At 36.4% G+C, this 72,089-nt stretch overlaps 2 protein-coding genes across 2 annotated transcripts in view; both read left to right on the forward strand.

Annotated features, from left to right (window-relative positions):
* LOC124395446 (synaptotagmin-5) overlaps positions 1 to 7,806 on the forward strand; it is a 13,498-nt gene extending 5,692 nt beyond the window's left edge. The window contains exons 3-5 of the mRNA XM_046863924.1: positions 5,929 to 6,100; positions 6,855 to 7,021; positions 7,295 to 7,806. Of these exons, the coding sequence (XP_046719880.1) occupies positions 5,929 to 6,100; positions 6,855 to 7,021; positions 7,295 to 7,444 (489 nt within the window). The 3' untranslated portion in view covers positions 7,445 to 7,806. The remainder of the gene's footprint in view (positions 1 to 5,928; positions 6,101 to 6,854; positions 7,022 to 7,294) is intronic.
* Positions 7,807 to 33,585: 25,779 nt separating this feature from the next.
* LOC124395362 (collagen and calcium-binding EGF domain-containing protein 1-like) lies at positions 33,586 to 55,716 on the forward strand. The gene is made up of 11 exons (XM_046863793.1): positions 33,586 to 33,861; positions 37,146 to 37,226; positions 51,607 to 51,659; positions 52,170 to 52,304; positions 52,523 to 52,660; positions 52,810 to 52,952; positions 53,588 to 53,708; positions 53,783 to 53,913; positions 54,014 to 54,049; positions 54,207 to 54,242; positions 55,068 to 55,716. The coding sequence occupies exons 1-11, from the start codon at positions 33,758 to 33,760 to the stop codon at positions 55,254 to 55,256; spliced, it is 1,167 nt and encodes a 388-aa protein (XP_046719749.1). The 5' UTR covers positions 33,586 to 33,757; the 3' UTR covers positions 55,257 to 55,716.
* The last annotated feature ends 16,373 nt before the right edge of the window (positions 55,717 to 72,089 follow it).

Genomic DNA, 72,089 nt, shown 5'->3' on the forward strand with positions numbered 1-72,089 from the left:
GACGCAGGTGGATGGAAAATGCGGCACTCCGCTTCTGTAATAATCCATATCACGTTCGCTCGCTCTATCTATGTGAGAATGTGACTTTGTAATCAGAACGTAGCTCCCCCTGTTTGTGTGTGTGTGTGTGTGTGTGTGTGTGTGTGTGTGTGTGTGTGTGTGTGTATGCTGCATTTTCCACTCTGCTGCTAGATGGTGATATGGTGATAGGGATTAGTGCTGAGTGACTTGAGTGGCGCAACACCCACGCTTTGTCCTCAGTGAAGAAGGAAAACGGTGCCAGAGGGCATTACTATGAGAGCGAAGAAGAAGTGTGGAGAAAGTGTAAAAAAGACAACAAACTCAGATTAAATTAAATAACAAGACTTTCTATTTGAACACTACATGGTTAGTATGTTCCGTTTGCTTCCAAAGTGTGTAGTTCAAAAGTATTATATGCCGCTTGATGATTTTTTTCTAGCAGCAGCTCTGATAATAGCTTCAGCTATAATTCAAAACGGAGGTTAAAAAAATAAACCCAAACTTGTTATTGGACAAAGAGAAACTTATAGTTGTTGATATGGTGATGTATTCTCTAAACATAATGTCTATTTCACTTTTCTGGAAGGAGTCTCCAGTATCAGAGCTTTGTAACCATTAAGAATTACAGCATGGGAAAGTATTCAGGACAGAAAAAGTTCTGGTTTCTCTGAAATGCTACAAGCTGTTGTGACAAAAACTCAAAATTATAAGCAACAAACGTATATAATTTATTATTACCGCTTTACTTGCTAAAATAAAATGAATTGTATCAGGATAGATAGATAGATAGATAGATAGATAGATAGATAGATAGATAGATAGATAGATAGATAGATAGATAGATAGATAGATGGTTGAAGTAATGGATATTTGGAAGGACAGACAGACAGACAGACAGACAGACAGACAGACAGATAGATAGATAGATAGATAGATAGATAGATAGATAGATAGATAGATAGATAGATAGATAGATAGATAGATAGATAGATAGATAGATAGATAGATAGATAGATAGATAGATAGATAGATAGATAGATAGATGGTTGAGGTAATGGATATTTAGAAGGACAGACAGACAGGCAGACAGACAGACAGACAGACAGACAGACAGACAGATAGATAGATAGATAGATAGATAGATAGATAGATAGATAGATAGATAGATAGATAGATAGATAGATAGATGGTTGAATTAATGGATATTTGGAAGGACAGACAGACAGACAGACAGACAGACTAGATAGATAAGTGGTAAAGGGCCATGCTCAAGGGCCCAGCAGTGGCAGCTTAGTTGTGCCAGGATTTGAACTGAAGGCCAACATCTTAACAAATGAGCTGCCACTTTCTATTCACTGTGAAATCAGACTTCTTTTGTGCTTATATACAATAATTCTGAATAGATACACAGAGCTGGTCATGATATACTGTTACAGGATAGTCAGAATGCACATTTGTTTCTGGCAATCACATTTTTTACGACAGACTCTCTTGTTGCTGAGAGTCTAGTAGAGGAAAATAAAGTAAATCAGAAGAATCCTTTTACGTGTGGTCACCGAGAGCAGGATGCTACTGAGTAAACTCAGAGATTTATGCGTAATCCATGAAACGCTATCAGAAATCGAACATGTGTCAAAACACAGAGGGGGGGCAGGGTAAAACAAACAAGAATAATCCATGATCATGCAAAGAAAACCAGGATAGGATATGCACAACCCAGGAGCTTGGAATTAATGAATGCATGACGAGAAAAAGACACAGTGGGGTGTATACAGTAAAGACAATTTAATTAACGAGAGACACAGAACAGGTGAACTCAGTCAGAAAGAGACCAGTGGCAGAATGGAGGCAGAGACGGCACTTGAACAAATGTAAATACCGTATTTTCTGGACTATAAGCCGCTACTTTTTTCCCACGTTTTGAACCCCGCTGTTTAAACACTGAAGCGGCTAATTTATGGATTTTTCCTGGGTTTTTCCCGGTTTCACAAACTTCAAGCCAAAAAACTGAACCCCATAACATTAGACCAATGAAATTGCTAAATGGGTTCAGGTGAACCAATGAAACTCTTTATATTAAATCAGATGCGCTCCCACTGAATCGGGCCGCACCACATCATAAATATGGATGCGGTTCCTCTGACGTTTGACCTGCCTCTCACTCGGACTGTCTACAGGAAATGTGAATCATTCGTCACGCTGAAAACAACCGGGCATGAAAACACACTTCACCTGTGTTCTGAGCTGCACGGCATCGGGAGAAAAGCTTCACCGATGGTGATTTTTAAACGCACGACGATGCTGAAAGAAAAACTCCAGAAAGAAATAGTTGTGAAAGGAAGGAGGAAGACAGTGAACAATGACTTTCTTGGTAGGCTACTGTTTAGAATCAAGCTGTGTAACAGACACTGTCTTTCATTAAAACCTGTGTAAAGTTCATTAGTTTCAGTGTAGACACCTGCAGCTTATAGACAAGTGCGTCTTATTTATGTTCAAAATAAACATCTTTGTCAAATTCAGTGGGTGCGGCTTATATATGGGTGCGTTTAATAGTCCAGAAATTACGGTAAGTATTTTGCATGATGCAATCTAAAAAAGCTTTCATCTCACTGGGAATCTTGCACTTGATGCACACTGAGAGAAGGAATGTTGAATAATTGCCACAGGAAATTGAGTTAGTGCAAAGTCTGTTTGTGTATATCATGATATCATTCAGTGTAACAGCTCCGATACAGTCATCAAAAAATGCTGTTGGAATCATTTTATTTGGCTAAAAATAAATATAGTTTTTTTTACTGATCTGATCCCATTCAATTAGGGTTTTTATAATACAGAAGATGGTTATTTAATTTATATATCCAGCAGATATTAGGAATAAACTACACACTGTGCAGTCTAACATGCATTTATTTCCCTTACTGATTTATTCAAGTAGTTTTTATAATGCACTTTGTCCATGAAGTAGCATTAAAACTGACTTATATATTATAACTATCAGCAAAAATATAATAATATATACTTAATTTGCTCTTCGAGGCTGAAATCAGCAAGTCCTGCCGTGTTTATTCATGTAGGTTTGTTATCCGCCTCCTCTCTGGATTGAGACTGTATGTATTTTGTACTTTTATGTATTACGCAGCAGGGAACTCGGTGACATTTGTGAGAAACGTGCTCATTATTAGAACAGATGTTTGCTTTGTGGATTCGAAACACACACAGATGAAACAGCACCCACTGCTATGATATAATCCTCAGTAGGCGTGTGTGTGTGTGTGTGTGTGTGTGTGTGTGTGTGCGTGTGGGTTGAGTATGATTTAGGATTAAAACTCCAACAGTTTGCCTACTGATCAACACCAACTTCTCAATACACGTGTCATGAATGAAATCAAACAGCATTACGGATAAATCTTAAATAACAAAGTGGGAGGAAATGAAATTAAACATTACAATAATCTATAAGGAGTGCACATCTGTCTGCATCACTAATGAAAATAACCCTGTAATAAACCTGAGGTGTTGATTGTAATGTATTGTATCGAACGCACAATAGTTGAAAAGGATACAAATGCTGAATATGGAAGTTTATTATAAAAAACAGGCAAACAAATCCAAATCGGCAGACAGAATTAAATCTAGGTTGGATGCAGAGGTGGGAGGTAATGAAGAACAAATACTTTGTTACTGTACGTAAGCAGATGTTTCTGGTATCAGTATTTTACTTCACTATTCATTTTTAACACATTTTTACTTTCACTAATTACATTTTCAAATATTTGTACTTTCCACTTCTTACATTTTAATCCAGACTCGTTCCTTTGGTTTTAATCTATTTGGTGACATCAATATTTTTTCTTCTTGTTGCCCACCGTTTTCAGCAACAAAATTATTTCCTGTCATTACACAGCTTTTTCAACCTGCAACTGGTGTATCATTTCCTGGCTCTCGCACACCACAGATGTAGACTAGTTTACGAAGCTCACAATAAGCAGGCAGAAGGCAACAACAACTATAGCTAACATTCCTGATTACCTAATCAGCATCATATTTTCTCTGCTTGTGTTTTATATGGTGGTTGTTCAAATAGTTATAATATATTAATATGATGTGAGGTCCAGTTACCCACGTGACACTAAAACAGGTAGTAGTAAAGGCTACTTTTTACTTAAGTACCCAAACTTCTTTACGTTTTTTAAAACATGAGTATCTGTATTCTCTACTGAAGTAAAGGATGTGTGTACTTTCACCACCTCTGATTGGATGATGAATGAGGCCAAATAAGTACATAAACAAGAAACTAAATTGAAAAACCCCAAAACAAACGGTAACCATAATAAGTTTGCCAATCGCAGTAAAACTCAAGGTACTTTGTGTAACTAACTAATTAAAAGTACCCTTCTTTTTTTTTGAAAGTCCAAAAATACAAACAAATCAGGAAAAACAAAAATAGTGTTCACAGAACAAAAATCCTAAAGAGCAAATGGTGGAAAACGACAAAATCGGATCTGAAAATCTGGAAACGGGAATTATTGGAATTAGGAGTTGGCGACCCTGAGGGCGTCTTTGTTAGGAACCAGGTTGACCTCATTTCCAACCCCTTGCCAATAGTTATGGAGCAGCGGAGTGGTGCACAACGAGCGTTCACTGTAGAAGCCTTTTATAAGAATGGTGATATTTTGAGTGAAGGGAATTCCGGTGCTATTCCCAGGTGGGACGTCATGATCGTGTTCTGTTTGCTCATGCGATTACAACATGGGTACGTCATTTCATAAAAACATCTCAAAACATCTCAACACAGCGATAAATCATGTTGTTGCTCCTCACGATGGCAGCTCGAACAGCCTCAATATTCTCTGGCGTGTGGGCCGTTCAACGCCACCCAAAGACTTCTTTTTTAAGGCTAAACCCGTTTCTTTGAAATTAGCAGACGGGACACAATCATGAAGTCCTAACTGGTAATGTTGCCAAAATTCCCTTTGTGCAGCACTCACGCTATCACCATTATTATAAAAGGTTTTACAGCAAACCCTTTCCACTGATTCATTATAACTAATGGCAAAGAGGGTTGGAACTGTTTCCCTGCACCACTCTGTACAACTCGAAAGCAGAACACAATTAAATCTACCACTTAAAAGGGAAAAAATATAATAAAGTCTTTCTCTGGAAAAAGCACAGAAGAAGAACAAATCTTTTTCAAGAAACCACTTACACAGGGCTGCTCGAGATAGGGCTGGAAACACAGGCGACCAAAATGTAACAGACAGACTGCATAACGTTAACAACTACGATTGAACACAAGTGGAAATAATAGGTAGCTATTGAGGGACACAGGGACACAATGGCGACATCTTGTGGGGAGAACAGGAAACACAAGGAAAGAACAAACAAAACAGGGCACAAAAACTTGTCAGGGTTCCCCAAATCCTGACAGAGACCATTTGAAACTATGGTGAGATTTATGTGGAGACATTACATGAGTGGAAACAAACACACACACAAGATCTCTGACATTGATATGTATATGACTTGTATTGTGTAATTCACTGTGTAAAGATTTTTTTTGTATCAGTTTGCAGTTGCATTTGATATTCATCCACAAAACATTTATCATATTATAGCAGCTCATTCCTTCCCCAGCTTCTTTTTTCCTCTGTTTTGACATTCCTGTGTTCTAAAAACTCATGTTGAAGAAAAAACACACCAACAAAGCTCCGACACTGGAGACTCCCTTCATGAATGATAAATCTTCACATCAGTTTTTATACGCTTTTTTCTTTATTCAACCTCAGCACTGGTTTAAAAATGATTATGATTATGTGAGTAAATGCATTAATATATTCCAGTGATTTACTTTGCAGCTGAAACTACTGCCAGTTTACTGACTGCACTATTTTTCATGTGTGCTTTCAGAGCCACAGTACTCAAGAGCCCTTGGGCACGTTGAGGACATCAGTGTGCATTTCCAAGCCTTTGGGTCAACTTTTTATCCTGCTTCAGTACCAGACTCAAGCCCATCGGATTAAAGTGATGGTGCGCAAAGCTGAAAACCTTGCCAAGCTGACTCGAATGCCTGGGGCTGCAGGTATGCTAGCATTATTTACTGAATATGCAGTGTATTATACATTGTTCTTAGCAGATTCTACAATATTATATGGCCAAAGTTTGTGGACACGAGACTATAAGATTGGTATGTGCTTTTTTAACATCCCATTGCACATTAATTCCCATTTCCTGCGAAGATGTTCCACTAGATTTGGGAGTGTGCTTGTGGAGTTTTTAATGAGAGTCATTTAGCCGCAAGGGTGTTAGTAAAGTCATGTATTGATGTAGGTGAGGTGAGGAAAGGAGGCATATTCAGAAGGTTTGAAGTCAGAGCTCTATAACAGGCCACTCAAAATCTTTCACTTCAACTCATGTAAAGCATATCTTAATGGAGCTGGCTTTGTACACAGCAGCACTGTCATGCTGAAACAGGTTTGAGTCTCCTAGTTCAAGTGAAGGAAAATTTATGCTACCACATCCAAAGACATACAATTGTGTGCCTCCACATTTGTGAAAACAGGAGAGAAACCACATATGGCTGGAGAAATCAGGTTTCACAATTCTGTTGTAGATTTAGAGTATTGTCTGAGGTACTACACAAAGAACATCTACAAAGTTAGCAGCAATTTCTTCTATTCAACGAGATAAGAAACAAGACATTGTTAATTAAAAGCCGATTTAATGAATTTATTAAATAGATAAATTAATGAATCCAGGACTTTAACAATGGATCTGGTTTTTAATTGAAAATTCCCACAAATAAAAAGTGACAGGAGCTTTTCTTCATGTATCAGATCACTACATCGTCATCAACCTGCGTCAGGGGGGGAACGTGATCAGTACTAAAGAGACGAAAGGGGCTAGTGGACCTAACGCCGTGTGGAACGCACCGTTCCTGTTCGATTTACCACCTGGTGACATCATCAGACTGCCTCTGGTCCTGGAGTTCATCGTTATGCAGGTGAATAGAAAACATCATATCCTTAAAATTCCATTTTTTTTTAATGATCATGTAAATATGTTTTAGAACAAATAAATGTGGAATTGGCCATTTATTATATATATATATATATATATATATATATATATATATATATATATATATATATATATATATATATATAGAAATAAAGTCGGAATTGCGATTTTTTTTTCTTCTCGCAATTGCGACATTTTATCTCGCAGTTTTGACTTTACACGCACTCACCAACATATTTATATATAATTTTCACAGGGACGGCTCTACACAAAAAGTAGTGTACTCGGTCGTGTTCTGATTGGCTCTGAGGGCCCGGAGGAAGGGCAACAGCACTGGAAGGAGATGTGCAGCCGAGGGCAGGTGGAAACAGCACGATGGCACACACTCCTCTCAGATACACCCTAAAGCCAACTCAAAATACTGGACATCATTTATAACAGTGGGGTTTCTCATCTCCAGCAGCAGCAGCAGCATTTTATTGGGACTCATCCAGTGATAAAGGATGTATTTATTATTGTGATTGCAGTATTTATTCATACAAAGTGTTGCAAATGATTTTATTTTTACTATAATACTTTTCAATCCACTTTCATTTCATTTGTGTAGTGTTTTTCAGTGTTGTCATGAAGCCAGTGGTAACAAGAAGGAAAAAGGATAAGCTACTGCCTAGAGAGAAAGCAATTGTGGTCATTTCTAAAATAATGTTTAGTTTTATTATGAATAACTGATGAATATGTAGTATGAAAAGTCTATATGTTGTTTTCTTCTAAAAAAAAAATCTACAATTGGGACCATCACAGAAACTGTAATGTTTCCACTACAATACCATTACAAACCATCATCTGCAACAATCTGAACCATTACCAAATGGTCAGTGTATTATGTACTGTGTTTGTGTTTATCATTCTCCTAAACCCAAACACATGAGTGTAATGTACTAAAATGTACTGGAACCTGGATGCTCAATAATCTCCTAATGGCCTCTAGTGTTATTCAGTAGATACCAACATGTAGTTACCAGAATGTGCTCTATTGGTTCTCAAGACATAACTATAGAAGACACTAATTAAGACACTAATAGAAGACGCATGGAAGTGCCCGCTTTTATTTTCTTTCGTTAATATTTATTTCTACAACACAGGCAAACCCGGGAAAAACAGCAACCATATTTGCACCATTACAGTTTCCATTACAACCAATACAAGTCCCAATGTAACTAAAACCATTATTACTTCTATAAACACTGATCAGGTATAACATTATGACCACCTGTCTAATATTGTGTTGGTCCTCCTTTTGCTTCCAAATAAGTCGTGAACCGTCGAGCATTAACAGCATGAACTTCTTCAGTAGTTTGAGCTACAGGAGCTCATCTGTTGGATCGGACCTCACGGACCAGCCTTCGCTCCCCACGTACCCTGTCGCCGGTTCACCACTGTTCCTTCCTTGAAGCACTTTTAATAGATACTGACCACTGCAGACCAGGAACATCTCACAAGAGCTGCAGTTTTGGAGATGCTCTGACCCAGACGTCTAGACGTCACAATTTGACCCTCGTAAAACTCAAATCCTTTTGCTAATTACTTATATATATCTAAATATATATATATATATATATATATATATATATATATATATATATATATATATATATATAAATGAGCCACAGTTCACAAACGACACCAAAAATACTCTTAATGCAACTGCTGCATCATATGTCATATTGAAAAATGCAATGGGTCACAAACAATAAACTGAAAACTCCTGTTGTGACAGCAGTTTAAGCCTTTTGTTACTATCAGCTGCCATGAAGTCATGCTGTCTCGCTTTATGTCACTTCAACAAGATGTTATTTGGCATTGAATTGATCTTGTGTTATAACACTTCCCATGTAGACCTATAGTATTTTACAAGGTTATAACAACTGATGTTGTAACTTCAATGATGTCTGATTCAGATAATTAACTCTATATTTATACATTCTGGTGACTTTAAGTGAAGTAAGATTATGTTGAGATGTTATGACACAGTGAACAAACAGTGAATGCATCTTTTTTCCAGTTGTCCATGTGTACTGATATCGTAGAAACATTCATCTCTGTATATTATGATCTCAAATAACGGTGATGGACTATGTAAAAAGTGCAATTGTATGATTTACTACATGGACAAAAGTAATGAGACACCTGACTTTTTGGTTCTTCCTCAAACTGTTACCACAAAGTTGAAGGCACAACAGTTGTATAGTATGTGTTTGGATAAGGTAGCATGAAATTTTCCTTTACTTGAACTAGGAGACCCAAACCTGTTCCAGCATAAAAATGCACCTGTGCACACGAAAACAGGCTTTACATGGTTTGGAGTGGAAGATCTTGATTGGCCTTCTGTAAAGCTCTGATCTCAACCCAATTGGACACCTTTGGGATGAATAGGAATGCTGATGGCACCTCAGGCCTCCTCACCTCACCTACATCAGTACCTGACTTTACTAACACTTTTGAGGCTGAATGAGCACAAATCTCCATGAGCACACTCCAAAATCTAGAGGAATATTTCCCCAGAAGAGTGGAGGTTATAAGAGCAAATGGGGACTAAATGTGGAATCCGATGTTCAAAAAGCACATACGAATTTTATGTCAGGAGTCCACAAACCTTTGTCCATATATCAGTGTATCAGTGGATTTGTATGATGCTTCTTGACTCACATTTATGTACAATTGTGGAACAATTGTTTAATTTTAACAACAGCAGCTACAAGTTGCAGCTACAAGGCAAATCACAGGTGTACTGTATCTAAATGCATTGTTCTTATATGTAATTGCATATATGTTAACAGCTTGTATGGCATAATCTTCAGTCTAATAATAAACATACAATTTTGTAAAGAAAGAAAATATTGTTGTCTACTATAATTAAATGTTTATTTATTGAATATGTATGGAAAGAGTCTCCATTGTCTGTGCTTTGTATCATCAATTCTTCACTATGGGAATGTCTTTAGAAGAGAGTTTGGGGATTTCTTTATATACTATGTTTTTTTGTTTGTATTTTTGCCTGGTGTTGCCAAAAAGAGGAGCCCGTTGATGGAATGACCATTTGAAATAATCCAAGTTAGAGCGTTTGTCAATGTTTGACTCTCAACAGCTTTATATAATATGATGTGATTTTCTGTGTTTGTATTATATAAGACTTGACATTTATTAACAAATACATATGGTAGAGTGACAGATAAGACAAAACAGTAGTTCTCTTAAATTTTTTATTTCTTTACCTAAATTTACCCAGATTGGGGTGAAATCCAGCATAGGTCATGCATCATAATATGTCTTTTCCTGGTTTGATTTGAAAAAAAATAATCTGGTGAATCAGTGTTGATTTATTCATCGATAGATACTCAATGCATTCATAGCGTCTGCTTAATGGCGTAAATGTAAAAGTAAATGCATTTATGAGTGTATCTGATGTGAATTCGCCTTTTCAGTTTAGTTATCCCAAATGATGTTGTAGTTCAGCATGGTTAAAACAGAGTACTAGGAAATTATGAGAAAATTGTAGAAGTGCTGATGCATACTCATTCTTGGAAAGGGCTTATAAAGGCATTAAGTAGCAGTATGATCACTGTATAATTAAATAAACGAATGTTGATCAGCATCTCTTGCTAATCCAGAGTAATATCAATAGCTAGATGTTGTAGCTGTGCAATGTTTGCACAAACTCTGTATTTTTCACAATAAACAATCATAATCCATAGCATATCTCACAGTACCTGAGTTAGCAAGATTATGAACATCGATTCGTTTAAAGTAGTGAACAAGTGGCTACAAAACAGGATGATTTAATAACATCAGACCGTTAAATCTCCTGTAGTATCAGGAAGTGCATGTGGTCTTTTCCTTGATTTATATTACAGCTGATTGTTGATTTATTCGAAAAACACAGGCAAACTTGGGAAGAACAACAACCATATTAGCAAACTTAATTAGGATGAAGATAACATCTATCATTTAAGCTTTTTGTTCCTAACATCATTTCTGTCCATATCACAACATGATGACTAAAGTCGTAAAGATGCGTATCTTGTTTATAACCAGTCATGCACTGCAATCTCAATTTTAACCCACATGTCGTCCCCGGAAATGTTTTATATCTTAAAAAAAAAAGACTGAATTTTATCAAACAGATATTATTTATAAAGCTGTAGGACGAGGTCAGCTGGAAAAGGAAGTCATGTGTAATGAGAGAGTAATTCAATTCAGTCCATCTCACAGTGTAATAAACTTATTAAGATTAAGAGTGGCAGATTGGGCATGTTGGTGACTCATCGTGGGCTGGTTCGGCATATTAAGCCGTGTTTACTGAAATTTTGCAGACAAGAGCAAAACTTTTCGTACCCTTAGGGCAAGAAAAAGAAGACAAACACTGAATATATGGCAAAATAAAGGTCTTTGACACTCTCAGAAGTAACAAAAAAGTCAGATAATATGTATAACAAGACGCATACACTAGAAGAGCATCAGACATTTAAAAGCCAACCCTTTCTTTATGTAATATATGTAAATATATGTAATATTTACAGTGTATTATAGACAGTATTAATAATGTTGTTTACATCTATACGCCTTTCCTTTTTTTAATTTTTTACTTTTTTGTGAAATGGAGCTATATTTCTCTTTTTCCATATAATGTTATCAAGCCAATTCAAATGTTATTAGTCTTGTAAATGTAGGATGATATATTTGCTATATCTAACAAATGTGGTTTTTTCAATTCCATAATGATTACGTTAAAATGTATGTGGCCTGACATCATTAACGTTCTAGTGTAATTCCTACAATTACTCTATGTGATCTAACATGTGGTCTATACAATGTTCCCCATCTTCATCCTCCTAATACATTCAACTCCCTTGTATGATGAATGTTTGATCCTCTAGTTCGTTCTTTTGCTCCTTCTCTGCAGGGTGTCTGACTCCTGATGACTCACATTCTCAATCAGTTCAACCTTCAGTGTGTAGGATATATTCAACACCCTGACATTTACTCTCTGCCCACTGATTTGCTCTACCTGCCCCCATCTCCCACTCTCTGAGTGATTCATGCTGCCATCTCCACGACTCCCCCACAGTCTGCAGGAGGCTCAACGCATCGGTGTGGGTTTTCCTCATGGGTTTTCCTCTCCAGTAAAAAAGCTTCACAAAAATGTCTTAAGCTGAAATTCAATTCAGATCAGTTGAATTTGTCTAGATGTTTTAACAACCTACTCTACATTGGGTTTACAGTAATCCAGCTGGAGATTTAGATCCCTAATGAAGCACCAGTGGTGAGAACCCACTAAAATCAGCCCTGGTTGTTAGTTCTCAAAGCTTTTGCTCATAAAACATCCAAAATCCCACTGAAGTTAAACAAGGAACAGGATATGTAGCTACAGTCTCTGGACACGTACGTACCGAATACAAAAGGCACATCTGATGCGTTTACACATTACACCTTTAGAGATAAGATCGCTAAAAGTGCACGACAAGCATCTACCTTTTAATCTCAACCATCCCTCATTATCCAGCCAGCTTTCCTGCACTGCACGTAAATGCCAAAACGTGCGTCATGGGTGAGAAAGCAGGCAGAGCTGTTTGTAATGGCTTGTCTGATACGCTGTAATGGATGGCCATTAGGGCAGAAACACACATCAGCTCTCTGGTGTATTTGACTCGTGCACAGGGAGACGGCTTTCCTGTTCTGATGCAATGATGGAGCCTCACACGTGACTCACACGTGCAGCCAACACAAATTACAATAATTTTTTATAAGCATTGATACAAAAGGTGGTCACTATCCAAAGAATCACCTCTTTCATATCAAGGATGTGGCTCTCAATCTCGATCTTCTTACTCCCGGTCTGCTAATTAGCTAACGAGTTAATGAGCAGCTACTGATGAAATGCATCATGTGGTGCCATGCCAAATCCAATACTTTCCTATACTGATGAATATAGATGTCCTTTAACCAGATGAGGATGGGCTCCTAGGTTTCTTCCTTATAATCATCTCAGGGAGTTTTTTAATTCCTGGAACAAATTAATGCCAATGTCCATTGTTAAAAGTGCTATATGTACAAATAAGATTGAATTAGGGATCTAATAGTACAGTGATAACAGGTATCTAGCATTTTTGGATGCACAAATAGCTTAGCTGAATCAGTTATACAATACACAACTAAACAAAATGATATAGAATAGGAAGCCATTTAGTATTGTGAGATTTTCTTCTCCTCTAAACACTGCTTTAAAGCACAGCTTAATCGGAGCCAATTCATGTTTGTAATGGCCTATGTTTCCGTTAATTAGCACTGATTCTCTATCTCCTGGGCAAGCAAACATCCTCCAGATTGACTGTACTTCCGATCAGAAACCCCATTCCTATCAGAGCTAAAAGTATTGGGACACCTGACTTTCCATCTCCAAACTTTTACCACAGATTTGGAGGCAAACTGTTGTATAGGATGTCTTTGGATGCGATAGCATAAAATCTTTACTTGATCTGGGAGGATAACAAGTCAAGTTACTATCAAACATACAAAACCAGTTCAATATATAACTTTTGTAAAATTACTGTAAATATCTTGTTTGTATACTTAACGTGTATAGTGTGTAATGTATATAGCTAATAACCAGCTATTGAAGATACATGAATTAAGGTGGTAAATGTATTATGTGTGCTATCTCAAATCCAATCATTTCACCCAGATAAAAAGGGGCTCTATTTGAGTCTGGTTCCTCCCAAGGATTCTTTCTCATACTTACATGTATGGCATTTGACAGATGATCTCATGGAGATATGATCTTGCATATGGTTGCATATGATCTAATGGAGTGTTTTTCCTCAAAATACATACCTGTTTTGATGAATGATCTCCTTCACACAGCAGAGGATGGTCAAGCTCATTTTGAGATTGAGAGTACTTTAGGGAAATTTTTCAGTATAGTATGCCTAAAACTAATAAACACAGATTATTTAACTAATGTATATATAATGTTTGACTGGGAAGGAGGAAAAGAGGAAGGCCAAGGAGGAGGTTTATGGATGTAGTGAGGGAAGACATGCAGGTAGATGGTGTGAAAAAGGGAGATGCAGAGGACAGAGTGGCATGGAGACAAATGATCTGCTGTGGCAACCCAGCCGAAAGAAGAAGAAGACGATATATAATGTTTGACTAAGTTCCTTGGTTTCTTAATTAAAGGATCATTCATTTCTTAGGAACTTAGATCACTGTGTTTTCAGGCAGCCATCATTATTTGTGCTTTTTCTTTCTTCCACTTTAATTTTCATACTTGAAGATTTCCATCCTTTAGGATATAACAGTTCTGCTTTCAATTCAAGACCTTGTAGTTGTACATTAACGTTTAACAGAGGATTTGTTTGGATTTGTTGAATCAAGAATTTGGGTACCTCAGGAGTTCTCAGTAAACGTAATGTAGTAAACAGTGCCCTCTTGTGGCAAGATAAAGCAACGCATACAGATTGCTCCTATTTATGAATTTTTAATATTTTTTGTTCTTCAGCTGGCCAAAATCACACTTTGTCTGTATGAACAAGCTGTTAGAAAACGAATGGATAATAGACAGAAGCTGATGGATTAACTGAGAGGCAGGAAAGCACAAAATGGGACACCCAGTTAAATCCTCTAATTCTATTACTCTGAGCACCCATTGCATTGATCCTAAATAAGCCAAAAAATTATTTTCTTTTTCAAAAACAGTAGATATACAACCAGTTCTTCCAGTGGATTACTAAAATTCTTACAAGTATTGCTGAAAATGGACAGTTATGTGCAAAGGAATGCTTTACCTAATCATATTTGCATACATTTGCATTTTCCTTTGTATGATGTAAGAAATAAAATGCTTGTTTTGCTGGGAATAATTATATCAGAAAGAGATATTCACAGCACAGTTTGTTGGAATTTAACTAAATCTAACATATCTGTCAATTACTAATCTTTCTTAATCTCCTAATCTCTGATTAGGTATAAAGGCCATGATCAATTTCATGAAATAAAGTATAGGTTATTTCGATACTGGGATTTTTTTATAATGAATATGGGAAGAAATGCCTTATGAGTTAACTGGTTTTAAAACCAGTTGATTTGTTGACGCATTAGCAAGTGTGGTTCATAAGGTTTAAAAGAAAATGGTCATGTACATTCAAATGACACAAACACTGATATATTAAGAAAATACAAATCAGGAATAATGTATGGCATGAAGGCAAAGTGAAGGGATGAGATTTACATAGATGATGTACTGGTTCTGAAAGGGACACTGATTACAGGTTTTATATTGTATATTTAGTTTATATTTAGTTTTAACACATGATAAAGAGATTTTAGTAATGTGTGCCTTTTCAAAACTGATTATTAAGTATAGTAACTATGACTCAGAAGTCTGTCATTGACAAATATATGAAATTATGGTCAGGTAATGTAGGATTAGCAGCGACATTAACTGACCACAGCTAAGAGTGCTTGTGGCTAAATAACAGGAAATGAATATGTACAGCTATTTATACTCGCTTGACACAAACCAGGTGTTTTTTTTGGTTTGATTGACAGCTGGGGTGTATTTAATTTCGAGCAGTAGCTCCTGTTTGCAGGTATTTTTGAATCAGTTGAAACTTGCTGCTTTCATTAGGCATCTATAAACAATCAAAACAATGCAGAACCCTATTTTTAAAGGAAAATTCTGTTTTTGATTTGTCAAATGCATACATATTATTTGTGTGTGTGTGTGTGTGTGTGTGTGTGTGTGTGTGTGTGCGTGTGTGTGTGTGTGTGTGTATTGTGACATCTGGGTCTAACTAAGGGAACCCACATGTCCAGCAGTTTAGAGTGAGAGCTGATTAAGACGCTGGCTTTTCCTTTTCATGAAAGCCACTGTATAACGATGATAAATGAACACACACTCACCAGCAGCCGCGTTTTACACGCTCTCACGCTTGGCCTGTGGTTTGTCTTGGTTTTGCTCAGTGATCAAAGCTCACATAATGGAAATCGACATGAGTGACAGTTCGAGATGCCTGTCAGGAAAGGAGGACAAATGTGAAAAAATACACAGGCTTGCACTGCTTTTTTGAATCAGGACACATTGGGACTCATTAAACTAGGAAAACGTGAAAGCGTGTGTTCTTGATATCTTATGTCTGTTTCTCGTAATTTCGCCTGTGAGTTGCATTGAACGTGTGATTGCCTTGTGGACTTGCAGTTTTAAAACAAGCAGGAAAACATCAAGAAATGTGGAAGATAAATCTCAAAATCGTGTTTTTTTTTTTAATTCAATCTGCCTGTAGGCTTCTGAATACTTTCCTCTTCTCCACTACCTACATCACCTGAGGCACGATCTGGCCTCAGGGTTTTCTCAAGAACATCACCGGTGAGATCATGTATATAAGCTTTTTTTTTATTTTATAAAGCATATAACAGCCCCTGCTAGCACAATACTTCATAGTTCAACATCTCTAAGACACTAGCTTAGTTTTGTTAAGACACAAATACAATATAATGCATGATCACACGTCTTTTGTTTTCCTTATGCTGTAGTAACCACACATGACTGAAACAATCAGGTGTCCCAATACTTTTGTTCACATAGTGTAGCTTTCCAGTGAAGAAGACAAGAAAGCAACTTTAAACTGAAAGACTTCTTTTAATTCAAGCATTTTGAAACTTCAATGGTAATAAAATGTCTAAAAGCAGATGTTACTGATGTTCAGCTTTCATTATGCATTTATGTTTGGTATGCCACTTAATTTGACTATTAAACAGCATTTATAAAAAACTGACTAAGTAATAACTCGAATATTATGACCCCCATTAATATGAATCTTTTTTTCTATTATAACATATTACATCTACTAAACCTATTACAATCGTCATAGACTCTGATCACCTGCGAATATCCAAACTCAAGATTCAAAATTCAGTATTTTTTTGTCACATATACAGGAAACAACTTGCAGTAAAAAAAAATAAATAAAAAAATAAGAAAACTGTGCATTAAATAAAAGGAACTAGTCAAGTCAGGTTTATTTCTATAGCGCTTTTCACAACAGACATTGTCTCAAAGCAGCTTTACAGAAATCAACAGTGAAGGTGAATGGTGTGTATTTATCTCTGATGAGCAGCCGTGGCAACTGTGGCAAGGAAAAACTCCCTTAGATATTATGAGGAAGAAACCTTGAGAGGAACCAGACTCAAAAGTAGAACCCATCCTCATTTGGGTGACATCAAGAGTGTGATTATAGTCTTTAAACAATACAGAACACTGGAGAGTGAGAACTAACATGAGCACTGGATTTTGTGATTATAAGTCATGTTCTTTCTACAGTCTTTTACAGTCTTTATGGTTATAAAACTAGGAGCCACTGGGCAACTCATAAAATAGCTCAACATTTGTGATCATCACAGATCCAGCACCAGCTTCTCCATGCCAGAGTCTTTAAACACTCCAGGAGGTCCAATGTCAAAACTCCACACATGTAGTGGGATCCAATTGGAACTATAAATATAAAAAAGATAAAAATATATATTCGATAAGATAAAGTGGTACATAAAAATAATACAAATATATTTATACATGCAAAACATATACATGAGCTTGATTTGACTCAAAATTCAGTTTTTGGGGAAAATGCAGTTTCTGCTCATGCTGATCACAATTACGCCATCAGTACACATCATTTTACACCACAAAGTCCTGATTTCAGTTCAATACACATGGATTTATTTTCTTCCAATTCCTTTTCTGTGTGGTGTTTAATTATAGCTGGTTAGTCCATATTTCTACACAACAGCATCATATTGTTTCATAGTGCCTCACATTTCCATGGCTTCGGTCTGGGGAATAGCCTGACATTCCTTTGGTCTGAATATTATATTCCAACGAGCTCTAAATATTTTGAATGCAATCAAAAAAATAGATGAGCTTATATCAGGTTTATGGTGGATCCCAGTCTTTGAATCGTTTTCTCTATGGCTTAATGGAAAGATGTAACAAACAAGACAAATATTTGCTGGCTTTATACGCTCTAATGAGGCTCTGAGTAAACAGCTCCTACAGCTGAAACGGATTAGTGAAAGGCACGAAACTGTCATTAGCGTCTGACATTTCCTTGAGATTTTTTTTTAATGGTCTGCTCCTTCCTGTCTCACTTTCAGTCTCTCTCTCTCTCGCCTCTCTCTCTCTCTCTCTCTCTCTCTCTCTCTCTCTCTCTCTCTGTGTGTCTTTAAAATGGCATGTTTGTCTTTTACATTTTACATGCAAATACATATTGCAAACGTTACTGATAATATTTAAAAAATCTGAATAAAAAAACATCTTTATTGCCAATCATGATGGTTTGCATGTACAAGAATTTGTCATGGTGTACTGGCAATATAAAAATGACATATAAACAATAAAAAAAACTTAAACAATACAATAATTAATAAAAATAAAGGCAGTTTGAGCTGAGTATGTGTAGTAAAGCAGCACAAATAATAATGTGCAAGGATCATTTTTCCCTTCAAAGTCCAAGGTTGAAAATTTACATTACTCTAATGTTAGTGTTAATGGAAGCAGGTTGGAGATAATGGTGTGACTTTGGTATTATCGATGAGGTCAGTCGCGGGTGGGAAGAAGATATGTTAGATGCTAAAACTCTATGTAAAATCTACTGTATCTATAACACAGCAAGAGTCCAGCTTTCAGGAAAAATCCAATTACTGGCAACACTTCAGTATGCTTTTTCCCATCCAACTGGCTTGTTCACAAAACCCCCTCACACATTCACTTATGTTAATTAAAGACACAAACAGATTGCTAGGTCGAGATTTAATTTAGATTTGCCTTGACTGTTCTGACTGTTATCCATCCAACATTCGCACACCAGCTAAGTTCAGCTCGGGCCACACAGCCACAAAGTGTGTTTGATGTTAACACCACATCTGTGTTGGGTTTCAGTACAGGATGAGCAGGATCTGTCTTTTACTCTGGGAAATAAAGTGGATCGGCAGCAAGGAAACGGCTGAGATTTAAACGCAAACACCTAGATTTTAAAAGGGTTTATCTGAAGGTAAGCTGTGAACCATGTGTTTGGGGGTAAAGGGGTAGAGTACTGAGAGTGGAGGATGGACTACAACAAGCATATCATTATGCTTTAATTTAAAGGAATAGCTTGAATATAGGAATCCTGAAGAAACTCATCTCTCTGGTCATTGTCTTGTTTTTTTATTAAAGCTTAATAAAATGCAATATGGCACAGTCTGTCTTTTAAAGCCATTGGGTGGAACATCACCATTGGTAGCTTTAGAGCTGGTAGCATAGTTTAAGGCATTTGACTATGAATCAGAAGGTCGTGAGCTTAAATCCCAGCCACACCAACCTGCCACTCCTGGGCTCCTGAGCAAGGCCCTTAACCCCATAGCTATTCATTTGTATGAATGAGATAAATGTAAGTTGTTCTGAATAAGGGTGTGTGCAAATACCATAAATGTAAATGTACACCATTCCTTCACGTAAGTCATTTACATTTCTACTAGAGGACAAAAGAGTTTAAATAGACTTAGCTTTTTTTGTTATTTCAACCACATATAGCTGACGCAGTACACAGTGAAATGAAAAACTATTTCTCCAGGACACAGGTGCTACAATAAACAATATAAAGCTACATAAAACAACATAGAGCTAGTTGTCTAAGTTGTCCCAGCCACATAAAGTGCATTGTACACAACCCAGGGAAAACAGCACAAGAAAAAACACACAAACAGACATTACAAAACAAAACAATAGAAGACAGAACCTGTATACTATGTTATACAGTTCAATAATCAAAGAGGGTACGTGTAAACATATACACTTCTTTATAGCAGCAGTTGATGGCAGTTTGAAATGTGCAAAACAACAACAGAAAAAAATTGAGTAAATGGCCAAAATCTACAAAACAGGACGTAAACAGATATAACATGGGTGGAGGTATGACGTGGATGTACATGAGTATAAATTAAGTATATAACAAGTATCAAAAGTAAATGATTTAATGTGTAAGAACTGTATTTGAAGCATTAATCCATTTCTGTGTTCCATTGTCCTGCTCATCAGACCTTTTTAACATCACTTCACTTACATTACACCATTACTGTGTACAGTAAGAAGAGCTAAACATTTAAAGCATTTTAAATGCAGACACCCTGATCCAGAGAGAATTACATTTATCTTTTTCATACAACTGAGTAGTATGGGGTTAAGGGCCTTGCTCGTAAGACCAGAAAGGGTAGCTACATGTAGCTGGGATTTGAGCTCATGACCTTCAGATCGAAGGGCCAGCGCTTAAACCATTTAGCTACCACCTCCCCAAGAAGAAGATGCATTCATAAGCAGTATAAAATTAGCACAGGTTTATTATTGTATGTACACGTTTTTTGTCTGATTTATTGACCTTTGTCATTAACAGTGAAGCACTGAAACACACGTCTGTTTCATCTGCTTTGTCAGTTTGATAACAAGATCCTGGCACAAATTTTGCTTTTGTTACAGAAAACATTACTAAACTATTTTAAAATGTATGTCTCTATCTAGAAAGAGTTTAGACTCCACATATGCTGCTGTTTAAATAAAATCTACAACCTCTGAACTGTAGAAGATTTCCTCAGGCAATGCAGACTTTGGAGAATCTCAATCATCTGCTATGAGCAGTAAAGTGACTACATAGCTAAAATAAATGTCATCACCATTTCACTTGGAAAACAAAGTATTGCCAAGTACTTATCATCATTACCTCATCACTGGAACATCTTTCCTAACTTCTTTTCCTGAATTATAAACAGAAGATTATAATTTGACCATTATGAAGATATTCCAGATAAATGATTGTAAATTATGAAGTCCTGTTTCCTCCATTTACTGCCATTTATTATGATGTTGAAAATAACCCGGAAGACTCAAGCCAGGCAAAATGCATATTAACTTCCTCTACGCAGCACGTCTCATATTGCTAAAACACTGACACACACTGTCTGGATTTGTTACTCAAATGCAATACAGTGATATATTTTTTGGAAAGCTAGACTAGACCCAGGATTGATCCCTGAGGAATGCCACAAAAGGCCAGAGCTAAAAATATATTATAAATAAATTATTTATATAATTATATAGAATATCTAGATAATTATACAGAATATAACTGCAATCTTTCAGAAATAAAACCATTTCTACAAAACAAAAGAACTCTGTAGCCAGACTTTTTGCATTAGAAAACTGTGATGACTGACCAAACTAGAAACTGTATTCATTAGCAAAGAACTACAGGACAGAGATTGTTCAACAATTTAGAGCTCTAATGCCTGGAAGGTGGTATTTTCTAAATCCTATGACTACATGAGCAAAACAAACTGCACCCTTGATGCTGTACCATAGATAACCCTATGTACTGATCCTTGTTTCCTTCAAAACAGAAACTAGAAATACAGCTGTCTTTAAAAATCAATTTTTTGTACACATCTGTATTATTGGATGTTTATTCCAATGGAAAAATTACAGAACAAAAAAGCCAGCCAGGCTACACTCCCCATCCCATCCCATCCCTTCCCATCCTATCTAACCCATTATAGGCAACAAGGATTTGGACATAAATAAAAACAATTATAAAACAAATAAAAAAAGATCAGCACAGTTTTAAAAACAGCATGCCATAGGTCTAATGTGTTAGATTTAGCTCCATGTATTTAAGCAATTGAGAGTTACGATGAGATGGAAATACTTTAACGATAGATTTGTGATTAGTGACTTTCTTCAAAGTAATCTTAAAGTAATAAGAATATACTTTTCGTTCTTTTTTTTCCTGTAAATTGAATTTTCATCTTTTGAATTTTTCTCTTAACAGTAGTTTTTAGTTAATTAAAAAAATTAAAAATCCATTGTTTTTTGTTGCTTTTACACCAAGTTTAAACTCTTTCCCAAATAATTTATTATATTTTTTGTCTTTGATCAAAATTAGCAGGCTGGAAAAAATTAGCCTTAATCCAAGTTACAGGAAGTCACTCATAAACTTTAACATTTCCACAGTGTGTTTTCAGACTTGTTTTCAGTCACAGCGGTGTATATATCCCACGTTCCCAGCACTTTGGGTTTCATAAGGAACTTTTAGAGAACTTTTAATATGGAGCTTTTAGAGACTGTACCATATGCTTCCCATGCAACCTACCTCATATATCAGTCCCTCATAAATGCCCTGTAGTTAAAACCTGCGGCTGTCGTTTGTGGCCTGTGGTCCAATTTGTTTGCTCTTTATTATTACAACTGCTTTAGTAAGTTTTAGAAATCTTTCACTCAATGAGCAGGGATTAAAAAAAATCAGGAATTGAACATCATAGGTGTGTATCATAAAAGTCCATAGGTAAAATGTGAGTCTTAGCATAAGCTTTGAAATAAACCTGAAGAAAAGGCAGACTTGCTTAACTTAAAGAAGTAATTATTTAGTTTATGACCTATATAACTTGATTTACTCTCTGCTTGATTTCTTTTTAAGTAAAAAGCCTGATGTTTTATGGTTTAAGGTTGATAAACTCAAATCTTTTGCATTGTTATGTGATGACCTTTTGCCATCTGCTGGTGCAGATTTTAAAATAGTTGTATATTTTTATATCAAAATCTGAAATATGCACCAGTTGTGAAAATGATGCATACTACATGCTTGCTGCAGCAACTACAGAAATAGCAACTGCTTTAAATATATATATATTTTTTTTTCTCTCTCCCTTTCTTTTAGCATCATTATCATGCTTTTTCCTGATTTCTAATATCTCTTTCGGGACTTTGTTGTCTCAGGTTTGCTGCTATACTTTTAAACATTAAGTCACTGATTTATTACTTCCACTGCTCTCTGTCTTGGAGCAGTTCATTCATCTCAGCCTTTGGGGTGTTCACACCAGCACATTTTCCCCACTCTTTCAGTGAATTACTTCAGCTGCATTACAATATGTTGAAGAAGACAGTGTGAAGCCATGAATATTTACAGCTGTACACATTCTATATGACTGCAGCATTGATTCCCAGACTACGACCTGGGTTGGTTACCTTAAACTGTGATGTTTTACCACTAAAATTGTCACCAAACTTGCTCCCTGGTTGCAGTTATTATTATTCAATTTCAGTCCCTATTGTATTCCTTTCCACCTAACAGAATATATAAGAGCACATGGGGTCATTAATGATTAATTATATTCTATAATTTGACCAAACTGTGGCCAGTATTTGTCATTTTTAGTTTACAATATTGAAAAACAACCTGCCACAAATCAACCTAATGATTAATTCCATTTGCCTTGACTTACTGCTAGGACACTTTCAGCATAACTGGGGTAACTCGAACCAGACAAATCTCATTTAACACTTACAATCCTAATTTAATAAATTAGACACTTATAGACTTTCCTACAAACATTCTGTCTGGATTTAAAATGCTTTTGTGTAATAATACAGCTGTTTTGAAGAACTAAATAAAGCCCAGGATTGAGCCATGAGGAATGCCACACATGAAAATTAGTAACATCAGTAAATTCCCAACACAAACTAAATATTTTCTATATCAATTTAAGTGACATAATATAATGGCCTTGGATTGTTTTTATTTATGAATGTAATCAACTTATGTATTATCATAGTATTTGTTTACAATTTATCAGAATTTCTAATCAACTTTAAACAAAAAAGGTGTTTGAAATTCCTGTTACCTTGCTCCTGCTTTACTGATTCATCTATACGCATTTAGCCACTTTTGTGTATAACTCCAATCCATGTTGTATTGTAAGGCTACAGACAGCCAAAAGGTCAATGTTGAATTCTGTGGTCAAATGAAACAAGTAATGACTGTATATTGACACAGTAGTGCACATTACAAATAACATTTAAAATTTTATTTTCATTCATGTTTGCTTCATGTTATTAAAAACAAAGTATTTCATTGTCTTTTTGGTTTTATGCAAGGTGTCTAAATGTATCTCTATCTTTGTGTTAAACTTAAATGTACATTCCACACAATGTGTTTTGTATTTAGTACCAACATGCAACATGCTTGTCTGAGATCAACTCCAGATGCTCTGTGTGCTAAATACAATCCAGTCAATATACACACACACATGCAGACAGGCTACTGTGTGATAAACCATGTCTTCAGTCCCTTAGCACACTGCTAATAATGCTGAAATGAAGCACCATCAGTCATGTGGAAGGTGATACAGGCTTGCTAAAATATGATATGGAAGGCATTCATTTATTGTGGCTGCCTGGAGAAATGCAGCAAGTCAAACATGTCATATTTTATGATCTATACATGAAATGTAACAATTTAAAACCTTGTTAAAGCATGTGATGAAGTGCTTCACTTCAGGCATGTGACTTTTGGCCTTAGGATTCTGCCAGAGACAAGATTCTGCATAAAGAGAAATGCAGAAGCTTGGCAGAAATTCGTACATAGCAAGAATTTTTGGCTGTATGTCTGCCTTACTTGTCATAAATTAAATTATCGCACAGGGGCTTTTTTTGTATTTACTAATACACTGAATTAGCCTGTTGGTGTGCAGGATTACAAAAACTGGACAAAGGTTCAACTATAAATTACTGGAAAAAGGAGTTAAAATCAAGTTTCCTAGAAAATACCCAAGAGAACTGTAAAAAACAGGAAATCTGTACAAATTGTACAAAAATACCTCACCTTCGTGTTTGCGCCAGGTTTGTTTATCTCATCTCAACCCCTTCATGACCTACTGATTAAACAGTGGTGCTCCTTTAGCAGAAGACTCATTCAGTTAAGCTGTAGTAAGTAGCAGTACAGGAAGTTGTTTGTACCAAGAGAGATCATTCTGTACAACAGCTCATCAGTGTAGGAAACTACGCTGCTCTAAGCCATGTTTAGGATTAGCTCAGCATCCACTAATTATAATTAAATGCAGTGCCACTTTAATGGCATTCACTCACCTGGTGTTACACTGCCTACACTGAGCACTTTGACTGAAGTTGCATTGATTTTTAATTTACCTCACATCTGTTTTTGTATCAGCAGCCTACTGCATTAACAAATCACACCCTTATACTGTATCTGTTTCTTCTTTATATACTGTATATCTATATACAGTATTTGTTCTCATCCTTTGTTGTTTTTGCAACAAAATTGCAAAAGCTTTTGATGGAAATTGTTAAGGAAGCTGTAACAAGAACGATCTACTTAGCTACCTACCTACCTACCTACTTACTTACCTACCTACCTACCTACCTACCCAACTACCTACTTGCCTACCTACCTACCTACCTACCTACCTACCTACCTACCTACCTACCTACCTACCTACCTACCTACCTACCTATTAAAATTGCCATGAAATTGTGTACGTGTGATAAAATTGAACAAGTTAACTTACAGCTAGCCAGGCAGTTAGCTAACCTAGCTAGCCTAGTTTATTTAGGCAGTGGTATATGTAAAGAAAAAGTCCACAGCTAGGTGATACATAACACAATTTTTATTTACAAAATAAAGTCCAATTCAGTTCTTCACATTCATCCTTTGCTTTGACCCATTTATCAAAATCACTATATTCGCAGACAAAAGCCACACAGAAATCCTCTATTTTGCTCGATAAGGTCATTAGTAAATATTTACAACAGCTGCCTCACTCTGTACTTGACTGAAACTGTATATAACTATGGTTACAGGTATTTATTGAAATATATTACTGTAGCAGATATATGTTAAATTGCGATTATTATTTGTATAATATATGTTATATTATTATGATACATATGATATATGCCTGCGTTATTACTATTTATTCATTCGTTAAATCATGCTGGACAGGGTCTGATTTTCCATTTAGTCCAAATGCTTTCCAAACATGCTGCCTTTATTTTCGATATCAGTCATGTTTTTCCCATCCTGTCTTGTCTGTGCACCTGCATCATGTGTGAGGAAATCTTCAACTGAGAGGCCGTGTCGTGCTGTTTTACTTCCTTATAGCTCACATGGTTCTGTTTAGAAGTCTTTTGCAGAGCTTTTGCACATGGAGTGAGTATTACATAAAACTGACTGGAATCTTGTTAGAGAGAGAGAGAGAGAGAAAGAGAGAAAGAGAGAAGATTTGCCAAAGATTGTTCAAGAAGTAAACCATGTTTATTTGGCAAGTCAACAAAATAAACTGAATAATTCTCTTTGATGTTTAGAATATGAATAATTGAGAATAACACAGTCCAGAAGTGCAGCACTTTTGTAATCTAAACATGGGATAAATTCAGGTTATTCAAAAAATACAGCTATTGAAAACATGGCACAGGATAAAGGAATTTAATAGTAATTGTACATGAACTGTAAATAGAAGTATCATGTAGTGATGCTGAGAAATGCAATAAATCTGTTAGTTAAAGATGCTTTCAGAGGGTTTGATCCTTCTCTTGTTTGATCCCAGAACATTTCTCATCTCAGAGTCCTCTCTGTGTAAAGTGTTATAGTTTCTCACAGTTTGCTTGTGTGGGTTTCTTCTGGGTTGTCTAGTTTCCTTGCTCTGTATAAAATATATCAATAGGTGAATCAACTACTATATTGTAAATTGCCCCTTTGTGTGAGTGTGTGTACATCTCAACGATTGTGCATAAATTCTTTCACCAAATGCCCAGCTTTTCCTGGATACGTTTTGAAGGAATTGCCCCAGGATAAAGTGCTGATTATAAATGACTGTTCATTTACAAAGAGTGGGATCTTTTCACTTTAATCAACTCCCATTCAATGGATGCTTACGGTGAAGACCAGATACACTGCTATTGCTACATTACATAGTTCAAGTTTCATGAACTGTGATCTGTGAATTAGTATTATGTGGCAGTGAGTAACCATAGATTAATGCGGTGATGAATGTGCAAGGGCATCATGTAAATCAATATTCATTAAATATTAATGCTGTTTGAGAGATATTAGCTGTTAAATTGACTTGCCTCTGAGCAATTTTGTTGCACCTAGAGGTCAAAATGGGAACTGCAAAAACACTAATAGAGGCCCATTGGGGAAGGAATCATGTTGCCCCAGGTGGAGCAGACAGGACAGTTAATGGCAGGGTTGCCAGATTAGAAAGAAAGAAAATCTCCACCAAGACTGTTTTGCAGCTAATCATTAAAATTAAGAAAATGAAAATGAATAAACACTTTCTGACCAATCAAAATTAAGTGCTGTGATATGAAGAAAGTGATTAAAAAGGAGTCAATCTGTCTGTTTTGGTAGTTTAAAATTTGCAAAACAGAATGAAGCCATGATATGCACAGGTTAAAGGTGAATATGTGAATATACATACACTATATTGGAACCAGTTTTTGGACACAAACCATGCGATTGGTATGTGCTTTTTTAACATCTATTCCACATTTATATTAAAGTTATCTAGGATATGATGTAGGGTTAGGATGTAGGGTGTGGGATTATGTTTTATCCAGTGAGGTGAGAAGGGCTGGGGTGCAGTCAGCGTTCCAATTCATCCCATAGGTGTTCAGGTCACAGCTCTATAGAAAGCCATTCAAGATCTTTCAAACCAACCCATGAAAACCATATGTTACTGTATCTGACTGTGCTCACAGGGGCATTGTTATGCTAGAACAGGTTTGGGTTCATGTGAAGGGACAATTTATTGCTAATGTGCCCAACGACATCTTATACCATTATTTGCCTCCAACTTTGTGGTAAAAGTTTGGGAAAGAACCACATATGGCTGGAAAACTACAACAGCTTCATAGCTACAGTAAAAAAAAATAATAATAACAAAACAAAACATGTATCTGACACCATGAAATGTCTTGGCTCATGATATACAGGAAATGTAGTGTACATTTTACTTGTAGCCAAAGTTTTAGAGATTGGTTCTCGAAGCCAGGGGATTGTCAGAAACATTTGTAAAGCGAAACCAGTAATCCTTTCTGCTCTTCGTGATTGAAAAATGTGTTGTATTTCTTTACAGCTATAGGGTTCAGTGATATACTCAGGTGAATAAACTATACTACATCTATCAAGATCATGTTTCTGCAGTAAAAGTAACACAATTTTAACACAGTTTTAGACAAATTTGTGACTCTACAGAAAGCAGATACATTTGCCGTTGTCCACGAGTGATCCTCATCCATCATTCTCTCTGCTCACAGCGAGTTGTGTAATATTTAGGACAGCATCCAAAATTCCTCACAGTAACAACAGCCACAAATGTAGCTACAAACTTTATATCTGTCTTATTCCTGCTAAATAAATACATCATAATGAATTCTCCACTTGTCATAAAAGCATAATCAAAAGATGTAGAGCCTATAAACTGGACAAAAAAATGGGTGAAACGTCATTAAGGTTTTAAATTGGTCTTTGATTTTACCACAATTAACAGTTATTCAGTGTTTGTAGGGAAATGTGTTATTTACATCACCATTTTCTTACATCAGAGCCTGAAGTAATTATTTTTCAGTTTGGATCAAATGCCTGAACTCTGAGGAACCGTTATACAGATTCAAGCGCTATTGGGTTTAAAGAAATGTTTGTTATGGGATACAAAATCTAGTGCATCAACACCATGATTGCAAAAAGGCAAGTAAATTAATTTTTATTTTTTTATTTTATTTTATATGGTTAGAATTATTGAGATTTATTTTACTTTTTTGTTTATTGTTGGCACAATTTTGATTATTCTGTTTTGGGCTTCAAGTCAAGTAAATAAACTTTTACTGTAATTTCAACTATATATAGTCGATGCAGTACACAGTGATGTTCAGAGTATATTCAGAGTTTATATTCAGAGTGGGAAGACTGAATTTACTTTTAAGAACAAAATGTAAAAAACAACTGAAGACTGAAATCACTTTTAAGTTCACCCAACCAACCCACCAAATAAACAAACAAACAAACAAACAAACACACACACACACACACACACACACACACACACACACACACACACACACACACACACAAATAATATATATATATAGTATATATGGATATCTTGTTAGTGACAAACTAGCCAGTTGTCATCGAAATTAATTCTATTCAATGAATTTTTATTTGTATAGTGCTTTTTACATTAGACATTGTCTCAAAGCAGGTTTACAGAGAAAAGCAGTTATAAAGATTTTATAAGAATAAAAATGATAAGAATTTGTTTAGTGCTTATATGTTTGTTCCTTATAATTGTAAGTTTATCTCTAATGAGCAAGCCAGTGGTGACTTTGGCAAAAGAAATCTCCATGAGATGGCATAAGGAAGAAACCTTGTGAAGGACCAAACTCAAAAGGCAACCATACTCATTTACGCACCAAATATCTACTAATCTCAGCTTGATCATTGTTAAGGTGGGCTGTGATGGGTACTTAAATGCAAAACTGTTCATACAACCTGTGGTGCTGCTGATTACTGATCATCAGTTTATTTTCTTAGTGTTAGTAACTTTAACAAATGAAACATAAATTAATCAAATATACCATATATTCCACTATAGTTTATTGTTTCCTGTTGTTTGTGTATGTGGCTATGTGAATTAAGGGCTTGAGGACACTTCCTGATGTTTCGAAACACCACATTTTGGAATTTTTCGAGACATTGAGGCACAACAGAATGTAATGTTCTATTTAGTTTTTGCTTTGTGTCATCTTGCATTAATTTACATTATTTTATATACAAAATCTCAAAAAAGTGAGTACACACTTCACATTTCAACAGCTACTTTGGTATGTCTTCTCAAGGGACAATGAAATTTGGATGCATTTTAGATCTTCAGCTTGTATAGTGGTATAGGTTTACTGTCCGCAAAAAAATAACTCAACATACAGCCATTATTGCCAAAATAACTGCCAAAAAAAGTGAGTACACCCATAAGCGAACGTGTCAAAATTGTGTCCAAAGTGTCATTATTTTGTGTGAGCACCATTGTTATCCAGCACTGCCTTAATCCTCCCAGCATGGAATTCACAGAGCTGCACAGGTTGTTGCTGGGATCCTCTTCCACTCCTCCATAATGACATCACTGAGCTGCTGGATGTTACACACATGGCGCTTCTTAATCTTTCTGCTTGAGGATGCCCCACAGGTGCTCAAAAGGGTTCAGGTCTGGAGGCATACTTGGCCACTCCATCATCTTCACCTTCAGCTTCCTCAGCAAGGCAGTTATCATCTTGGGGTCGTTATTATGTTGGAAAACTGCAGTTCGGACCAGTTTCTGAAAAAAAGGCATTATGTTCTTCTTCAGTATGTCACAGTACATGTGAAAATCCCCAGTACCAGCAACACTCATGCAGCCCCAGACCATAATGCTACCACCACCATGCTTGTCTGTAGGCAAGACACAATTTTCTTGGTACTTCTCACCAATGCCTCAGCACTCATGTGTCTGTTTTTTGAAGCAGCTTCTGCACCTGATGCACAGGACGAGGACTCAACTTCTATGATGGACCCTTGCGAGTCCTGTTCCGGATGGAACCCGTCTCAAAAAACCTCTGTATGACCCTGACCACTGTACTGTAACTCAGTTTCAGAGTGTTACTGATCTTCTTATAGCCGAGGCCATCTTAGTGGAGAGCAACAATTCTAATTCTAAAATCCTCAGCGAGTCTTTACCATTTAGTGCCATGATGAACATCCAGTGGTCAGTATGAGAGAATTGTACTTAAAGCACCAACTTTTAACTGCTCTAATACAAGATACACACATTTCTTTGGTCCTGTCAAGCAGACAAAAACATGAAAAAATAAAGAAATTGGTCATAAAGATTTGTATTATTTCTGAGAGTGTGATATTGTTGCATCAGTTTGCAATAGAGTTGCACAAGGTGTGTGTGTGTGTGATAAGAGAGAGAAAGAAAGAGAAAAACAGAATAAAGTATACATATACTGTAATCTAATTATTTGCCCAGCGACATTACTGATTCAAGAAGAAAGGAATATCTGATATGTTTTACCTTCCTGGGGCCTTTTCGCTGCTCCCTTCAAGGAAAATTACTTTCTTTACACAAACTGCAGATTTTATTCAAGAAAAAATATCTAAATTGTTTTGGGATTGAGATTAAGGTGTGAATTGGGTTTTCACGATTAATTAGCAGCATTAATAATTATGTGAAAGTGAAAGGTGCTTACAAGGATAGTACGATGAAAGCCTTCTATGGAAGGAAATGTTGACACTGCCAACAATCCAGACCAAAATCCCAGAAAATCAAGTTGAAGTGAACCTTGAAGTGAGTGTGAAAGTGTGGAAACTGTGAGGGGGTCTGGTTTATGTGGTAAATGATGCTGATGTTTCTGTCTGCAGTTCCTCAGAAGTGAATTTGTATGTGTTTGTTCTAGTAAGCATGAAACAAAGAGGGTTTAATTCACTCTGGATTGTGGATTTGACTTGTGTGTGGTGGAAATTGTGTGGTTTTTGTTTCGTTATGAAGTTTAGAATATTATTTGGTCACTCACAGATTTTGAATAGAACCACTATCAACAGTGTAATACAACAGCAGGCAAAAGTGTCATCAGGTATGATATTGGGGATCACAAACCCCTCACACAGGAATATAATCCTGGCCTTATAATTCCATGCTTTATTCATGTGATTCAATGTCTTGTGTTATTGCAGTCTCTGCCTTAGTGTTTGTTAATAAGTTTAAAATCTCTATAAATCTCTTTTACTGCAACTAAAAAAGGATTTATGTTTTGGGCGGCATGTACAGGCTCTACAAAGCTTTTCTTTAGTTTATAGGGCTTATTTCTACATCCTAAGCATGCATAGGCCAAATGCCATAAATATAAATGTACCGTGTGTCAAAAACTTCACATAAGTATATCTTGTGTATACTGTACATACAGGATTGTTATTTAAACCCTCATGCCTGTCTGCGTCTGGGGTATGTGACGTATAACCAGTGGCATTATTATTTTTTATTAGGTTTTCAATGAAATGAGTTTTTTGCAATTAGTTATATAGTTTATTAGCTGGTACTAAAAGTTTAATGGGTCTAGAAAATGTGTTTTCTTTTGGAAAAGAAAAAAGAAAAAACAGCCTATATGTGTGAGTAAATGTTAGAATGTGTGTGTCTTTGTGGGGGGACTGTGCATTTAAAGGGACCGGTGCTGTATTCTATAGGTGGGGTCCTGATACACTGTGATTTTAGAGAGATCGTGAACAGCATCTCCAGCACCATCACACTGAGCACTGGGGCCCCTCAGGCTGTGTGCTCAGCCCACTGCTGTTCACTCTGACTGTGTAGCACTGCACAAACCACATCATCAGGTTTGCCGATGATACAACCGTGGTGGGTCTCATCAGCAAGAAAGCCCAGCAGCATCTCTACTTCCTAAGAAGGCTGAGGAAAGCCCATCTCTCTCCCCCATCCTGACCATGTTCTATAGAGAGACCATTGCGAGCATCCTGAGCAGCTGCATCTCTGGTTTGGGAACTGCACCGTCTCAGATCGCAAGATCTTACAGATGATAGTAAGGAGAGCAGAGAAGATTATTGGAGTCTCACTCCCCTCTAATCAGGCACATTTACACCCCACGCTGCATCCGCAAAGTCAACAGAATTGTGAACAACCCCACACACCCCTCACACACACATTTTACTCTTCTAACATTAGGATAGAGGTAGCAAAGCATTCAGGCCTCACACCCAGATTGTGCAACAGTTTTTTCCCCTTTAGACATCAGGCTCCCCAACACACAGAACTGAACTGAAACTACACACACACACACACACACACACACACACAACTTTGTGTTACTGCACTGTTGCAACCTAGCTCTATGTTGTTTTATGTAGCACCAGGCTTCCGAAGAAACACTGTTTTATTTCACTGTGTACCGTGTCAGCTATACTGTATATGGTTATAATGACACTAACAACTTTTTGACTTGACTGTCTGAGATGAAACACTTATTATATTAAATATAATAGCCTTATAAATGCTAATGGGGAAAATGCCTAAAATGGCAACTATTAAGTTTACAATGGTTTTAACAACAAATAATTTTTCAGAAAATGAACAACAAACACACTCCTGGAACCGGTTTGTGATACGATTTGCTTTTATTTTTTTAGATTTCTTGTATGAAAAGAGAAATTCACAATGATTATTAAAATATTGAATGTAAAATTTAATGCACATAAAAATAACACGTCTGAGTGTACAACATTTTCCAATAAAAAAAAACAATATTCATATTATTAATAATAATAATAATAATAATAATAATAGTTCTGATAGATAGATAGATAGATAGATAGATAGATAGATAGATAGATAGATAGATAGATAGATAGATAGATAGATAGATAGATAGTATAAGTGAGAGTGCAGGAGATGGGGCTTGGGCAGGTTGTGTAGTGCCGTTATTGCGCGTTGCGGTTTGGTTTGGACAGTAAAGGGAAGGGGTTTAGTGAGGACTTCAGGAAGGGTTTGGGGTTTAGTGAGGACTAGGAGTGCAGATGCAGATGCAGATGCAGAGGGACTTGCGCTTTAAGCCCGTCCCAAGTCATCATTAGAGGGGGCGCGGACTCTCCTGCGCTTCGGTGCGTAAAAGTTTCATCCCCACGCCAGTCGCTCGCACACCGACCACGCGCGTGAAGACTTTTAAACCTGTTCTGCTCCATCATGTAAAAGATGCCTCCTTAGCATTCATGAAGAACTGTGAGGATTGGAGGGACTGAGGTGAAACATGAGCCGGTTTCATTATCGCATGCTTCTGTTATCAGTGACTCTCTTCAGCAGTGCTCTACTTCGGACTTGTGGGAAATCACAACATGAAGCTGACAGCAACGGGTAAGAATATCCATCTATCTATTACATCTCTCTCTCTATCTCTCTCTCTCTCTCTCTCTCTCTCTCTCTCTCTATCTATCTATCTATCTATCTATCTATCTATCTATCTATCTATCTATCTATCTAGCTCTTATTCAGGATCATACAAAAATAAAAGCTTTGGTAAAAAGTCTTCCATTACAAATCAGCTGATAAATATGATATAGTATAATATATAGTCCTTTTTGCAGCTTAACGCTTTGTACGTCATGAAATATTGGTTGTGGAGGATCCAGACAATTCTCCAGGAACACTGAGTGTGGCATGTGAATACACTGTGGATTGGATGCCAGGTCATTTCAGGGCACCAATCACATACAAGCACACACACACACACTCACTCACACACACAAACACACTTTCACACCTATGGTCAATTTATGAGAGCAGGAAGTAAGAAGTAGGATTTCCTAAAGTAGGATCCTAAAGGAATCATTTTTTAGAAGGTATCACCCAGATGATCGTGAGTTCCCTTTAGAGTGGGAGTTTTCCCCCACCACCATCACCTCTGGCTTGCACATTAAAAAATAAACTTAATAAGAGATAAATCTATGAATTGAAAATTGATATCCTGAAAGTATGTATTTGATGGTCTCAGTGTCCATTATAAACAGGGTTATTTAAAACGAATTGAATTGACCTGAGTGCATGGAAAACACCACACAGGCAACATGTTCAGGATCAGCCGGCAAACTCTAAAGCCCTTAAACTCATTGTAGAGAGGAAAATAAAATCTCTTGTTTACACTATATCACCGTTCTTTGGTTTGGTAAAACCCTTATAGCTTCTTTGTAGTTTGGTATTTGGAAGGTACCAAGTATAATCCAACACCATAATTATCCAGTAAAAGCTTACATTTCCCTTTAAGAAAATGTTCTCTTGTAAATCTCACAGACCATTTACAAAAGTGAGAATCCTTTACTAAGTTAATAAATCAAACTTAATAGGAAAAGGATTCATGTGTGTATATGACAGTTCTAAGCTCCTTTTTTCCCTCTATCTTTGCTCTAATCCTCAGAAGTGCCTTATCCTGTGCAGTGGCATGAGAACATTTTTGAGGTTTTGCTTGACTAAACATTGACATTAGAGAGATTAGACCTGTATTCTGATTATTTTGAACTATTTACAATTATATAAATGTTTTTTGCTAGCAAATATATATATATATATATATATATATATATATATATATATATATATATATATATATATATATATATATATAACATCTTATGTGAGGAATTATACTTAGGATTATAGATACATGCATGGTTCAATGTGGCTAAAACTTGATCATGCTAGAGTTTAGACCTTTGTTATAAAAATTAAACAATTAAAGGTGCCTCATGTGGGGAATGAAAGAATTCAGCGATCTCCTCAACACTGTTTAGCAAAGTTATAAAAATTAATTTACTGAGCTGAAATAATTTAAACCACAGAGCTGAAGTTTTCATCCTATGTGCTCAGAATGCTGTGATGTGGCAAATGAAATAAATATAAATGTATTAATTACTAAAAATAATTATATAATTGATAAATTATTAATAATAAATATAATATAGCGATCGTTGTGCAGCGTGCAGTCTTGCATGTAAAAACAAACAGCACGGGCATTATTGATTTGACTCTAGAGGCCGCTAATGTAATGACAGCGGACCAGAACCCATGCCTATAGCTTATAGTTTCAGCAATCAAATATCGGTGCTGATTAATTGGCAAACCTGATTAATTGGTCGACCTCCAATCTGTAGCATGCTTATTTTTTTTATTTAAAAAAAAGGAATTTGAAATTAAATGCTGTGGTTTAAGAGAATAAAATAATTCAGCATGTGCTGTTACTGGAAGTTAATCCCTTGGGTGATGTGATGCGGTCTGACTGCTGTATTGTGAAACAGGCCTGTATAACCTACATCATTATTACAATATCTGTCTGCGCAAACCTGATATATTACAGAGGGCTGAGGTATTGAGATGAGTCCTCTGATTTCAACGTTTACTGTGTGCTGTGATCATTCCGAGAAATCTCAGATGTTCCAGATGTTTGTTTGGATGAATCACGGAGTTAAAACGATCCAGCAAATGAATTTAGTATGCATAAAAATCTGAAAATGAAATCGAAAACTCACAACATAGCAGATTTTTTTTGCTTGAGCTCATTAAACTCTTGAAGCCTTCCCTGCATCTATGCTATTGGTTTTGAAGTCTCATCATGGCAGCTCGAACTATTTCAGTCTCTCAACAGCTTCTAATCTCAGCAGTCCAAAAGCAAAGCAGACCAAGATAAGTGTGAGGAACTGATATTAAGAGACTACACACGTCCTTCACTCAAGTAGAAGTACAGATACTCATGTTTTGAAAGATTCTGGTAAAAGTTAAAGTACTGACTACACCTTTTCACGAAAGTTAAAGTAAAGAAGTTTGGGCTTCTACATGTAGTTATATAAAAAGGAGCCTTTACTACTAACTGTTTAGTGTCATGCTGGTAACTGGACCCCACATCATATTAATATATTAATACAACTGAATGTCAGATTTTGTTACCCAATGAATGTATCCAGGCTGAACATATAGGTTGAAGGGATGAAAACGGAGAGCGATGAGAAGAAAAAATATTGATGATGTCACCAAATAGATTAAAACTATAGTAATTAGCCTGGTTTAAAAATGTAAAAAGTAGAAAGTACAGATATTTGTGCAAAAAATGTAATGAGTGAAAGTAAAATGTCTGAAAAAAATAAATAGTAAAGTACTGATACCAAAAAATACTCCGAAAGTACAGTAACGAAGTGGAAGTAATGAAGTACATATACTTCGTTACTATATTTATTTATTTTTTTATTTAAATTTTTGTGTGTACTTGTTTTTTCAGCTTTTGCATACTTTTTTTAATGCCATAGCCTTATAACTTTCTAGTTGTTGTACCTTTACAACAGTGTCTGCACATTTTTCACTTCCAGAGACTTAAAATCTATCTATCTATCTATCTATCTATCTATCTATCTATCTATCTATCTATCTATCTATCTATCTATCTATCTATCTATCTATCTATGTTTTATAAGAATGTAGAAACACAACAGAAATGATGTTACAGAGTAATTATCAAATTCAGGACAATATACACTACTTTATCATTCATTATTTTTCTATAATTGATTGCAAAAGATTGTTTTTCACCTACGATATTGCTTGTACTGAATAAAGTGTATAACTATATATATGCTGTGATGATGTGTGTATTACAGGGAAGAGTGTCCTGATAATAAGATTGTGACAGTGGAGTACCCATGTATCAGAGCAGGAGGAGAGAGCGGCACATGCCTCAGGTAAGAGCTAATCTTAATAATGTTACCTGATACACAGTTTGTTGAAATTTTAAAAACACATGTGGACACCTGACTGAAGAATAAGACTATTTTAACATCCTGTTAAAAATAAGTCCCCAATTGCTGTTTTAATATTTTCTACTCTTCTGGGAAGATGTTCCACTAGACGCTAGAGTGTGCTTGTGGAGATTTGTGCTCATTCACCCACAAGGGTATTAGTAAAGCTGATGTAGGTGAGGTGAGGAGGCCTGGGGTCAGTGTACAATTCATCCCAAAGGTGCTTAATAGGGTCAGAGCTCTATAGCAGGAGATTTTCCATTTCAACCCATGTTTAGCATATTGTCATGGAACTGGCTTTGTGCACAGGGACATTGTAATGGTGGGACAGGTTTGGGTCTTCTAGTTCAAGTGAAGGGAAAATGTCATGCTACCACATCCAAAGCCATCCTATACTTTTGTGTGCCTTCAACCATGTGGTAACAGTTTGGAAAAAGAACCACAAATGGCTGGAAAAGTCAGGTGTCCCAATACATCTATATAGTGTATGTTGCTCTTCTTCATCATCATCTCAAAATTGGTCAAATGGATTTGCATGAAACCTGAAAGTTAAATGTATACATTCTGAGAAGTTTTGAATGTTCTATGGAAAAAGAGTGAAGTTCAGAGATGTATTTCTCCATCTATCAATCGGAAATGTGGAACTTTATATTGCATCATAATCCTTTCAGCATCTTTCAGCCTAATCTAATTTGACATGTTTATCATTAAGCTCCGGTGGTGAAACTTCAGCGCTATGGTTTTCTGAGGTCTCTTTAAAGATTGAGATGTAAATTTGCAAAAAAATAAAAAATAAAATAATAATAATAATCCCATTAATTGTGCTATTAAAAATATTTATTTGGTATGAAATACACACTTCGTACGTTTTTGTTTGATGAGAGGATTTAGAATAAACTTTGAGTAAAAATGTTTTTGATACTCCTTTTTTTTCTACATTGCTTATGTGCTATAACATATGAGACCTTTTTTATTGACCATTATTGATGCCATTTGTCAATTTTGTGTCACTTGACAAGGTATTGATGAGATAAGGTTGTTTAATTATGTTTTCTAGAATGATTCATGTTATCCTTTATAAAAGGTTATGTCATTTTTATGTAGTTGTTTAAGTCAGTTGTCAGGTTTCTGTAACTTATGTTGGTGTCATGTAGCACTATAAATACCAGCTGAAAAATGTGTGTGAAATGCAGTGTCACCAGATATTTAGTGTTGCCAAGCTTACAGCCAAGATGACATAATATCCTTCTCTTACGGGTATATGCGTATCCATTTAAACCGACTGTTGATATTACAAGCTCCAGATGCCATCTCTGACAAATCCCATTTCAGAGTCAAGAGAAAAAACAGACACCTTAAAGCCACGACCTCATTTATTTCTCTCATGCCATCAAACCTTTATTTTTGCTCCGGTCCAAGTGCTACATTAGTGTGTATTGAGCAGAGATGTAGGAGTCTGACTGAGAGAAACATCTGTTTACTGTCAGGGTTAAATCTGAGATGGTTTGTATATGGTTTTATCCAATTGATTTCAATGGATTTAGAGGGGATGCAGCATGCAATGTTTTCATTATGGTTCTTTGTCTTCTTTTTTTTCAGAGCTAGTGGTTTGGTTTTATATTGTATATGTAACATATCAGGACCTGAGATCTTTCATCCATAAAGAGAGAGATTATATTAAAATAACTGCTTCGTTTCAATCTGTAAATCTGATATGGAATTGTGGTATACTGCACATTTCTTTGAATACATATTATATGCTAAATGCTAATTACTTTATATACATGCCACAGTATACATTTGACAGGTTTAGCTTTGAGCCATTGGCCAAGAAAGGTATGTTCATCTGTTGTCTCTTTAGTTCTATGCAATTTGCAAGGAGTGCTTGGACCTTGGAACCAACTTTACTACTCTACTCATGGTTGAATTTCAGTTGTTTTGCTTTTACTCTCTCCATGAAGTAAACTGCCTTGGTTTGATAAGAGGTTCTTGATTCTTGTTTTAGTTAGAGTTGCATGAAACTCATTAGCTTCACAGATTGATGTTAAAACTTTGGCAGTGCTTGTAATAAGCAATATCTTCCAGACATCTCACAAAAGGAACAAATAAAGCACACAGATCTTAAAATGAAAACTGACATGAGTCCGTTGGGGCTTTTTCTGTGTTTATGTGAACAATCCTGATTTGGTGTGTTTTTGCTTAATGTTTCAATGGTAGGAAGCATCAATGTGAAGTCATTCATTTATTTTTAGCTTGTGTGTACAAAGTTGTATGATGAAAGGGCAAGTATTAAATCTGTCCTGAAATAATACAATTAAAATAATGAGAAAGTTTCTTAAAAATGATCTAATTATTTATTTGTGTGTGTATGTATGTATATTTCAGCATAGTTAACAATGTGATTAAGTTAACAATGTGATTAATTGATCACTTTTGATAACTATGCATCGGATACAAGTTGGCATTTGTATAGAGATGCATCATTTTTAACATACTTGCAACGAGAAAAACGATTTATATATATATATATAATTATCAGTAGATGCGCTATAGCATGGGCGTAAATCCCGGGGGGGACGGAGGGGACATGCCCCAACCCCATCCGAGGGTTGACCGCCCCACCCAAAAGTTATATTTAAAAAATATGGCACTCTCTATCGTGAAAAATATATGTATGTATACCTAAATAATTGTGTAAGTAGAGCCCCCCCCCCCCAAAAATGCATTTAGAAACAGTTAAATTGCTGATTACCGGTGTAATTTTCCATGAATCTGCTCTATTAGTAATTAAAATATCACTTATCTAGTCAACGTTAGCTTGTTTACAATAGCTTGTAGCATAGCACACTGACACTAACACACCAAAGCCGTTTCCCATGCAGTGTTTTCTTTGGGACGACTTGGTATAATGTTAATTTAACATTAACACACAATTAGCATATTGTTTATCTGTGCATTTACTAAATGAGCACTGTGCTACATCCAAACTGACCCCAGTGTAGCTTTTTGTTTAATCAATTTCTATTCTGTTCTTAAGTGTCTCAATTAATTTTAAATAAAAATTTAAACCTTTTTTAATTCCTTGTTTTGCTTTGTCATTGAACCTGAGAAAAAGTTTTTCACTGTGGGGACACTGTGTCTTTATAAGTACAATTTGACTGTATTATTTGTGTCCCCCTTCAAAAATTGCTCATGAAAATTTTTATATTTATTGTCCCCCCTACTGTTAAATGAAATTTAAGCCCATGCGCTATAGTTTTATTATTTACAAAGTGACCAATTAATTGTGACCAATATTTTATATGTATATCGATTTATTCTCGTAAAACAGTTTCTCATGGACGTTCTCTCAGCACCACTACTGATACGTTAAAACAACTTATCAAAACACTACAGAGACCGAGGCATGTCTTGAGAGTCACAAAGAATATAAATTAACATGGCAGAGGTAGAGCTGCGTTTTCCTGGAGACAGAACAGTGAAAAAAAAGTCTTGTTTTATTTATATCTTTCTATTTTCTTTTTTTTTTGCACTGCAAAGGCCTGTTTGTGAAATGACCATGCGTTAGAAGTCAGAAGCCACTTAAGTAAATTTATGATTTGCTGCCTGTATGAACAAAAGAAATAAAAGCAATGGAAAACTGTTTTTTTTCATTGCATTGTTCCATTCTTTTCCGTTCCACTGAATCAAATCGAAATCAAGTCATAATGGGGTGAATTGTATCATATGAAGCATCGGTAGCTGCAAAGGTCATTATAAAATCCAACTTAAAACTAATAGCTGAAATATATACAGTATCATTTCAGATATTTGTAGTTGGGAGTAATCTTACATAGAGTGCCTGTCAAAATTTGGAAACAATTTGGAAGTCTTTTATGGTTTCTAAGAGACATATCCATTTGTATAAACAACAAACTAGGCCATTCTACGGTATGAAGATTTACTCTGACCAAACAAATATATAAACATCCAGATGTTCCACTTTATTTTGATTGAAAAATCCTCCCTTAGCATGAATAACAGATTTACACACTTTTGGCATCTAGACAGTTTGATTCTCCAAGCATTCAGCTGAAATTCTTTGCCATGCCTTTCGTAAAACTTGCCAAAAAGGTGTTGCTCTGGCATTTATCGTTGTGTTATCTTTTGTAGGAGTAATTCTCTTGTGTAACGAGTCTTGGACCAGGTATTTCAGTGCATCGTTTATCACAGCTTGGCCTTGGACAGCACCTGTGTCTGTGCCATGCTTTTTAATTCTCATGCAGGGAGCATTTATTTAGGATGATGAATGTCTATACAAACTGAATTTGGACAGAATTAATGAGGTTTAATTTAAAATGCAGTTAAAGAATTTAGCCAGTAATTCAGTATGTATGTGCTGTGAGAAAAAGGGACAATGTTTGGTAGCCAATTTTATTCTCTGTAGAAATTAGGTGAATCCCGTGGGTTGTGGTGATTTACAATTTAGCCTGTGATAGTAAGGCAGAATTTCTCAGTTAGTGTTATCATTAATGAAGTGAAGAGATGAAACCCAGACTTTTTTGTTTAAAGTGTGTGTGGGTGTATATTGTGGTAGTGGGGGGAGTTCATGGGTGTTGATGCTTCAGGGATTTATGGCTTGACAGGTTTCAGATTACTCTCTGTGATGTTACGTTCCAGTCTAGGGTTGGGGCGTACAGCGTGATTAAAGGCACAGGGTGGTGGATATAAAGTAGATTTACAGCCTTATTTCAAAATGGATTAAATGTATTATTTTTCTCAAAGTTCTACAAAAGAAATACCCCATAATGACAACATGAAAGAAGTTTGTTTGAAATCTTGCAAATGTATAAAAATAAATGAATAAATAATCACATGTACAGAAGTATTTACAGCCTTTGCCATGACACTGAAAATTGAGGTCAGGTGTATCCTGTTTCCATTGATCATCCTTGAGACGTTTCTACAACTTGATTGGAGTCCACCTGTGGTAAAATCAGTCAATCGGCATGATTTGGAAAGGCACACACCTGTCTATAGAAGGTCCCACAGTTACCAGTGCATTTTAGAGCACAAACCAATCAATGAAGTCCAAGGAATTTCTGTAGACCTCCGAGACAGTATTGTTTCGAGGCACAAATCTGGGGAAGGAGACAAAAAATGGAAGAAGTTTGGAGGTGACCATGAACCCAATGGTCACTCTGAAAGAGCTCCAGCATTTCCTCTGTGGAGAGTGGAGAACCTTTCAGAATAACAATCATCTGTGCAGCACTTCACCAATCAAGCCTATATGGTAGAGTAGCCAGACGGAGCCCACTCCTCAGTAAAAGCAACATGACAGCCCATCTGGAGTTTGCCAAAAGGCACCTGAAGGACTCCCAGACCATGAGAAACAAAATTCTTGAACTCTTTGGCTCAGGACCTGGGAGAGTAATCAAGATCGAGGGAAAGATGAATGCAGCAATTTACAGAGACATCCTTGATGAAAACCTGCTCCAGAATGCTTTTGACCTTAGACTGGGGTGACGGTTCATCTTCCTACAGAACAACGACCCTAAGCACACAGCCAAGATAACAAAGGAGTGGCTATGGGACAACTCTGTCCTTAAATGGACCAGCCAGAGCCCGGACTTAAACCTAATTGAACATCTCTGGAAAGATCTAAAAATGGCTATGCATCGACGCTTCCCATCCAACCTGTTGGTGCGTGAGAGGTTTTGCAAAGGAGAATGGGATATAAGGATGGGACCTTGAAGCATCATATTCAAAAAGACTTGAGGCTGCAATTGGTGCCAAATGAGCTTCAACAAAGCATTGAGCATAGGCTCTGAATACATGTGATTTTTTTTGTTTGTTTTTAATTTGGAATGAATTTGCAAAGATTTCAAACACACTTCTTACACATTGTCATTATAGGATATTGTTTGTGGAATTTTGAGGAAAATAATGAATTTAATCCATTTTGGAATAAGGCTGTAACATAACAAAATGTGGAAAGAGTGAAAGGCTTTGAAAACTTGATGTACTGTAGTTGTAACATGGGCAAATGTTTGAACACCCCTTCAGTCAATGGAACTTAACAAATTGCGATAGGAACAACCATTTCAGAGCATAGTAAATTCAGACTCACATACAACCATAGGCTACCTTACCATCTGATAATAAGCTAATTGTTGCCTACAGTGCAGGGGAAGACTGTGAAAAGTTATCAAAGTGGCTCCAGTTTGTCTGAAATGAGGAAAGGAATAGCTCAGTGGTTAAGATGTTGAACTTATAATCAGAAGGTCATGGAAGGAGATAATTGATGAACAGTAAGGGCTTCTGTCAAATGCTGTAAAAGTAAATGTTATTGTTAAAAGAATTGGCCATTAAAACAGTTCTAAGAAACCTAAGAAAACGCCAACTTTGAACTGATATACTAAGCAGAAAGTGAATTAAACCTTGTAGCAAGGTTTAGCTGACACTAATGTGGCATTGCATCAATCTATTGCAATGCCACATTTGAAGAGTCATCAGAATGAAACTTTCCTTCACAGCAAAATTCAATGTTTAAAGTATGCAAAACAAAATTTGGCTAAACCAGAGGCATTTTGGAATTAGCTTATGCAAACTAAAGAAATAAAAAAACATTTGGCCACAATCCCCACAAGGTTTGTTTGAAGAAAAAAAAGTATTTTATTAACTGTAAGATACATTTTGTGCTTGTGTGGTCTCCACTAGCAAGTAAACAATGTGAAGTTAAATAGAACAATGAATTCTCAAAATCTACCATCAATGAGTTCAGGAAATGTGAACTGAGGTTTTTGAACAGACCCTTCAATAGAATCTCATTGAAATACTGTGTGTAAATCTTTCTGTGCGTTCAGGGTTAGCTTTAAATATCTTAAAACTAGAAAAGTTTCATGGAGATAGATGCAGTAATATCTGCCAAAATCTCTCTCTTTCTCTGTTTGTCTCTCTCGTCACGCATCAGATGTGTATGATGTGTTTCCTGTGGAGAACTCCCCCAAGAGTAATGAGTGATGTTTGATCCAGATGAAGCGAAGTTGCCCCTGGTAGGGGAGTCTCTGTAAAAAAAAAGGAGCTGCCACTGTAAAAGGCTCCACACAGGAAATGGGAAACAGAGAGAAGCTGCTTGCGGTCGCACCCTCTGACTTTTATGTGGGTTTACGGGGTGTCTCATGTCAGAGGGTAATCAGGGCTCCGTAACTGATATAGAGAGAAATGCATCAATGAAAAAAAAGTGTTGAGTGAAATAGAAGATTATTTGAATCTCTATTTGGAATTATTGCCACCCATATCACCTTGGAACACTCTAACAAAGTAAATTATTTTTCTATATAGTTATATTCTAAATGCACTATATAGACAAAGGTATTGAGACACCTAACTTATCTAGCCATATGTGGGTTTCTCCCAAATTAGAGTCACACAATTGTATAAGATGTCTTTGGATGAAGTAGCATAAATTTTCCTCGACTTGAACTAGAAAATCCAAATCTGTTCCACCATGACAATTCCCCTGTACACAAAGCCAGCTTCATGATGATATGCTTTACATGGGTTGGGGTGGAAGATCTTGAGTGTCCTGCAATAAAGCTTTGACCTTAACCCTATTACCTGACATCACTAACATCCTCGTGGCTGCATGAGCACAAAATCTTCACAGGCACACTCCAAAATCTAGTGAAACATCTTCCCAGAAAACTGAAGGTTACAAGAACAACAAAAATGGTTCAAGATGTGGAATGAAATGTTCAAAAGCACATACGCATCTTATGATCAGGAAACATTTTTCAATAAATTTTATATTATATTTAATTTTACTTTACATATTGACAGTATAATCTGAGACCAGGATGGTAATGAACATTTTGAGAGTAAGAACTGACAAAAAAGAACAAAAAACATCTTGAGATAAACCCTCAAAAAGGTTACAGTTTATCCAGATAATCTCTCACACTCCATTTGTTTAGCTGGATTTGCGAGTTCCAGACTGTTTAGGCATTCCTGATAAGGACTACTATTTGTCAAACCGTTGTTCTAAATATCCTCATTAAGGGATTAAGAGAAATTAAAAAAGGCAAATATATCACAACTATTTCAAATTCTACATTTCATCAGCAGTGCATCACAATTGTATACAGGAAACACAAAGGAGTCTCAAGACTGTTTTAAAAAATGCATGTCCATTCACATTTCTGTCTAATTGGTTCCATAAAGAACAAATCCTCATATTAGTAACCAAAAATGGCAAATGCCAGTAAATAATCAGTGACATTAAGCCTGCAGGCGAGATTATGTTCCAGTAAAAGCATGGTTGAATTTAAGTATGACAGAATGTACTTTTGCCTATTTATTGTTACATATGATGTGCTGAAAAAGCATATGTTCTATATTTTAACACATACAATCATTCATAATCTTAGAGTTTTGGTTAACACAAAAACGCAGTTTGTCATGTTACTTCCACATTTCAGTGTGACAAACACCGCAAAAACCCTAAGCTTGTGATTGTTTATGGGTGAATTTATATATATATATATATATATATATATATATATATATATATATATATATATATATATATATATATATAAATAGAGCTATAAAATTGTCACTTGTTTCCAAACAGTCTTAAGACTTCTGTGCTCTTCCTATATACAGTTGTGCTGTAAATAATTGAAGAATTTCTAAGAATTTACTAGAAGTACTACTGCCTTGGGTAGACCCCAACGTTTTCTCATCAAATTATCAGCAGATAAAAAAAAAATATTTAGTACATTTTGTACATGTGATTACAGTCTTGGTATCAGATCTGTATCACTGTTTTCTTGAGCTGTCACTCTAAATAACTCTCTCACATCCTCTCCTGATTTGCTTCATTTTCTTCCCAGCCAAATCTGTCTCATTGCTAGATCGATCACTGAGTTAGTCAGGACTGAATGTAGTGTTGAGTTGAAATAAAGGACATTTGTGTGTGTGTGTGTGTGTGTGTGTATAGACCAAAAGCCAAAGCCACTTGTCTCTGAATGCTAAAACACACCGTATTAACTTCACTATTGATGAAGGTATTTTGCATAAAATATTTTTGTATTCATAATTCTCTCCAGATGTGCTTCTTCGGCCAGTAGGGCAAACATCATTCCTACATTCATTAGGCAGTTCACTTGGGGTGAATACTTATGCAATGCATATTTTTACTTCTATGTGGTGTATTTTTTTGTCAACCGCAGGATTTTTTTTTGGTCAATTGTTTTTCTTTTTTTGTAAGAAAAAAATACCTATTTAAACTCATGGGAAGTAAAACGAATACTTGATATTCACTTTAGTAACTGATTAGAAGTTATTTCTGCTGAACACTTTTCCTGCTACAGCACCAATATCATTCTCCTAATCCCTTGCCTGAGAGAAAATCTACATAGCACCTTTAAGTAAAAATGATATATGGTATATAAATACTCTATATTGACATATACATATGACTGGAAAAGTCTGGTGTCCCAATACTTTTGTCCATATACTGTATATCAGTAGTGAGTCAATCCGTATAATTGGAGATAACCTGACAGAAATCCGTAAATTTACAACGGATAAAGACTGATGTGTGTGTGTGTGTGTGTGTGTGTGTGTGTGTGTGTGTGTGTCACTGATCTGTGGTTTAAGAACTCAGACATTCCCTCTAGATGATTCGTCATTAGTTTGGACTTTCTCTTGCCCGTGGGGAAAACTCCCTTTAACTCCACTCAGTCCAAAGTGCACCCTCTCACTCTCTTTGCTGTGTTTGCTCTTCTTTGATCCTAATCTTCCAATCCTTATATCCATCCATCTCTCTCTCTTTCTTCAGCCATCTTGTTTGTGTGTGTGTGTGTGTGTGTGTGTGTGTGTGTGTGTGTGTGTGTGTGTGTTTTGATGGGGGTCACATTCCAGTGACAGCAGGACGACACGGTTGAATCCTCCGCTTGCAGCCGTCTGTCAGTGCCTGAAACTGATTCTGATTCGTTTTATGGTTTCAAATAATTACAAATAATTGCATTATGTTTTTGCTAACCAAATTTTTAATTTTTATTCTGTAATGACTCTATCAATGAATAAATCTACACTGGTGCACTTGACTATAAACTTAATATAAATCAGATTACATTTGGTTGAGAGGATTATTATTATTATTTTTTGTAAAAAACAAAGCAAAAAAAATGCTTGTTTTTGTTCCTCTGAAGAATTTGTCCTCATATCACTTTAGGAAGAAATAAAGAGGTTCCTATTTGGTTCTTCTTTCTTCATCATAAAGCCTCAGGAAGGCAGTGGGAAGTTTGTTTTCATTTCTCTTTTACCTCATTACAGCTCAGGAACACATGAGGCAGTTCTTTTGTTTATCATACTGAGCATTTCTTTCTCATTACACCTCAGGAAGACATGAGGCAATTCTTTTGTTTATCATACTGAGCATTTCTTCCTCATTACACCTCAGGAGACATGAGGCAGTTCTTTTTTTTTTCCCTCTGATGATCGTCATTTCAGGCAGATGTGAAGTTCCTTTTAATTTCTTCTGAAAAATTTTACCTCAGAAAGTTTCCCCCCCATGTCTCTCTCTCTTCTGAGTTGTTAATCAAGGATCCATATTCCTCAAAAGAATGTTTGGCTAAAATCTGTACAGAGTTAATTTGAATTATGACCCATTGATGACAGCCACTGAGCCAGTCATGCCCCCTGCCTCTAAAAACTGTTATATCTGTTTCGGTGACTTCTGTCAGCATGCCAAAGAGATCTTTTAGTTACGGTGTGCTGTAAAAAGGGCGAATACAGTGTCTGAATGGAAAGACCCAACTCCAGCTGTTATTGCAAAATATAACTCTTACACTGTAAGAACGTCTGATTGCCTACAGATGTTTTGCACAAGCTTTTACAAACCACACCATAAAAGGTGAAGCTATAAAATGGAAATATGAATAAACATGCAACAATAAGCACAATTTATAACATTTCTTCTCTCTGTAAATTGACTCTTCCTGGAAAACAAATTTCAATTGAGTGTTTCTTACTTAAAGGAAAACCTATATTTCAGAACTTCACTGGGCTAAATCATACAGGATTTTCTTTTACAAAATAACAATAAAACTCCAATGCATTATGAGTAAAGTCTTATTTGGTTCTGATTGTTCATATCAGGGTTAATATGGTGTTAACACGGTGCTACATTCTTCTAAATATTTTCCCATATAAAGCAGAGGATAAAAAAGGCTAATGAAAAACTTGTGATTTGGGAAAGATGGGTAATGAGTTGCAGAACAATCTGCAACTGAAGGGCTAGGCCAGTTAGCTAGATAGTAATGAGTGTTAGCGAGAACCAGTTGAGTATAATAATGAACAGGCGATAGATAGATAGATAGATAGATAGATAGATAGATAGATAGATAGATAGATAGATAGATAGATAGATAGATAGATAGATAGATGCATTAATGGCTCAATGGATGGACAGATTGACGAATGGATGATGGAGACTGTGAAAGTAATTGGGTTTGTGTAATAAAAAGCTTTCTCTCTGGGCCATGGATCCTCTTTCTCATGGCTCCCATGGGGTTGACCCGTGGAAGTGAGGTGGCAGAATAAATAAACATAGAAAAGAGTTTTACACACACACACACACACACACACACACACACACACACACACACACACGTGTGAGTGCTTAACCACAGAAGCAGGATGAGTACTCTATCAGTTGTCCTTCCCTCTGTCTCTCACACACAGTCATTCTCTTGTCTTTGTGTGTTTACAGGTCATTGACCTTTGACTGTGAATGCTGAAAGATATGTCTCTCTAGATCCTTTCCCAGTGTTTCTGTCTCTAACGCTATAATAACCTCGATTGTTGACCTCATTCACCAAGGGAGCTTCAAAAACTCTGAACACAACTCTGCTTCGATCAGACTTCTTTATGGCTGCAGTATTCCTCCTGTCTGGTGTCTAAAAGCTTTAAATCCAGTTTAAATATCTGCATCTGATTTTATAGAGAAAGTGAGCAGTTTTGTTTCATTAGCATTCTGTGCAGCTTTAATTAACATTATAAGTGATTTAAGGTGCTTATTACAGATTATAACGTTTCAGCAAGTATTTCATTTTATTAGTACTCCATCACTGCTCCATTGTTTGACATTTAAACTCACAGAGAGCCAAATATTTGAAAGAGACAACACAGGCTAAAGAGATATTAGGTTTTTGGGGTACAAGCATGATGATTTCAAAATACACACCTATTTTGCACTTAAATTCAAAGCATTTAGTGTATTTTTATAGCTTGAGCAGGAATTTCATCATGGCAGTCAGTGATGATGATGGTGGTGTGAAAATTGTATCAATAAAATTGACTGGATTTTCTCTTTAAAGTTTGAGAAACTCAAAAACAGAATGCATTGTCTGCCAAAAATCATATTTAAAAATTATTCAGGTCTATTCATCTCAGCAAACATACCGTACACACAAACATTTTGCCTTTTTAGTTTGCGTTGCCGTTTAAATTTCCCTGCTCAATCTGGCAACCGAACGACGGAGTCCTGGTCCTTTTAGTATTTGTTTATATGGAATATGTCGATGGGATTAACAGAATCACCCTTCATGGAAAATGTAGTTACACACACACACACACACACACACACACACACACACACACACACACACACACACACACACACACACACATAATCATAAGAATGGGATGAAAGATATTTATCAATTTTAGTCCACATTCCAGCTGTTAATGAGCAAATAAATCAAACCTGCATTCACAGAAAATCCCCCTGTATTTAGTCTAAGTGTGTAAGCTGATAGGGGATTTCTGCACTGTATAACATGCTGAATGCTGTGTGTGTGTGTGTGTGTGTGTGCGTGTGCGTGTGTGTGTGTGCGTGTGTTGAAGTGCATGTGGGGCCTGAACAAGGGTCATCAAAGGTTAACTAGACGTAACGTTTGAGTTGAGCTTGTTAGTGATGCTTATCGATAGCACTGGTGATCTCGTTAAAAGGACAGAGTGTGTGTGTGTGTGTGTGTGTGTGTGTGTGTGTGTGTGTGTGTGTGTGAGGGGTGTGCGGTATGTGCGGTGTGCTGAGACTTCAGTAAACACATGCTAATAATAAAGGGCCTAATTTAATTGTAAATTAACAGAAAAAGAGAGGGAGTTGGAGAGAAAGCGAGAGAAACGACATTAAAACTTCTGTCTTCTCAGAGACGAGTCTTACATCTGTTGTTCATTTGTCCTCCTGCTGTATGGACCGCTGGCAGAGAAGAAGTGTCAGATGGGTTGTTTGTCCAGAGTCCAGGAAAACACACACACACACACACACACACACACACACACACACACACACACACACACACATTTTCATACTCGGACTGCTCTTCCTTCTATGGGAATTATAAGAAAGAGTGAGAGAATAAGAGAGAGAGACAATGAGAAAGAGGCAAATAAATAATTGATGGACAGAATAAGAGAGGAGAGAATTAGACAAGGACATAATTAGAGAGATAGACTAAGAAAGGAATAGAGTAAAAGAGGATGAATAATAAAATATTAATATAGACTGATAGAAAGAAAGAATAAGAGAAGGACAGAAGTAGGGAGCGACAGAATTAGAGAAGGACAGAATTAAAGAATAAATAATAGAACAACAGATAAAGAGATAGACAGAAGAAGAGAGCGACAGAATCAGAGGAGGATCAAAGAGATTCAATAAAAGGAAGATAGAACGAGAGAAAGACTAAGAGATAGACAGAATGAGAGAAAGAGTGAGAGACAGAATGAAATAATGTTCTCTGAATCTGTCTCTCTCTCAGTCTTTCTCTCATTCTATCCTTCTGAGCCTGAGAGAGAGAGAGAGAGAGAGAGAGAGAGAGAGAAGGAGAAGTATTATGAATAGATGTTTGTTGATCAATCAGACAGAATTTCCAGACAAAACTGTCCTGATAGTTTGTTTCTCAGGGTTTCTCTGGGATGTTTCTCCTCTGGCTTTTATTTCTTCTCTCCATTTGTGTGTTTGGCTTTGTAGATATATTTAATTCTCAAACAGCTGGATTCAGGATACATGGTCATTTCACGAGTTTTGTAGCTCATTTCAGGTCGTGTTGTTATTAAATATCGATGAGAATCCTGCTCACACAGATCACATCCCCGTGTAATTATACAGTGATGATTTGTTTTATCAACAGCAGGTTATTCACAGAGACATTACACAGAATTGTACTGAATAAATCTCCGACCTTAGGCACCTGGCCAGCATGAATACGAAGCAAAGAGCAGATGTTCATTCTTTCTTCCCTCTCTCTCCCGTTCTTTCTCTCTCTCTCAGGAGGAAGTGCTGTACAGGTTTCAGGCTCGTCATGGGCCAGTGCATACCTGAAAGTAGGTAAAATCCTGCTTCTCATTTTTTCAGATTCCCCAATTTTGCCGTTATTTGAATGTCAATGCTGTAAGGTCCCTGTATGCTGCGGTTGAGAAGAAGAGAGAATCAGAAGAATAGAAGGGTAGAAGAATAGATAAAGACAGAATAATAGAAGGAGAGACAGGAGATACAGTATCTCTGAATATGTTGCTTTAGTTTGTATCATATTATGTATTATTTGTTTATTTAGCTCCAGAGTGGACATTTATTCCTAAAAACATACTGCCATTAAAATTCAGTTTGACTTCCGGGTTAGAATCGAATGTTTGATTGGATGTTAGATTGGAAATATATTGCACTTTGATCAGTTTTGGCATTGTGAGATTTTCATTGCTACATTATGTGTAAATAAACAAATAAACAAATGGTAATATATCATTAGGGCTATTTAATATAGCACTTACAGTGTTTTATCAGTCCGCACTGCGTTTAATGTACGTGTGTGTGTGTGTGTGTGTGTGTGTGTGTAGGTGTAGATGTGTGTGCAGGTTCTCCATGTGAACAGCAGTGTATGGATAACTTTGGCCGGGTGGTGTGTACATGTTACAGTGGCTACCGATTTGACCGGGAAAGACATCGGCAGCACCTTCACCCATACTGTTTAGGTGCGTGTGTGTGTGTGTGTGTGTGTGTGTGTGTGTTTACTGCTAAAGTACATTTTTTGGTCAAAAGTCTGACTCTGGTGCTCTGTCTCTCTCTCTCTCTCTCTCTCTCTCTCTCTCTATATATATATATATATATATATATATATATAACTTATCTATCTGTCTGTATTTATGCCTTTCTCTCTCTCTCTCTCTCTCTCTCTCTCTCTCTCTCTCAGATGTAGATGAGTGTGACGAGTCGAACGGGACGCTGTGTGAACATGTGTGTGAAAACACACCAGGCAGTTTTCGCTGTCGTTGCAGTGCTGGATACACACTGGCTTCAGACCAGCGCTCCTGCATACCTGCACAGAAACGTGTGTGTGTGTGTGTGTGTGTGTGTGTGTTTTCAGCCTTTTGTTTAGACAAAGAAAAATGTAAAACAGATGATATATTTATGATTTTTATGAGTTATATCTTTTATATGTTTGTGTGTGTGTGTGTGTGTGTGTGTGTGTGTGTGTAGTCTCTCTCCCACATTCTGCAGGTAAATCTGATACTCAGATGAGCTCTGGTTCCTGCTCTCTCACCTGTCAGGACATTATGAACATGAGAACCAACCTACAGCAGCTCAAACTCCACCTGGGACACACACACTCGAATGGACAGGTAACACACACACACACACACACACACACACAGAAATACTCACACCAGAGCTGCTCTTGTAATAATAATAATAATAATAATAATAATAATAATAATACATTTTATTTATAATAATAATACATTTTATTTATAGTTAAGAGTCCAGTGTCGGCTGCCATCAGCAGATCATTAACAACTTTTACCTTGGCAGACTTTTGAGAGAAAGAGTGAATTGTAGATTGGGCAAAAATTGACAACAATTATTAGGATCAGTGCCCAATTTGCGGTTAAAAGAGCATTTTTTGCACTAAAGCAATTGATCTGCATACATACCTTTATGAACAGTAAGTCCAGTTTTAATTCATAATTGTTCCAAACGATGTCTTTTACTTTTAATGAGTGAAATAAAGAGTTTTTAAAGGTGCCAGTGTATCAAGCAAACTATGTAGTCCATTGTTATAAAAAGAAACCAAATCATACAGAGTAGAAAAGGCATCTCCTAAAGAGTTTTTTAAGTCCATCAGATAGATTGTATATATAGATTGTAATATAAACAATGAATCCACACTTTCTGACCAATCCGAATTGAGAGTTCAGGAGCACTGGGGTATATTGTACTAAATGACAAGTGTGTGTGTGTGTGTGTGTGTGTTTAGGTAAACTCACCTGATTTAGCTAACAGCAGTGAAAAACCACTTCCAGGTAGAGTGGGGAAAAATCATGATAGCCACACCAGGTCTGGTCCCCCAGGAGTGCCTGGACCGCCAGGCCTGCCAGGTATATATACACACACACACACACACACATTGGTGTTTATTCCAATAAAAAGGTTTCACATCTCTGTGTATCAGGAGCTCCAGGACAGAAAGGAGAACCTGGATCTATCGGAGCTTCAGGTCCCCAGGGGCCGAGAGGTGATATGGGCCCTATGGGTCCACAGCCAGACCTGGGGCATATTAAGAGGGGACGTAGAGGGCCAGTGGTGAGAACTCTCTCTCTCTCTCACACACACACACACACACACACACACACTACCGATTTTATGGGATCTCTATAAACCTTATGTGCCACTGTTTCTCCAGGGACCGCTAGGAGCACCAGGAAGAGATGGACTTAAGGTAAGTGTTTGTGCACACGTGTGTATGTGTTTGTAAGTGTGTGTGTGTGTGTGTGTGTGTGTGTGTGTGTGTGTGTATCATCATTTTCTAGATGCTGAATGTATTAAAAGATACTTATAATTATAACAGCGTGCTGATTTCTATTTTGTCTCTACAGGGTGAAAAAGGTTCTCCTGGACCCAGAGGGCCACCAGTAAGTTCGAACAAAACTGCATTTTTATGAAGTTTTATAACTTCATAAAAATGTAAAATAAAAAAATAAAAATTAATTCATTACTTCTGAATATACACTATATGAACTACATGAGGTTTTGGGAGACCTGCCTTTTCCAGCGATATGTGGTAGGACATCTTTGGATGTGGCTGCATGAAATTGTCCAATGCCAATGCCCCTGTGCACAAAGAAAAAATGGGTTGGAAGATGTGGAGGATCTCCTGCTATAGAGCTCTGACCTCAACCCCACTGGACCTCAACCTCAACCCAGGCCTCCTCTACTCTCCTACATCAGCACCTGACTTTACAAACAGACATTTGGCTGAATGAATCTCACACAAATCTCCACAAAATCTAGTGGAACATCTTCCCCTGTGTGGAAGAGTGGAGGTTATTATAACACCAAATGGGGATCTAATTTGGAAATGGGATGTTCAACGCCAGGTGTCCACAAACTTTAGTTCAAAGTGTATAGTGGATTATAATGGGTTACAAATAATAAAAAAGTCATATATGGATATTTTATATAATAATTAATGTCACCTCAATCCAAATGAATGTCATTACTAGAGCAAGATACCCAATGAACACAATTCAACAAGTCTCCTTTCACTGTAGCCACAGCAGCACCACCTGCATACATCATCTCCAGCAGAACCATTGATATTAACCTCATAAAATTACCACTGAAATATTCCTTAGTTTATTATTGCACAGATATTTCTGCAGATCAGGTAGAGCTCAATCAAACAGGATTAACTGTGTTATTTTATTTTCCAAATTTCCTGTTTATCTCTGCATTAGGGACCTCCCGGGTCTTTCGACTTCCTTCTCCTGATGATGGCGGACATCCGTCATGACATCATCGAGCTGCAAGACAAGGTTTTCGGAAGGAGGACAGACTTTTTACTGGACACGCCCCCAGAGACGGTGGTGGAGGCGGAGTTTAAAGAGTCGGGGTCAGGGCAAGATGAAACGACGCTCGATACATGATGGATGTGAAGATGTGAAGATATCGAAGAGGGAGATTTTGTTCAGACGCAAAATTAGAGACTATAAACAGTGACTGTGGGAATCTATACTGAAGCTGGATGACTTCAGGACTTTGGGCAAATCAAGCAGCTCTCTCACGGTCTGTGTAAAGAAAGTGTTCCAGGAACATCAGCTTTCGGGGATAGACTGCTGGATAGACTGATAATATATCAGAGAGACTATAAATGTGACTTCTTCTCAGACATGTGTTGTGCCATTGTAGGAAGATAATCATCAGTGTGGTGTTGGAGTCTTACAACCAAAAGGTTCTTTATGCTGAAGTTTCATTTCTCTCATTCAACAACAATTTGCCCTTATTTCATTTGTATAAATTCAAGCATATTGTGCTTTTTATCCATTTAGAGTTATGTTTAATGTTGTGGAACCTCTATGAAACAGTAAAGACTTTATACATCTAAAACTGGAGACTCCTTCCAAAATAAATGTCTTCTTACACGACTACACCAACAAAACACACTACGCACGATCGCTTCTGTGATTTATCTCAGCCAGCTACGGATACATCCGATGCAGCACTGGAAGAAAACTCCTGCTAAGAAGATCAACAAACACTCAACACCAAGAGACAAGAACTTTGTAGATTGTAGATTTCAAATGACTGTACATCAAATATATTCTCATCCCATTCCACATTTAGTCCATTTTTGCTGTTAGAATGACCTCCACTCTTCTGGCAAGATGTTCCACTAGATTGTGTGAAGATTTGTTTGAGATTCATCCAGCCACAAGGGTGTTAGTAAAGTCAGGGACTGATGGTGAGGTGAGGAGGCCTGAGGTGCAGTCAGCATTCACATTCATCCCAAAGGTGCTCAATAAGGTTGAGGTCAGAGCTCTATAGATCTCAGGATCTTCACTGATTGTCATGCTGGAACAAGTTTGGGTCTTCTAGTTCAAGTGAAGGAAAAATTTCATGCTGTAACATCTGTAGACATCCTATAATATATCCTACTATTGTGTACAACTTTGTGGTAACAGTTTGGGGAAGACCCACATATGGCTGGAAAAGTCAGGTGTACCACTAGTTTGTCCATATAGTATATAACAAAACTTCAATAATAAATCATTGTCAAATGTACCGTATGAAAGACTTTGAAAAAGTTTCTAACGAAAACATATTTGTCTGGCAGCTGGAATGACTTTTAGAATATCTGTTATAGAAAAATCAAATAATACTTTCTGACCAATCAGAATCAAGAATTCATCAACGCTGTGACGTGATATTTATTAATCTAAGCAAAGCACAACTATATGCTTTTCAGAGTACTCAATTATTCTTCTTAAGTTTCATACACTGAATTAACTTAGAACTATTTATTCAATACTTTTTCATCTTCAAAAATGCATCACAACACATACACAATAATAGTAATATAATGTTCATATTACAATAATGGCATCAATATAATTATTAATAAATACTACAGTAGTCGTCGACTTACGACCTATGCAACTTACGACCACAAGCCGCGGCGTACGACAGTTCGTACCAGTTTCCGGCAGCACTACCATCTCCGCGATTTTGAAAGATAAAGAAAGAATTCGTGAATTGAAATGTTGTAGAGATGATACAAATGGCATTAAATGAACAAATACTACTTAAAGATTTTATAACATCATTTCAAAGTACTGTACACATAGCCTACTCTACTTACGACCACGTGTTACGACCGGAACCAATCGTGGTCGTAAGTCGACGACTACCTGTACTTCTATTATCAATATTAATGATTATAATAATAACAATTATTAGTGTTACAATACTGTTAGAAATATAATCATTAATACATTCAGTAATATTACTTTCAATAATAATAATAATAATTATTATTATTATTGCAATAATTTCAGAATATAATTATTAATACATTAATTAATACTACTATCAATAATTATAATAGTAATAATAATAGTAATAATAAAAGACAAGTTGTATTAATCCACTAAACACACATTTGTACATAAAATTTATTTAATTTAATGATTATTTTCTGTCAAAACATCCATGAAACAAGTTAAAGAAATTTATAACTCATGGCTTTTACCCTCAACTGCATGAATGAAATCAATGTAAGTCGCTCTGGATAAAGGAGGTAAATTAATGTCTTCATACACATTCATATCAATAGTACAAATTATTATCATTATTATTGTTGTTGCTATAATTTTTGTTAGATCGAGAACTTCTGCATGAAACACCTATATTCAACCAGCAGAGGGAGACAAAATACAGACAGACGACATCACGGAACGCTGTATAACTTTAATATAGTCAAGATAATATTTTATTTTATAATTTTATATTTTTTCATTTTTAATCTTCATATGATAATATTTTATTTATTATATATTCTATATAAATATTATTTTATTTTTATATATGTATTATATTTTATAATGTTTCTGCTAAACATTTAATTTCATATATAATTTATGTATATTTCATTTAAATTTCTTATATTTTATTTTAATCTTTACCTTAATTTTTCTGTGAGCAAAATAAAATTTTCCTATGAATTCAGTAAAGTATTCTGATTCCGATTCTGATTCTGTTTAGTTAAAATAAACCAGAACAACAAGAAATGTAACGAGAGAGACACCAATCAGCATTTGCATCCAGCTTAGTGTTTTTCTTTCGTAACTTTCCTCCTTGTCTACATGTTTGTAATGAATTTAATGTTTATCTGAATCACTGTTGAGCTCTGCAGTGCTGCAGCTTGTTCACTTGTTTTTTATTTTTGCCCCTCAGAGAAAACCCTTTTTGTCGTATCTTTATGCTGGAACAGAAACAGCTGCAGGCGTCCATGCTGGGAATAAAACACCAATTTGTTTCATGACTTCTGTTTGCTGAATGTAAATTCTTCTCGTGTTTCAGGTGTGCGGCTTTGTGTTCTGTGACATGATTATATCCTCGACATAGACAGTTCTTTTAGTGAAAGTCACATGTAGTACCAATTTTCAAAACTATGTGACCTACAGTGAACTAACACACACATACACACACACACACAAATATGAATGATCAACAAATGTTTGGAAAGTCCATGTCCTGTCAGACACACCCTTTTCTGTACAGCTAAAACACTGGTGTTGTCATGTTGCCATGGGAAGAAAGTATTAGAGCACGTGTTCATCAGTCCTCGAAACTGTGTCAAGTCTCCGAAAAGACTTTCGACCATATTATTGTCTTACACAGCGTTCACTGCATCCTGACTGCTTGAAAATCTATGTGAAACTATAATTTCCTGATCCAAACAAAACATTAGAAGGCTAACCAGGTGCAATCCAATCACTAATAAGTTAATAGGTTAGCTTAAAGGCTAATATCAACTTATTACATTACTGTGCTTGCTAGTTAGCAAGTAAATAAATAGCAAGCTAGTTAGTTATAGACCTCAATAGAAGGTAAGTAAAGACGACAGTAAAAGATTCATATGGAAGCTTTAAGGTTATATTTCTTGTTTTCTGATGATCACAATAACATTTTCTGAGCAAAACAAAAGTCTCATTATCTCATGTTCTCAAGACATACGAGGTGGTATCAAAAGGTTTCGAGACTAATGGTTCTATTCTGACCGTGTGCGTTACCACGTCTGCAATTTTATCACGGACAGCAAGTTAGAGCAGAGAGTAAATATGAAATTCGACGAGAGATCAGGAAGTCCTTCAACGAGCTCGACCCCCGAAAATGACGAAAACCATTCGGCAACTCCTGCATGACGATTGTCGGAGAACAAGCCGCTTTATACTTTCTTGTAATGTCTCGAAACTTATCGATACCAACTCAATTGTATCGCAAGAAAATCTCACACCTTGTGAATGTTTCTGGTGAATATCATGGATCTCTATCATAAAGTTACCGTATTTTCTGGACTATAAGCCGCTACTTTTTTCCTACGCTTTAAACCCCGCAGCTTAAACAATGAAATGGCTAAAAAAAAAAAACTGAGCCCCATAACATTAGACCAATGAAATTGCTGAACGGGTTCAGGTGAACCAATGAAACTCTTTATATTAAATCAGATGCGCTCCCACTGAATCGGGCCGCACCACATCATAAATATGGATGATGTTCCTCTGACGTTTGACCTGCCTCTCACTCGGACTGTCTACAGGAACTGTTTTTCGTTAAAGCCTGTGTAAAGTTCATTAGTTTCAGTGTAGACATGCAGCTTATAGACAGGCGCGGCGTATTTATGTTCAAAATAAAAATCTGAAAAAATCTGAAAAATTCAGTGGGTGCAGCTTATATTTGGGTGCGTTTAATAGTCCGGAAATTACGGTACTAATTTCCCACAGCAAATATTGACTTTATCTCTGCAATGAGAGAGAACCGTGTCCCAGAGGAGAATCTGACAAAAAAAAGGAAGATAGGAAGATATTTCCCACAAATTTCGGAAAAGATATGAAAGATAAGGAAGGCCTATTGTTAAGATTCTAGATTAGCATGAAGTTTGCTGTTCCTGGTTATGGATATTGAAATGGTAACACCAATATTGCATGTTTCATAGCAACCGTTTTGAAAACGAAAAAGTCCTTAATAGCAGGAAGAACACACAATGCACAATGCATTGTTGCATGTTGGTCATATTTGTGAATAAACAAGAAAACAACTTTAGTGATGTCGAAATCATAAGAAAATGATGTCTTGATAATGAGAAAAGAAGAAAGAAAACTGCATGATGTCTTAAAACTTCCAGAGATCCGTGAACTTCAGCTCACAAACGATGTTAACATCTGATCTAAATCTTAACACATCATCACAATCAGATCCAGTCAACGATACATTATAAAATTATAGTGAGTGTTCGCAGTGTGTTTTCAGCAAGGACATTTTGTTTCAACCACATTGTTCTGATTTCTATACGTTCGTGAGATGAGAAGACGTGAGATGAAGCCATGGTCTGTCTACAGTGTTTCATCTCAAGTGTCAGACGGCTGCTTTAACTGTCTGGAAGTCGAGGCGTCGATGCTGCGTGGTGTAATTACATTCACCTGTTTGTATAGCAGCAACTTTTAAACAATAGACACAGAGACAAAGAAGCTTCGCACAAATCCGGATATGGGTTTATATCAAGAACAAGAGTGGGGAAGCAAACGAAATGACAGAAATGAGTAAAAGAAAAGAATGAGGAGGAAGAAGAAGATGATGATAATGATTATGGTGATGGAGAAGAAAAACAAGAGGAAGAAAGTAAAAAAAGAAATAAAGATGGAAAAGAAGAAAAAAGATGATGACAGAAGGAGATGCAAAGAAAAGAATATACAGAAGAGAAAGGAAAAGAAGAAGAAACAGAAAAATGAAGAAAAAGGAAGAATAGAAAGAGTGAATAAAAAAGAAGAGTAAGTGGACGAAGAAGAACAAAAAGTTGAGGATGATGGAGAAAAGAGGACGCGAGTGAAAAATGACAAAAAGAAAAAAGAAAGAGAAGAAGAAGGAATAGAAAAATATGATGATGGAGACATAGATGCAGAAGAAGAAGATATGAAGAGGAACAAGTACAAGAGAAAGAAGAATAAGAGGAAAAGAAAGACAAAAGAAAGAACAGAAAGAGTGAATAAAGAAAAGGAGAGTAAGTGGATGAAAAGAACAAAAAGTTGATGATAATGGTGATGATGATGATGATGATTAGGAGGATGATGATGATTAGGAGGATGATGATGATTAGGAGGAGGATGAGGATGAGGATGATGAAGAAAAGAGGAACAGAGTGAAAAGGGACAAAAGATCAAAAGAAAGAGAGGAAGAAGAAAAAATAGATGATGGAGGGGAGATGCAGAAAAGAAGAAAAGAAGGGGAACAAGAACAAGAGAAAGAAGAATAAGAGGAAAGAGAAAGACAAAAGAAAGAACAGAAAGAGTAAATAAAGAAAAAGAGAATAAGGGGATGAAGAAGAAAAAAGATTGATGATGATGATGGTGATAATGATAATGATGAAAGAAAAGAAGAACAAGAGGAAAAGGTTGAAAAATGGACAAAAATATGAAAAGAAGAAGAAGAAAAAGGAGCGGAAAAAAGGAAAGGAGAAAGAAGAAGAGAGCTCTGGCTCTGCATGTCTCTGTACAGGGGGCAGCACACAGTGGTGAAACTCGTTATAGCAGCACTCTGGAGGGTCAGACGAGTTTATATATCGCTCAAGAGCCACCTACTGACTACAGTGTGATCTTAGAGCTAATTGAGTTTCACTGTTTGACAGAGATGCCTACAGCTTGTGGGACTATTGTGTATACGTCCAAATCACACACAATAAATGTGTAATTATCTCCTGTGGTGTCTCGGCTAGTCTGCAGTCTGCCGTCTCATGTGTCGGACACGGAGAAAAAAAAATCACCGCTGTGCCGATTCAACGCTCTATTGTTGTCTCGCTTCAGATGTGTCTCTTCTGTCTTCTCATCACTGTCACTGCTCTTCTGTAGAGGGCAGAAAAGTCTCAATGCACATCATTACAGTGTTTCTCAGTTGTTTGGAGCGTTTCTCAAATCAAAAAAACACTGTGTACAAACAGCACAACACATTGGACTGGACTTTTCTCAAAATCCTCAGTTCATCTCTCAAAAGTATTTGTGTGAATGAACATCTCATTCCCATCAGAATGAAAAGTCTCTTTGTTTACAAACAGGATCAGCTAAATGTTTAGTCATGTTGTCAGTATGACGCTGCACAGATTCAGCATTTCCTGATATAAACTACGGTTTGGGTTACAGTGATTATACCTGCACAAAGATTAATTTCTCCTGTAGGGCAGAGATGAATTTCAGCAGCACAAAAGTATTTATTTGACTGCATATTTTATTCATATTGACCAAACAGGATTCACACTTTTACTGTACTGTAATAAGTAGAGGTCCCTCTGCTCAAGAATGCACATGAACAGACCTATCTGAAGTTTGCTAGTGAACACCTGAATGTTTCAGAGATGGTTTGGGAGAATATGATGTGGTCAGATGAGTCCAAAATTGAACTCTTTGGCATCGACTCGACTTAATATGACCCCAGGAACATCATCCCCAAACATGAAGGAGGAAAGACTCTGGGTCTGTTTCTCTGCTAAGGGTACAGGAACTTTACATGAACAAGCCCATGCACTGTAGGTTCTTGGTCAGCCAGAACACTAAAGATGGGTCGTGGATGGATCTTTCAGCATGACAATGACCAAAACATACAGCCAAGACAACAATCTGATGGTCTTGTAGCCCATTCCAGCCTTGTGCAGTCTATAATCTTGTCCCTGACGTCTTTTGACAGCTCTTTGGTCTTTCCATGCTGGTAGAGAGGTTTGAATGAAAGAGGTTGATTCTGCGGCAGTTGTCTTTATACATGTTGATATTAGGAGAACTACAGGACTAATTTGGGTCTGTGGGAGTCAGAATTCTGGCTGGTTGGTACGGGATCAAAAACTTATTTCACTCCATCAAATACAAATAAAAATTTTACACTGTTCATTTCTTTGTAAGGGGGTAAAGGGGATCTAATAACTATTTCCCCCACAGTACAGAATGAGGAATATATAATTTTACAATATGGGATATGTAGAATATATGTACAACTATACAGAATTTATACGCAGTGTATATAGAAATGATATATAGATATAATATAAAGATATATACAGATAAAAACAGTGTATACCTTTGCAATTATTTTTACACTTAATGTATGAATATGTTAATCTATTAAGATCCTCGCAACGCACCTGCATCCGTAGTCTCTCAAGTTGTCCACCTGATGGCACTGGTATGATCATGTACTTTCATTCTCTCTTTTTATCAATATCACATTCTGCTGGTGGACCAAATGTACAGTTACTTAAGTTCCCACTTGTATATATAATAATCATGTACATTGAAACAGTATATTATTATTGTTTTGCAATATGTTTACTTTAAAATGGTACTCCTTCATTTGCAGTTCTCAGATTTCCACCTGCACTATTTCAAACAGTGTTAAAAAGAGTGTCTGTCTGTCTGTCTGTCTGTCTGTCTGTCTGTCTGTCTGTCTGTCTGTCTGTCTGTCTGTCTGTCTATCTATCTATCTATCTATCTATCTATCTATCTATCTATCTATCTATCTATCTATCTATCTATCTATCTATCTATCTATCTGTCATGACTTACAGTTTTTCTCAGGTGCTTTGAGAAATGATCAGAAATGAAATTCTCAAAACAACTTGTTCAACCTCCACATCATGTAGTCAATTTTGCTCATCATAAGAACATAAAGTCATTGATTGCAAAATGGTTAAACCAGTTGTCATCATCTCTCATCTAAACTTTCTATGAAACTTTTTTGGTAAATATTTCTTGAATTGATGAGTTGTGCAGATGAATCTTGAATGTCATTAATGAAGGGGAGTTTACGGCATCGGATCAACCAATCATCAACTAGTCCTCTAAAACAGGTCAAAGGTGAATCTCGTGAACCTTCAATTGGTGAGCGTATACAGACAGAGCAAAACAAAAAATTATACATTCTGAAAATGGATGAACATCTGAGAACACTTGTACTGAAATCTGCAATATGAAATATCATATAATAAATCAAATAAATGAATTTGTGCTGCTGAAATTCATCTCTGCCCTACAGAATTTGTGCAACTACACGACTAAACATTATGATGATTTTGTTTGTGAACAATGACAAAGGGACTTTTCATTCTGATGGTAATGAGATGTTCATTGACACAAAAACTTGCTTTAGAGAGATGAACTAAGGATTTTTTTAAAAGTACACACTTTTGCATGAAATCCAATGTGTTGTGCTGTTTGTACACATTGTTTTGAGAAATGCACTCACTCACATTAAGGATGATTAAAAAATTCTCCAAAGCAGCTGATTTTCTCTATAGCTGAGATTTTTGCTATTTTCTTGTGATTTCAATGTAAAACCTTTTTTTTTTCACACCATTCAAGGTGGTATTAAAAAGTATTAAAACTAATGGTGTAACTAGTGTTATTCTGACCATGTGCATTACCACGTTTGTGATTTTATCATGGACATCAAGTTAGAATAAAGAGCAAACATGAAATTCTGTGTGAAACTGGGCAAATTTGCCACTAAAACGGTGACATACGGTGATGCAATGAGTCGTTCGTGGTGTTTTAAATGGCACGTGTGCTTCAAGAGCGGAAGAACATCACCGGAAGATGTCGAGGGTTCAGGAAGACCTTCAACGAGCTCAGCATGATCTCACTCCTGAGAAGAGAACTTCTGGAGTGAGTTAGATGAAGTGGTAGGAGGTGTACCTAGGAAGAGAGGTTATAATGCGTTAAAGCGAATTCATTTTAATGCCACTACTTTTTATTAATGCGTGATTATGCATTTCTGTTTGACCATTTTTTATTAAAAATATAAATAAATAAATATAAAAGCAGCAAAAATAAAACCTTCAACACACATTTATTCATGACGTCCTCGCATTATTCAAATATAAAAAAAAAAAACTTGTAAACATTTCTCAAATCAGCAGCAAAATTCGCCATGATGCGCATAATTAACCCTCTGGAGTCAACAGATAAGAGCAATACATCATCTGAATCCGTAAAGGGTTTACTTTTATCTGTATACACTCATAGTAAAAACAAAACACTGTGCTTTTGTAAAATAATAAAAAAGGAAGAGAGAAAACAGACATTTGCATAAAGCTTTGATATTTGTCCATGGCCCTGTTGATTTAAATATTAAAAAGTAAAAAACTAAACAAAAATAAATTAATTAATCGCACATTTGCCACAAATTAACTTATGATTAATCGAAACTTAATTGCGATTAATCGTAAGTTCATTCGTGTGGGTCATGCGATTAATCACAATTAAATATTTTAGTTGATTGACAGCCCTAATAAAAAGTTTTTTTTTTTTTATTGGTTTTTCCTTGATGTAACTGTACACTGCTGAAAGGCTTTTCGTGACAATCTTTACTCAAACATCTCATATCTTTTGGAATATGTCCCTGTTTTTCAAGAACAGGAATGCAGCTAATTAAGTTCTCCCTTCACTTCCTTTACTTGGAAATCAGGCCTAACATTAAGAATGCTGCCGGGTCTGAGGACAGGAGTCATGCAGGACTGGTCTTTTCTCTGCAGACTGGTGTTGATTTCATGTTTGTAATTTGTCTGTCTGTTTGTGTGTGTGTGTGTGTGTGTGTGTGTGTGTGTGTGTGGTTTACATGGACTGAATATGAGCTCCTGTTGGCACTGAAAAGCCTTAAGCAGCAGGAGATGGCTGTGTTTCCTGATAAAGCCAACTAGAGATGGACTGAAGCCAGGAAATAGCTTCCTCAATGACTGAATACATTCCACTACTGATGATGTGAGAGATCGGGAAGGGCAATGATTACACACCCACACACTTGAAAACCCACAAACACAGGACAGGCACGCATTTCTTACAAACAAACACACACACACACACACACACACACACACACACACACACACAGACACATACACACACACACACACACACACACACACACACACACACACACACACACACACACACACACATTCTTATTCAATGCATGTGAAGACCTTCCGATGACAATGTAGCAAATTGATTTCATGACCCAATTTATTATTATTATTATTATTATTATTATTATTATTATTATTATTATTGTTGTTGTTGTTGTTGTTATTATTATTATAATTTTTTAAGAAAAATGTCAAATACTTACCATTCTTGATAACAAAGATATGAAAACATGTACACACACACACACACACATACAGACACACACACACACACACACACACACACACACACACACACACACAAAAGCCATAATTCGGAATTTGGAGCCGTGCGATTGTGGTTACAGGAAATTTAGCGGAGTATTTTGAGGTAATGTCAGTGTGTCAGTCTTTTTTTTCCCCTTTCCTTGTGCAGACTTGTGTTCACTAATCAAAACAAAGCACCTCTAACACATAATAAGACATGATATAAAGGTTAAAGGAGGACAGCTTGGAAACAGGCGTCATATGGTGTATATTTATACTGAGATAGCGATAAAAATCACCGTCGAAAAATAGACTAAAATGCAGGGATTCTTGATCTGAACCCCTGCGTGTTTAGAATTACAAAGGAGACAAGAGGAGATCTGTGATCAGGTCCTTGTCGTGTTTAGGATTCCTCTAGCCACAAGATCAGATGTTATATCAGTGCAGGTACTCGGGGTCAGCGTGGACATCTTGCGACTTACGTGCTGTTTGACATGAAGAAAAACTGAGAGCTTAGATAAACTTCTTAGACACCAGAAACAGGGAAATGGCATCCAAATAGCCTTCATTCAGAAGGTGGCGTGTGGTGTTGCTTTAGATGACAGAGATAAACATCACTTTATCTGTCCAGTCCATTTTTATGTATGTAGATCAAGGGAGAGCTTTCACCCGAAGCCTTCTGCCAGACTAAACAGACCAACATGCTGAGCATTTTTGAAATTTCTGAGTTTTTTCATTAATATAGTTCTTTTTGTTATACTTATAGTGAATATTATATATATTTCAGAATATATACTAATAAAATCCAGCACTAATTTAGTTTTGAATATATTTTTTATCATGAATATACATAATTTTTTTCCAATAGTCTATTATCTTCATTTCAAAGCATTTCTCTCAGCTGCGCTCTACAAAAGCAGCAGGTTCAAGTGATAGTTTGCGTTCGAGATCCATCAGATTTCACATGTAGCCAGGGTTAAAGGGAACTACCATATGCCACCACTGTAAACAATGCGGATGTCCAATAGCTTTAACTCCGTGTTGCATAAAGCTGTTGCTTTAACCAATTAATCTGCAACTTGCTTTCTTCAGGGCACTCTTCACATCCTTTGGTCAGACAGCGAACCTTTCAGAGCTTGCAAAATGCATATGTTGCAAACTGCAAAAGCTCAAATATTTTTGTGTGAATTTATTAGCTGTTTTATTACACTACGGCTTTTCAAGCAAAGATGGACATCGTGAGTAAAGGTTATCCAAAACAGTTCAAAACAGATGTTAAGCTTTTTAATGAATCACACCAACCTTTGGCATTTTCCTTCCTGTAACAGTTGCACAAAAACACACATTTAAAATCCCTAAGAAATGTTAAAAGTGATTTATACTTGTCACATGTACCTTACAGCACATGACACCAGCCATGTCCTTAAAACATGACCCAGTTTCCTCGACCTATAACACGCAATAGAACACATTTCAATTACGGATAATGAAAATAGCTAGCAGTGATGCAAATATATGCTTCTGCACGAGGTTTTAAGGTGATGAGTAAGTTCTGGTGTGACCAGTTACCATCAAAAGTCAAATACTTAGTGGAAATGAGGTCTACCAGTGTGTAATTAAAGTGTCACATGACCTAAGTATGAATCCACCTGTTCCTGGAAGGATTTGACTCTACTTTGCCCCCTAGTGGAATAACAAGGATTTATTTTATGTTTGCTGATATTTCATGCTACCCAGGAGGATTTTAATGTAGAAAATATTTCTAGGTTGAGTCCTGGTGCACTGGACTAGATGTCTAACATCACTGCTTTAACCCATTAACCCATTTACACACCTCGCTCACACACACTCTTACTCAAATGTGTATGCACACAATTGTCTTCGGATGAGGTAGCATTACATTTTTACTCCACACCCCCTCACTGAACACCTTTTGGGATTAATTGAAACACTGACTGCATCACAGTCCTCCTCACTTTAGTACCTACACCTATGTAGTACTAACACCTATGTGATTAAATGAAATCGCCACCTCCAAAATCTTGTGGAACATCTTCCCAGAAAAGTGATTATTATAACAGCGAATGGGACTAAAGGTTTAATGGAATGTACAAAAAGCACCAAATATTTCGCTTTTCATGTTACCGAAATGTGCAATCTGTTCTGTAGAAATGAGTTCCAACTATTATGAGTGTAAATGGCGAAACAAATAGTAGAATGGAATTAAATAGCAGTGATTATTTTAATAAAGTAGAGTTGATTTTTTTTTGTGAGTGTCGGCGTGTATTCCGGTCCTGTAGGTCTCATGGGGTTTTATATTTCAGCATGCATGCAGACTCAGTAATTAGCTGAAAAGATGAATCATTTGCGTGAGATCTTATGAAAACACAAACACTACTGCTTTAAAAGCTCTCAGGCTTTAGAGGTTTAGGGGTGTGGCCTAATCTGTACTACAATAAATAGCTTAAAACCAAATCTTCCATTGAAAAGATTTTATTTTATTAATTGCAAATACGTTTAAAAAATTGAGAATTTTTGGTTTAAACCTGGTACAGAACTGATTTTCCACGTGACATGGCATCAAATGAATTGATTGAGTCTTGAAGGAAGAGTATAAATTCTGCACCTAGAATTAAAAAAATTATAATATTACTGATATTAAGGATTACAACACATAAAATGTTCTCTATTATCAGTGTAGTAGTTAAAAACAATTTATCACATAGTTTTTATCATTGCATATGAATATATGCTACAGATTTTATTTATTGATGAATTCTTTCAAATTTATTTATCTATTTATTATTTATTGATTGATTCTGACAGACACTATCTGTAGACAGGAGAGGTAAATGTGGACAGAGGATATTTATAGGAATCAAAAATATTATGTAAAAATAAATATTTGTATTCGTTTTGTTATTTTTTTTCGTTAAGTTTTTCAGAAACGTATGTTTATTTATTTATTTGTTTGTTTGTTTATTTATTTATTTTAATTTCATATATTTATTCATGAATCTGTTTGTTTGCCATCGTTTGTTCTCATCTTACAATGCAGGGAAAATAATTACATTTAATTACGACAAAAAAATAAAGAAGAGCAAGAATTTGGAATAAAAACAGGAATTAATGCGCTCAGCTTCTTGTCCGCGTGCGATCGTGTCTAAAAACAGAAAAACAATGAAATACATCTGAAACCAGGAGACTGCATTGTACAGTAATTACAGCGAAACTATCGCAGTCTTCACCCGGCCTTCCAGATGCTTTGCACTCTTTGTTTTTAGGATGACTGACTTGAAAGCAAGAACGAGTGTCCATGTAAATATTTCACTCTGTCTCCAGGGCCACTGAAGACATTAGTTAAGTCCCAGGTGTGTGTCACATTCAGGTATGCAGCTGTGTGTGTGTGAGTGTGTGTACCAAGAACAACATACACATGAAACTCAGCTATGTTCTCTCTCTTTTTCTCTTTCTTCCTCTCTCTCTCTCTCTCTCTCTCTCTTTTCTCTCTCTCTCTCTCTCTCTTTCAACCCATCGCTGGTCCGCACGAAACCTAGGCATGCTGCACAAAACCTGACAGGTGCAGGCGTGGTGTGTACAGAGACACGATGTCTTCACACGCCACTCATTCTCATTCTCAAATCTGGAGCACAATGCCTCAGGCAGGAAAAACACACACACACACACACACACACACACACACACACACACACACACACACACACCTCAGTCCAATGTTGTCACTCTTGTTTCTCTTTCCAACTCGCTCTCTCATCTCCCATTGAGGAGTTTATTATTATAGTGAAAATGGTCATTCCTTGATCATACACACACTTCCTCACACACTTCCTCACACAATCTCTTATACCTTTCAGAGGTTGTTGCCTTGTTGCCGTGTTGAGGAGATCTTTGAAGTCTTCAGGATGTGCTATGCATTTTGAAACTTATTTAATATATGATCAGTTCTTGAAGATCAACATTCAAAATGTATTTTTTAAGGGTTTGGTCTGGAGTTTCTAGGGTTATTTGTTTGTTTGCACATGTTGTGTGTTTGTGGGTCTGGGAATTAAGTGGATGCTTGTATAAACTCTGAGGAATAACTGGTGGAGTGGGATAAATTCGTATTCCTGTGAAAAGAGCAATTACAGTTAGAGAAAGCCCAGATTTGGATCAGTATAAGGCCAGGACCAGCAAAAACAAACAGTGGATCAAATATCAGAGAAATAGAATCAGATAATTTTTATAAACTGGATGAGATGGAGGGATGATTAAGGATTAAGTTGGAGCGCAGTAGGTAAGATGTTGGACTTCTTGTCAAGAAGTTGTCACTGCTGGGCTTTTAATCTAAGCCCCAAACCCTCAACTGCTCAAATGTATAAATAAGAGAATTCTAATTAGTTGCTCTGTATAAGGGTCTCTGACAAATGACAATTTAGATTACATTGGATATACAGTGGCTGTCAAAAGTTTGGAAACATCTAATATTTTATGGTTTTTGAGAAACATGCATGTTCCTTATGTGTATATGAACAAACTAATAAAACAGTAAAAACACAAATGAGTTGGACAGTAAATGACTGGAAGAATATTCTGAGGACAGATGAGTCCAAATTTTCCAGAAGAACTTTTGTAAGACAGCGAACAGAAGAGAAGATTTTAGCAGTCGCCTCACCACCACAGGCACAAATGGAAGTGGAAGGTTCATAGTTTGGGGTTGATTTGAAGCAGGGAAGGTCGTCTGGAGTGTTATTTATTATGGAATGGCCTGCACAGTCACTGCACCTACATCCTAATAAACTGCTTTGGGATAAACTGGATCACAAGGTCAGATGGAAATCTCCAACTAGTGAAGAACACAAAAGGCACAGCAAAGTATTCTAGCTCAATGTTTGGAGAAATAAACTGTCCAGATAAAAAGAGCATATAAAGTTGTTATTCAAAGAAAGGAAAAAAGAAAAAAAAAGTGGTAAAAGTGCCATTTCCAATCACAATGCTTCATTATTCTAAAAGAAATGTTATTTACTAACATTTTAACTAGATATTAAAAATAGTCTAAAAGTTAATTTCTCATAAAAATAAAAATTTGTGTTATTTTTGACAAGAAGATAATGTTCATATTTTTTAGTAGGGTAAATTTCCTTTGTGACATGCCGTGTCTGGAGTGAAAGCAGGAGAGAGCATGAGCGTCTGGCTCAGTGACGACACAGCTGTGGGTCGTGACCTCGCTTCGCCGTGGGGGTTGAATGATGAGTTCTTATTATTAGGGCTCATTTAAAGTCTCTGAAATACAGCAGCGTCCTCACGCAACACAGGTAACATCACACCTGCAGGCATGACCTTTAACCCTTCAAACCTTTAACTCAACACTCCATTATTAAAAAAGGACACCAGTTGGGCCTGTCTGGAGCCGTTTTTCTCTTCAGCGCGTGCGAAGGGCTTATAAACTTTAAGGTAGTGGGGAGGGTCAGAAAGATAGATACATACAGAGAGAGAGAGAGAGAGAGACAGAGAGAGAGAGAGAGAGAGAGAGAGAGAGAGAGAGAGAGATGGAGAGAGATGAATAGAGACTGAGTGCTATAATTAAAGCCTCTTTTAGCTGTAGTGTTATAATTTTCAGGTTTATCTGAATATAAAGTCCGTACTCGAGTTTTGTCTAAACGAATGTTAATATCTGTCACGCTAAGAAAGCAACCTCTAAATCTTGAATCTTAAATTTGTATCCAGATTAAAAGAAAACAATTTTCTGTTTATTATTTATTTTGCTTGGTAAATAATGTGACGTAACATTCATGCTAACAAACTGACAGACTGAGACAGTGTGAGGGAGAGACTGAGGGAAAAAAGAGAGAAAAAGGAAATGAATGAGACTGTGTGACTGTGTATGTTTATGAAACACAGAGAGAGAGACACACAGAGAGAGAGAGACATAGAGAGGGAAACCGTGTGTGTGTAGGTGTGTGTGTGTGTGTGTGTGTGTGTTAGTGTGAAAGAGAGCGTGAGAGAGTGTGTGAGAATGTGTGAGGGAGTAAGGGAGAGAGTGTGTACATGTATGTGTGTG

Source organism: Silurus meridionalis, chromosome 13 (assembly GCF_014805685.1).
Source record: "Silurus meridionalis isolate SWU-2019-XX chromosome 13, ASM1480568v1, whole genome shotgun sequence".
Taxonomy (NCBI): domain Eukaryota; kingdom Metazoa; phylum Chordata; class Actinopteri; order Siluriformes; family Siluridae; genus Silurus; species Silurus meridionalis.

What these genes read in the sequence shown, in the direction of transcription:
- LOC124395362 (XM_046863793.1), top strand. Translation starts at nt 33,758, where the DNA reads ATGAGCCGGTTTCATTATCGCATGCTTCTGTTATCAGTGACTCTCTTC. An exon ending in GGGCCAGTGCATACCTGAAA is followed by an intron (nt 51,660 to 52,169) that starts GTAGGTAAAATC and finishes GTGTGTGTGTAG; the next exon opens with GTGTAGATGTGTGTGCAGGT. An exon ending in CTGCATACCTGCACAGAAAC is followed by an intron (nt 52,661 to 52,809) that starts GTGTGTGTGTGT and finishes GTGTGTGTGTAG; the next exon opens with TCTCTCTCCCACATTCTGCA.